Raw genomic sequence first — 57,990 nt, forward strand, 5'->3', positions numbered from 1 at the left:
CTTAACATCTCCCCCTCTAGACTGTAAGCTCTATGTGGGCAGGGAACATGTCTACCAAACTCTGTTAACTGTACTCTCCCATGTGCTTATTACAATGCTCTGCACATAGTAAGTTCGCAGCAAATATGACCGATTGACTGATTGATGCAGCCTCTAACCTGAAAGCCCTGGGGACCTGGGGTTGACTCTTGGGCCCGTAAGGTAGAAGATGAAAGATCATGGCCCAAGCAACTGCCGTGATGACAAAGCTTAATCTACTTTAAAAGCAGATTATGTGAGGTGTGTTGTGATTTACCCCTTTTATCTGTGCTGACCTGGAAAAAAAAAAAAAACTGTCAGAGGGCCTCAACAGACTTTTGAAGTATGAAATTGGCTACAGAAAATTTAGGTTGAGATGGTACCCGTTTTTGATCTTTTGACCCACTGAAGTACCTGGTAAACCTCTGTTCAGATAGATAAATTTACCATAAATGTTCATGGATTGTGAGCCCCTCGGCAGGCGGAGACGTGTCTGATTCCCATCTGCGTATTCTCTCCCAGCATTTAATACAGTGCTCTGCACATGGTAAGCACTTTAGATACTGTTCCTACCATTCCTTCTCTATGCCTCAGTTACTTCACCTATAAAATGGGGATTAAGACTGTGAGCCCCACGTGGGACAACCTGATTAACTCGTATCTACAGCACTTAGAACAGTGCTCGGCACATAGTAAAGTGCTTAACAAATGCCATTATTATTATTATTACTATCTTGACTACCACCTTGGCTGTGGAATATGGAAGACAGTTAAGATTGCCTTTCAGTTCTCTGAAGTGTTAATAGGTCTGGGTTTCTTTTGCTTTGTCAGCTGTGTTGTCTGGGATACTGAATGTAAAAACAGGATAAAATAATAGAAACAGATGCAGAGCAAAAATGTATTGGATTTTCTTGACCATCCCAAAACATTATGTTCCTCCACAGGTCCCACAATTGCTTGTGACGTGAATCAATCCTTTTGGTAGCAAGGAAGCACTCAATACCTTCAATTTACATTGGCTAAAGTGTATTTTGTAAAGTATAACAGATCAGCTCTAGCTAAATATATAGATGAATGCTTGTGTTATTTATGTCATCAAGGACAAAATAGAAACTTTGTCATTAAGGACACTATAGAAACGCTAATGGTCAGTCTCAGTACAGTGCCTGGCACTGTAGTAAGTGCTTAGCAAATACCATTTTAAAAAAAAGTCTTGCCAAACAGATTTTTTGCAGTAACTTTCCCAAGCACAGCAAAATACTGCATGAGTTTAAGGTATTTTCAATCATATTTATAGAGCACTTACTATGTGCAAAGCATTGTACTAAGCGTTTAGCACTGTACTTTTTGTAAAGTACAGCTGATCAGCTCCAGCTAAATATATGGATGAATGTTTGCATTATTTATGTCATTAAGGAAAATAAAGAAACTGTCAGCTAACCAATCCATGAGAAAGGAATCTCCAATGTGGCTTAGTGGATAGAGCATGGCCCTGGGAGTCAGAAGGACCTGGGTTCTAATCCTAGCTCCATTATTTGTCTGCTGTGTGAGCTTGGGCAAGTTGCTTCACTTCTCTGTGCCTCAGTTCCCTCATCTGTAAAATGGGATTAAGACAGTGAGCCCTTTGTGGGACTGGAATGGTACTCAACCCGATGACCTTGTATCTACAGACTGAGCCCCTCTTTTCCTCTGCTTCTCTTCCCCTCCCCATCGCCTCTGCTCCCTTCCTCTGCTCTACCTCTTTCCCCGCCCCACAGCACTTGTGTATATATGTGTGTATTTATTATTCTATTTATTTTATTAATTATGTGCATATATCTATAATTCTATTTATTTAATTTACATTGATGCTATTGATGCCTGTCTACTTGCTTTGTTTTGTTTTGTGGTCTGTCTCCCCCTTCTAGACTGTGAACCTGTTGTTGGGTAGGGATTGTCTCTGTTGCCGAATTGTACTTTCCAAGCACCTAGTACAGTGCTCTGCACACAGTAAGTGCTCAATAAATGCGACTGAATGAATGAATGAATCTACTCCAGCACTTAGAACAGTACCTGGCACATAGTAAGTGCTTAGCAAATATTATTATTATTAGTCAGTCTTGTTATTATTATTATTATTATTATTATTATTATTATTATTATTATTGGTCAGCCTTGCCAGTTTCCCATTCATTCATTCATTCATTCAATCAGTTTTTTTGAGCATTTACTGTGTGTAGAGCACTGTACTAAGTGCTTGGAAAGTACAGTTGGGCAGTATCTTCCCCAAGCACAGCAGAATTCTACACAGGCTTAAGATAAAATATTATTACTACATTTCATGGAAATGAAATACCAACTTTTGAATTCATAATATCTAACTCCGATAGTTGTATGAAACTAGGAGATGTCTTAGGAGGTAGGAAGGAACGACCATTAAGAGAGATGGAGCAACTGTCCCTGAACCTCAGTCACAAAAAGCCGTGGCAGGAGAGTGAATCCCAGAATTGGGAACAACTTTGTGCTTTCTAGACCCCCTTTCCGTCACTCCCAGAGTTGGGGTTTGGAGCCTGATTAGGGGCAAGGCTACCAGAAGGAAATACAACCAGCCCTGGGACCTGTGATTTCTCTGTTACTAGGGCTGTTCTGGAGGGTTAGGAAAAGAGAAGTAATCCCCCGATATATCGGCCCAAGTGGATGGGAAATCCCGAAGCAAGGGAGGGGGGTTGGCAGCAAAGATTGTCAAAGATAAAAGGGAATCTGCAAGTCACTGCTCAGAGACCTTGAATATAGCCCTGAATGTTGCTAAGACAATCAGTCAATCAATCATATATAGAGAGCATCTACTGTGTGCAGAGCATTGAACTGACTGCTTGGGAAGTACAGTATAATTGAGTTGGTAGACACATTCCCTGCCCATGATGAACTTACAGTCTATGGAGGGGAAAGAAAAAAGTGTTCACAAAGCCTAAAAATGATTTTATTGTTCTATTGATTTATCCTCGCTGGCAGCACCAACCTCGAAACAACTAAAGTACGTTCTCTGCTGAACTTTCTGATGCAAACTTCCGTATTGACTTTATCCCCTGAATTACCGATGACATTAATTGGATTTGTGGCATAATGGATAGAGCACACGCCTGGGAGTCAGAAGGACCTGGGTTCTGATCCCGACTCCTCCATGTCTGCTGTGTGACCTAGGGCAAGTCGCTTCACTTCACTGTGCCTCAGTTACCTCATCTGTAAAATGGGGATTAAGACTGTGAGCCTTATGTGGGACAGGGATTGTGTCCAACCTGATCAACTTGTATCTACCCCAGAGCTTAGTACAGTGCTTGGCACATAAAAATAAAAAAAAGTAAATTTTCTTCTGTATTCCCCATTAGACTGTAAACTTGAGAGCCGGGAAAAGGTGCCTTGCTACGCTGTACTCTCCCAAGTGCTTAATGCAGTGCCTGGTAATAAGTAGGCACTCAATAAACATCACTGATAAAACTTTTCCTTATCAAGAATCCAGAATTAGATCATCATCATCATCAATCGTATTTATTGAGCGCTTACTATGTGCAGAGCACTGTACTAAGCACTTGGGAAGTACAAATTGGCAACATATAGAGACAGTCCCTACCCAACAGTGGGCTCACAGTCTAAAAGATCATTAGATCATTATAATTCAGTCAATTAATCAATTGAATTTATTGAGCACTTACCGTGTACTAAGCACTTGGGAGAGCATACTATAACTGTGTTGGCACATACCATCAATCGTCATCAATCGTATTTATTGAGCGCTTACTGTGTGCAGAGCACTGTACTAAGTGCTTGACATACATTCCCTGCCCACAGTGAGATTACAATCTAGAGGGGGAGACAAGAACTTAATATAAATAAATAAATTGTGGATGTGTACATGAGTGCTGAGGGGCGGAGGGAGGGGAAAATAAAGGGAGCAAATCCAAGTGCAAGGGTGATGTAGAAGAGAGTAAGAGAAGAGGAAATGAGGGCTAAGTCAGGGAAGGCTTCTCAGAGGAGATGTGCCTTCAATGAGGCTTTGAAGGTGGGGAGAGTGGTCGTCTGTTGGATATGAAGAGCAAGGGCGTTCCAGGCCAGAGGCAGGACGTGGGCAAGAGGTCGGTGGTGAGATAGGTGAGATTGAGGTACAGTGAGTAGGTTGGCGTGAGAGAAGAAAAGTTTGAGGGCTGGGTTGTATTAGGAAATCAGGGAAGTAAGGTAGAAGCGGGCAAGGTGATTGAGTGTTTTAAAGCCATTAGTAAGGAGTTTCCATTTGATGTGGAGGTGGATCAATTGATCAATGGTATTTATTGAGTGCTTACTATTTGCAGAGCACCATACTCATTTAATAATGGTGTTTGTTAAGTGCTTACTATGTGCAAAGCACTGTTCTAAGCGCTGGAGCGCTTGGGAGAGTACAATTTCAGCGGAAGTAGCAGATACGTTTCCTGCCCATAATGAATTTACAGTCTAGAGGGGGAGAGAGATATTAATATGAATAGCTATGTAATTTATAATATGCAATTTAAAGATATGCACATAATAATAATAACAATAATTATAATGGTATATGTGCCTACCACTGTTCTAAGCTCTAAGGTAGATATCAGGTAATCAGGTTGTCACATATGGGCTCACAGTCTCAATCTCCATTTTACAGATGAGGCCCAGAGAAGTGAAGTGATTTGCCCAAGGTCAAAGAACAGACAAGCGGCAGAGCCAGGATTAGAACCCATGACCTTCTGACTCCCATGCCTGTGCTCTATCCACTACGCCATGCTGCTTCTCTAAGTGCCGTGGGGTTTGGAGTGGCGTGAATATCAAATGTCCACCGGTCACAGATCCGAGTTCATCGATCACACAGAAGGGAGAGTGAGCTGGGGAAAAGAAGACTTAATCGGGGAAGGCCTCTTGGACCTTTAAATAATGCTTTGAAAGAGGAGAGAATGTGGTCTGGTGTATTTGGAGGGGGAGGGAGTTCCAGGCTAGGGAGAGGATGTGGGAAAGGGTTTGGTGGCAAGATAGATGAGATCGGGGCACAGTGAAAAAGCTGGCTCTAGAAGAGCTGAGTGTGTGGGTTAAATTATAGTAGGAGATGAGTGAAGTGGGGTAGGAATGGGCAAGAAGATCAAGAAGATTTAAACCCGATGGTAAGGACTTTCTGTTTGAGGAAGTGGATGGGCAACCACTGGAGATCCTTAAGGAGCGGGGAAACATGGACTGAACATTTTTGTAGAAAAATGATCTGGACAGCAAAGTGAAGTATGGACTGGAGTGGGGAGAGACAGGAGGCAGGGAGGTCAGACAGGAGGCTGATTAACATGGTAGCAGTTTGGATGGAGAGGAAAGGGTGGATTTTAGTGAGGTAGTGAAGGTTTGAACCAACGGGATTTGGTGGCATTGGATATGTGGGTCAAACAAGAGAGATGATTTGAGGATAATGCCAAGGTTGTGGGCATTATCAATCAATAGTATTTATTGAGTACTTTTTGCAAAACACTGTGCTGAGAGCTTGGTAAAGTGCAAAAGAGTTAGTAATCAATCAATAAATCAATCAGTGGAATTTATTGAGCACTTACCCTGGATAATTGGGAGAGTTACAATATCCCTGCACTCAAGGAATTTACAATCTAGCAGGGGAGACAGACACTAAAATCAATTATAGCTTGGGGAAAGCAACATTGTTTATAAGTCCATTCCTAAGTGTTATGATGAGGTGGAAGGTGAATAACAAAGTGCTTAGGTGATGTGACAATGCTAACATGGAAGAAGATGGGGAAATAAGGTGGGGAGATGAAAAATTAATAAGGGAAGGCCCTCAGCACTTAGAACAGTGCTTGGCACATAGTAAGTGCTTAATAAATGCCATCATTGTTATTATTATTCTGGAAGAGATGTGATTTCAGAAGGGCTTTGAAGATGGGAAGAGCAGTGGTCTGCTGTATGTAAAAGAGGAAGGAATTCCAGGCAGAAGGGCAACTTGTAAGCAAGAGACTAGTGGCTGGATAGATGTGAACGAGGTACCATGAGTAGGTTGGCTTGAGAAGAACAAAATGTGTGAGATGAAGTGGCAAAGGAGCAAGGCTAACTAGTGGGGAGAGATGATTGAGTGCTTTACAGCAGATAGCCAGGAGTTTCTTTTTGAGCAGAGAAGAACGGGCAACAGAATGATGTTTTAGAAAAATGATCCGCGAGATAGTGTGACCTACGGGCGGGAGAGGGGAGAGACTGGAAACAGGGAGGTCTGTGAAGAGGATGATGCAGTCAGGTAAGAGTATGACCAGTACTTGGATCAACAAGGTGGCAGTTTGGATGGAGGAAGGGGCAAATTCCACAGTTGTTGTGAAGAAAGAGCCAGCAGAACTTAGTGACTGACTGACTATGGGGGTTAGAAGAAAAAGAGGACTCAAGACATGGGCTTGAGAGCTGGGGAGGATGGTGATGGGAAACTTAGAAGAGGAGAGAATTTGGGAGGTAAAATGAGATGTTCAGTTTTGGACAAATTCAGCAATGAGGTGTTTGGGTGGGGGGTTGGGGGTGGAATGCCCATGTAGAGATAGATGCCCTGGAGACAGGAGGAGATGCAAGACTGCTGAGAAGAGCAAGAGTGGGGCTTGTGATGCAGATTTGGAAGTCATCCCTTTGAAAGTGGTTGTTGTGAGGGGGATGAGCCCCCTAAGGGAGGGAGTGTAGACTGAGAGTAAAAAGGGGCCCAGAACTGAGTTTGTAGGGACACCTACATATAGGCAGTGGAAGGCAAAGGAAAAACAAGCAAAAGAGACATAGCTCCTACTGACCACCTCCCCACACTTTATCCCATGACTTCATGAGTGCTCCTGGTTACAAGATCTCCCCCAAATTTGCCAGACCACAACGGTCCACATCCAAAGCCTTCCTCAGATCCCACCTCCTCCACAAAGCCTTCCCTGATTGATTCCCAATATCCCAAATCGAATCAATCAATGGTATTGACTGGTATTGAATGGTATAGAGAAGCAACGTGGCTCAGTAGGAAAGAGCCCGGGCTTTGGAGTCAGAGGTCATGGGTTCAAATCCCGGCTCCACCAATTGTCAGCTGTGTGACTTTGGGCAAGTCACTTCACTTCTCTGGGCCTCAGTTACCTCATCTGGAAAATGGGGATTAAATCTGTGAGCCCCACGAGGGACAACCTGATCACCTTGTAACCTCCCCAGCGCTTAGAACAGTGCTTTGCACATAGTAAGCGCTTAATAAATGCCATTATTATTATTATTATTATTTATTGAGCACTTGCTTTGTACATAGCACTGTACTATGCACTTGGGAGAATATAATACAACAGAGTTGGTAGATACATTCCTGTCTACATGTTTTGTTTTGTTGTCTGTCTCCCTCTTCTAGACTGTGAGCCCATTGGTGGGTAGGGACCGTCTCTATATGTTGCCGACTTGTACTTCCCAAGCGCTTAGTACAGTGCTGTGCACACAGAAAGCACTCAATAAATACAATTGAATGAATGAATGCCTGCCCACAATGACCACAGCTTTTATGAATTTATACCCATCCTCAGCACATATATATGTATACAATTGTACATTGTTATCCTTTTATTTCATCATACTGTATTTATACTATACTTAAGTTATGCTAGAATCCGTGTTTTCCCTGTACATTTTGGCTAGACCACAACGGCACAATTAAGAAGCATTCTTCTAATGATCAAGGCACAGTCCTTGTTGTCCAGGTGTGGTGTGGTCGGAATGAGGCTTTTCCCTCTGGACCTACATGATTGAGACATGAGTGGCTATTTTAATGCCCACTGAGTTTAAAGTACATCAGGATGTATATTAAGGAATATTTACTGGGCCTACAGGAAGTTGTTATATTTAAACATATTTCCTAGAGGAGCTATCTGCAGGAGATACTTAAGCAGTTGTTTCTGTAGAATGATTTGAATATAGCTCTCCGAGAGGAGAGTTCAAATAATTACTTCAGGTTCTTGTCCGAGCTTCTTATGCAGTGTTTCAGAAAACCAATAGCTTTGATACCATGGTATAACTTTATAAAAGTCCCCCCACAAGTCAGTGTTACTTTATCATGCCTTTATTTTCTCTCACAATACTTCCCACCAAAGGAATCCACTGTACTTTCATTCATTCATTCATTCAATCGTATTTATTGAGCGCTTACTGTGTGCAGAGCACTGTACTAAGCGCTTGGGAAGTACAAGTTGGCAACATGTACTTGTTCAATAAGCACTTAGTACAGTGCTCTGCACCCAGTAAGCACTCAAGAAATACGATTGAATGAATGAATGGAAGCTAGATCAATCAGTGGTATTTATTGAACACTTTCTGTGTGCAGAGGACTGTACTGAGCACTTGGGAAAGTACAACAAAATTAGCAGACACATTCCTTTCCCATAACAATTTTACAAGTTACAGCTGTATTTTCCTACTTCACCAGATTTTGGTCTGGGTCAAACTTACCAAATGCTTCATGTGTCTATTAAAGTCCTGTAATGAGTACAACTGTGAAGGATAGTTATTCTGAACCAGATGGGTGGAGATCTCTAATTTTACTGAACCCCTTAGCATGATAGGGCTATGAAAATGGTAAGAGAAGTGGGGAAGATGACAAAGGGTTTGGGGGCTTTCCATTCCTTTTTGCAATGCTTCCAGGCTCAGTTTCCTGAACCCCTTCTCATTTTCCTGAACCCCTTAGCATGATGGAGCTGAGACAGTGCTCAGTGAAGTGGGGGAGATTTGGGGATTTCCATTCCTTCATGGGATTGCTTCTAGGCTCCCTATGAAGCACAAACAAGATTGGCCGAGTCCCATGAGGAGAGGATAGGGCAGAGGGAGTCTTGAACGTAGGTCTTCACAGAATCTGAGCCCCAAATACCATTTTTTCCCTGTAGCCCTTCCATTTTCAGGTGGCGCCGTAATACATCGCGTTCCCTCCAGGCCCAGGGGTGGCTACGGATGGACAGACTGAGGGACAGAAAGACTGATGGCAGCCCTTCTTTCTAACCCCGACACATGCCCTGAGGGGATCGTTCTGTTCCCCATTTCAAAGCCTTAGTGAAGGCACATCTCCTCCAGGAAGCCTTCCCTGACTGAGCCCTCCCCTCCACTTCTCCCACTCCCTTCTGCGCCCCTCCCACTTGCTCCTTCATTCATCCTGGCCTAGTGGATAGACCACGGGCCTGAAAGTCAGAAGGTCACGGGTTCTAATGCTGACCCCACCACTTGTTTGCTGTGGTACCTTGGGCAACTCACTTCACTTCTCTGGGCCTCAGTTCCCTCATCTGTGAAGTGGGGGTTAAGACTGTGAGCCCCATGTGCGACAGGGATGGTGTCCAACCTGATTATCTTGTATCTACCCCAGCGCTTAGAACATGGCCTGGCTAGTAAGTGCTTAACAAATGCCATTATTATTATTATTGTTATTGTTCTCCTTCCCTTCCCCAAAGCACAGATGTATGTGTTGGTACTTTATCTATCATCTATCTATCTATCTATCTATCTATCTATCTATCTATCTATCTATCTATCTATCATCTATCTATCTATCATCTATCATCTCTATCTATCTATCTATCTATCTATCTATCTCTATCATCTATCTATCTATCTATCTACCTATCTCTATCTATCTATCTATCTATCTATCTATCTATCTATCATCTATCTATCTATCTATCTACTTAGTTATATTAATGTCTGCCTCCCCCTCTTAGACACTGTGGGCAGGGAATGTGATGTTACAGTGCACTCGCCCAACCGCTTAGTACAGTGCTTTGCACACAGTGAGTGCTCAATAAATACTCTTGCTGTATCATACTCTCCCAAGCGCTTAGTATAGTGCCCTGCACATGGTAAGCGCTCAATAAATATGATGGGATGGAGGAACGATAGAAGGAATGAATCGTCCTTGGGAAGGTGACAAGGAGAGGGAGACTGGGAGTGACAGGAGAGGGGAAAGGGAGGGGAGGGAAGGGAGGAGGAAGGAAGGGGAGGGAGGAGGAAGGAAGAGGAGGGAGGAGGAAGGAAGGGGAGGGAGGAGAGGGAAGGGGGAGGGAAAGGGGAAAGGAGGGCGGCAGGGAAGGAGGGGGGGACTCGATCCCTTTGCTCTACCCCCTCTCCCCGCCCCACAGCACTTGTGCATATATGTACATATCTATAATTCTATTTATTTCTATTGATGCCTGTTTCCTTGTTTCGATGTCTGCTCTTCCCCTCTGGACGGTGAGCCCGTTGTGGGCAGGGATTGTCTCTCTTAATTGCCGTAGTGTACTTTCCAAGCGCTTAAGTGTATTCATTCATTCATTCAATCGTATTTATTGAGCGCTTACTGTGTGCAGAGCACTGTACTAAGCGCTTGGGAAGTACAAATCGGCAACGGATAGAGACGGTCCCTACCCAACAGCGGGCTCACAGCCAAGAGAAGCAGTGTGGCTCAGTGGAAAGAACACGGGCTTTGGAGTCAGAGGTCATGGGTTCAAATCCCACTCTCCCAATTAGCTGTGTGACCTTGGGCAAGTCATTTAACTTCTCTGTGCCTCAGTTACCTCATCTGTAAAATGGGGATTAGGACTGTGAGCCCCCTCTGGGGCAACTTGATCACCTTGTAACCTCCCCAGGGCTTAGAAAAGTGCTTTGCACATAGTAAGCGCTTAATGAATGTCATTATTATTATTATTATTAGAAGGGGGAGACAGACAACAATATAAAACAAGTAGACAGGTGTCAGTGCCATCAGAATAAATAGAATTATAGCTATATACATATCGAAACAAGTAAAAGCATGGAACCCTTCACGAATTTGCGTTCTTCCCCCTCCCAGCCCTATAGCACTTATGTAAATAGCTCCTCCTCTCCTCCTCCCCAGGCCCTACCTCCTTCCCCTTCCCACAGCACTTGTATACATATTTGCACAGATTTATTACTCTATTTATTTTACTTGTACATATTCACTATTCTATTTATTTTTGTTAATGATGTGCACATAGCTTTAATTCTATTTGTTCTGACGACTTTGACACCTGTCTACATGTTTTGTTTTGTTGACTGTCTCCCCCTTCTAGACTGTGAGCCCGTTGTTGGGTAGGGACCGTCTCTAGATGTTGCCAACTTGTACTTCTCAAGCGGTTAGTACAGTGCTCTGCACACAGTCAGCGCTCAATAAATAGGATTGAATGAATGAATGAATGAATGAATAGCTGCAATTTCTTTGTTTATATTAATGTCTGTCTCCCCCTCTCTAATAATAATAATAATAATGATGGCATTTATTAAGCGCTTACTATGTGCAAAGCACTGTTCTAAGCGCTGGAGAGGTTTCAAGTTGATCAGGTTGTCCCACGGGGGGTTCACAGTCTGAATCCCCATTTTCCAGATGAGGTAACTGAGGCCCAGAGAAGTGAAGTGACTTGCCCAAAGTCACCCAGCTGACAATTGGCGGAGCCGGGATTTGGACTCATGACCTCTGACTCCAAAGCCCGGGCTCTTTCCATTGAGCCACACTGCTTAGGCTCGTTGTGAGCAGGGAATGTGTCTGTTTATTGTTGTACTGTGCATTCCCAAGCGTTTAGTCCAGTGCTCTGCAAACAGTAAGCGCTCGGTAAATATGAATGAATGAATGAATGAATGAATGAATGAATGAATGAACACAAGCGAATCAGGTTGGACCCAGTCCCTGATCCCCACGGGACTCACAGTCTGAATCCTCGTTTGACAGCTATGGTAGCAGGCCCAGAGAAGTGACTTGTTCATTTATTCAGTTGTGAGTTAGTGGTATTAGTGGATAAAACACGCGCTGGGGAGTCAGAGGACCTGAATTCTGATCCCGGCTCTACCACTTATCTGCTGTGTGACCTTGAGCAAGTCACTTCACTTCTCTGGGCCTCAGTTCCCTCATTCGTAAGATGGGAATTAAGACTGAGAGCCCTATGTGGGACCTGTCCAACCTGATTAGCTTGCGTCTACACCAGTGCTTGGTACAGTGCCTGGCACATAGTAAGACTGTAAGCTCATTCTGGGCAGGGAATATGTCTGTTTATTGTCTCCTCCTCCCCATCTCCCCCACCCTACCTTCTTCCCCTCCCCACAGCACCTGTATATATGTTTGCACAGATTTATTACAGGAGGCCTTCCCAGACTGAGCCCCCTCCTTCCTCTCCCCCTCTTCCCCACCCCTGCCTTACCTCCTTCCCCTCCCCACAGCACCTGTATATATGTGTATATGTTGGTACATATTTATTACTCTATTTTATTTGTACATATTTATTCTATTTATTTTATTTTGTTAATATGTTTTGTTTTGTTGTCTGTCTCCTCCTTCTAGACTGTGAGCCTGCTGTTGGGTAGGGACCGTCTCTAGATGTTGCCAGCTTGTACTTCCCAAGTGCTTAGTACAGTGCTCTGCACACAGTAAGTGCTCAATACATACGATTGAATGAATGAATGAATTATTCTATTTATTTTACTTGTACATATTTACTATTCTATTTATTTTGCTAATGATGTGCATTTAGCTTTAATTCTATTTGTTCTGATCATCATCATCATCAATCATATTTATTGAGTGCTTACTGTGTGCAGAGCACTGGACTAAGCGCTTGGGAAGTACAAGTTGGCAACATATAGAGACAGTCCCTACCCAACAGTGGGCTCACAGTCTAAAAGGGGGAGACAGAGAACAAAACCAAACATACTAACAAAATAAAATAAATAGAATAGATATGTACAAGTAAAATAAATAGAGTAATAAATACGTACAAACATATATACATATATACAGGTGCTGTGGGGAAGGGAAGGAGGTAAGATGGGGGGATGGAGAGGGGGACGAGGGGGAGAGGAAGGAAGGGGCTCAGTCTGGGAAGGCCTCCTGGAGGAGGTGAGCTCTCAATAGGGCCTTGAAGGGAGGAAGAGAGCTAGCTTGGAGGATGGGCAGAGGGAGGGCATTCCAGGCCCGGGGGAGGACGTGGGCCGGGGGTCGATGGCGGGACAGGCGAGAGCGAGGCCTAACGGTGAGGAAATTAGCAGCAGAGGAGCGGAAGGTGAGGGGTGGGCTGTAGAAGGAGAGAAGGGAGGTGAGGTAGGAGGGGGCGAGGTGATGGACAGCCTTGAAGCCCAGGGTGAGGAGTTTCTGCCTGATGCGCAGATTGATTGGCAGCCACTGGAGATTTTTGAGGAGGGGAGTAATATGCCCAGAGCGTTTCTGGACAAAGATAATCCGGGCAGCAGCATGAAGTATGGATTGAAGTGGGGAGAGACACGAGGATGGGAGATCAGAGAGAAGGCTGATGCAGTAGTCCAGACGGGATAGGATGAGAGCTTGAATGAGCAGGGTAGCGGTTGGGATGGAGAGGAAAGGGCGGATCTTGGCAATGTTGCGGAGCTGAAACCGGCAGGTTTTGGTGACGACTTGGATGTGAGGGGTGAATGAGAGAGAGGAGTCGAGGATGACACCAAGGTTGCGGGCTTGTGAGACGGGAAGGATGGTAATGCCGTCAACAGAGATGGGAAAGTCAGGGAGAGGGCAGGGTTTGGGAGGGAAGACAAGGAGTTCAGTCTTAGACATGTTGAGTTTTAGGTGGTGGGCAGACATCCAGATGGAGATGTCCTGAAGGCAGGAGGAGATGCGAGCCCGGAGGGAGGGGGAGAGAGCAGGGGCAGAGATGTAGATTTGGGTGTCATCAGCGTAGTTGAAGCCGTGGGAGCGAATGAGCTCACCAAGGGAGTAAGTGTAGAACCTGATCACCTTGTAACCTCTCCAGCGCTTAGAATGGTGCTTTGCACATAGTAAGCGCTTAATAAATGCCATCATCATTATTATTATTAGTACAGTGCTCTGCACACAGTAAGCGTTCAATAAATATGATTGAATGAATGAATGAAAGAAGCAGCCTGGCTCAGTGGAAAAGCACCCAGGCTTCGGATTCAGAGGTCACGGGTTCAAATCCCGGCTCCGCCAATTGTCAGCTGTGTGACTTTGGGCGAGTCACTTCACTTCTCTGAGCCTCAGTTCCCTCATCTGTACAATGGGGATGAAGATTGTGAGCCTTCCTCCCCAGCGCTTAGAACAGTGCTTTGCACATAGTAAGTGCTTAATAAATGCCAGCATCATTATTATTATTATTAGTAGTAGTAGTAGTAGTAGTAATAGTAGTAGTCCAGTGCTCTGCACCCAGTAAGCACTCAATAAATACGATTGAATGAATGAATAAAAGAAGCAGCGTGGCTCAGTGGAAAAGCACCCAGGCTTCGGAGTCAGAGGTCACAGGTTCAAATCCCGGCTCCGCCAATTGTCAGCTGTGTGACTTTGGGCAAGTCACTTCACTTCTCTGGGCCTCAGTTCCCTCATCTGTACAATGGGGATGAAGACTGTGAGCCTTCCTCCCCAGCACTTAGAACAGTGCTTTGCACATAGTAAGCGCTTAAGAAATGCCATCATTATTATTATTATTGCCACTTTGTACTTCCCAAGCGCTTAGTCCAGTGCTCTGCACACGGTAAGCGCTCAATCAATAGGATTGAATGAATGAAGGAAGGAAGGACCCTGCTCCTCTCCCTCCCTCAGGCCTCGCCCCCTCCGCCAGCCCGGCCCCGCCCCTCGGCCCCTCAGGTCCCCGTCCCCTGGACCCCCAGGCCAGTTGTGTGACTTCACTTCTCTGGGCCTCAGTTCCCTCATCTGTAAAATGGGGATGAAGACTGTGAGCCCTCTATGGGACAACCTGATCACCTTGTAACCTCCCCAGCGCTTAGAACGGTGCTTTGCACATAGTAAGCGCTTAATAAATGCCATCTTTATTATTAGTAGTAGTAGTAGTACAGTGCTCTGCACACAGTAAGCACTCAATAAATACGATTGAATGAATGAATGAATGAATGAATGAAGAAGCAGCGTGGCTCAGTGGAAAAGCACACAGGCTTCGGAGTCAGAGGTCATGGTTTCAAATCCCGGCTCCGCCAATTGTCAGCTGTGTGACTTTGGGTGAGTCACTTCACTTCTCTGGGCCTCAGTTCCCTCATCTGTACAATGGGGATGAAGACTGTGAGCCTTCCTCCCCAGTGCTTAGAACAGTGCTTTGCACATAGCAAGCACTTAATAAATGCCATCTTTAGTAGTAGTAGTAGTAGTAGTAGTAGTAGTAGTAGTAGTAGTAGTAGTAGTAGTGAAGAAGTAGCGTGGCTCTGTGGAAAAGAGCATGGGCTTTGGAATCAGAGGTCATGGGTTCAAGTCCCAGCTCCACCAATTGTCAGCTGTGTGACTTTGGGTGAGTCACTTCACTTCTCTGGGCCTCAGTTCCCTCATCTGTAAAATGGGGATGAAGACTGTGAGTCCTCCGTGGGACAACCTGATCACCTTGTAACCTCCCCAGTGCTTAGAATGGTGCTTTACACATAGTAAGCACTTAATTAATGCCATCATCATCATCATTATTATTAGTACAGTGCTCTGCACACAGTAAGTGCTCAATAAATACGATTGAATGAATCATCATCATCATCATCAATCGTATTTATTGAGCGCTTACTATGTGCAGAGCACTGTACTAAGCGCTTGGCAAGTACAAATTGGCAGCATATAGAGACAGACCCTACCCAACAGTGGGCTCACAGTCTAAAAGGGGGAGACAGAGAACAAAAGCAAACATACTAACAAAATAAAATAAATAGAATAGACATGTACAAATAAAATAAATAAATAAATAAATAGAGTAATAGAAAAAAGCAGTGTGGCTCAGTGGAAAAGCACACAGGCTTTGGAGTCAGAGGTCACGGGTTCAAATCCTGCCTCACGCCAATTGTCAGCTGTGTGACTTTGAGTGAGTCACTTCACTTCTCTGGGCCTCAGTTCCCTCATCTGTACAATGGGGATGAAGACTGTGAGCCCTCCGTGGGACAACCTGATCACCTTGTAACTTCCCCAACGCTTAGAACTGGGCTTTGCATGTAGTAAGCACTTAATAAATGCCATCTTTATTATTATTAGTAGTAGTAGTAGTAGTAGTCCAGTGCTCTGCAATCAGTCAATCAATCAATCGTATTTATTGAGCACTTACTGTTTGCAGAGCACTGTACTAAGCACTTGGGAAGGACAGTCGGCAACACATAGAGACAGTCCCTACCCAACAGCGGGCTCACAGTCTAGAAGGGGGAGACAGACAACAAAACCAAACATACTGACAAAATAAAATAAATAGATATGTACAAGTAAGATAAATAAATGAATGAGTAATAAATATGTACAAACATATATACATATATACAGGTGCTGTGGGGAAGGGAAGAAGGTAAGATGGGGGGGATAGAGAGGGGGACGAGGGGGAGAGGAAGGAAGGGGGATGAAGACTGTGAGCCTTCCTCCCCAGTGCTTAGAACAGTGCTTTGCACATAGTAAGCGCTTAATAAATGCCATTATTATTATTATTAATCAATCAATCAATCAATCGTATTTATTGAGCGCTTACTGTGTGCAGGGCACCGTACTAAGCACTTGGGAAGTACAAGTTGGCAACATCTAGAGACAGTCCCTACCCAACAGTGGGCTCACAGTCTAGAAGGGGGAGACAGAGAACAAAACCAAACATACAAATAAAATAAAATAAATAGAATAGATATGTACAAGTAAAACAAATAGAGTAATAAATATGTACAAACATATATACATATATACAGGTGCTGTGGAGAAGGGAAGGAGGTAAGATGGGGGGCATGGGGAGAGGAAGGAAGGGGGATGAAGACTGTGAGCCTTCCTCCCCAGCGCTTAGAACAGTGCTTTGCACATAGTAAGCGCTTAATAAATGCCATCTTTATTATTATTATTATTATTAGTAGTAGTAGTAGTAGTAGTATGTTTGGTTTTGTTCTCTGTCTCCCCCTTTTAGACTGTGAGCCCACTGTTGGGTAGGGACTGTAGCCATATGTTGCCAACTCGTACTTCCCAAGCACTTAGTCCAGTGCTCTGCACACAGGAAGCGCTCAATAAATACGATTGATTGATTGATTGATGGATAGTAGTAGTAGTCCAGTGCTCTGCACACACGTCTGCTGTGTGACCTTGGGCAAGTCACTTAACTTATCTGAGCCTCAGTTCCCTCATCTGTCAAATGGGGATTAAGACTGTGAGCCCCACGTGGGACAACCTGAGCACCTTGTAGCCACCCCAGCGCTCAGAACAGCGCTTTGCACATAGTAAGCGCTTAACAAATGTCATTGTGTGGCTCAGTGGAAAGAGCCCGGGCTTTGGAGTCAGAGGTCGTGGGTTCAAATCCCAGCTCCACCAATTGTCAGCTGGGTGACTTTGGGCGAGTCACTTCACTTCTCTGGGCCTCAGTTACCTCATCTGTAAAATGGGGATTAAGACTGCGAGCCCCCCTGTGGGACTGTATATATGTATGTATCTGTATATATGTATATATGTTTGTACATATTAATTACTCTATTTATTTATTCATTTTATTTGTACATATCTATTCTATTTGTTTTATTTTGTTAGTATGTTTGGTTTTGTTCTCTGTCTCCCCCTTTTAGACTGTGAGCCCACTGTTGGGTAGGGACTGTCTTTAGATGTTGCCAATTTGTACTTCCCAAGCGCTTAGTACAGTGCTCTGCACACAGTAAGCGCTCAATAAATACAATTGATTGATTGACTGATAGTAGTACAGTGCTCTGCACACAGTAAGTGCTCAATAAGTACGATTGAATGAATGAAAGAAGCAGCGTGGCTCAGTGGAAAAGCACACAGGCTTCGGAGTCAGAGGTCACAGGTTCAAATCCCGGCTCCGCCAATTGTCAGCTGTGTGACTTTGGGTGAGTCACTACACTTCTCTGGGCCTCAGTTCCCTCATCTGTACAATGGGGATGAAGACTGTGAGCCTTCCTCCCCAGTGCTTAGAACAGTGCTTTGCACATAGCAAGCACTTAATAAATGCCATCTTTAGTAGTAGTAGTAGTAGTAGTAGTAGTAGTAGTAGTGAAGAAGCAGCGTGGCTCTGTGGAAAAGAGCATGGGCTTTGGAATCAGAGGTCATGGGTTCAAGTCCTAGCTCCACCAATTGTCAGCTGTGTGACTTTGGGTGAGTCACTTCACTTCTCTGGGCCTCAGTTCCCTCATCTGTAAAATGGGGATGAAGACTATGAGTCCTCCGTGGGACAACCTGATCACCTTGTAACCTCCCCAGCACTTAGAATGGTGCTTTACACATAGTAAGCGCTTAATTAATGCCATCATCATCATTATTATTAGTACAGTGCTCTGCACACAGTAAGTGCTCAATAAATACGATTGAATGAATCATCATCATCATCATCATCAGTCGTATTTATTGAGCGCTTACTATGTGCAGAGCACTGTACTAAGCGCTTGGCAAGTACAAATTGGCAACATATAGAGACAGTCCCTACCCAACAGTGGGCTCACAGTCTAAAAGGGGGAGACAGAGAACAAAACCAAACATACTAACAAAATAAAATAAATAGAATAGATATGTACAAAATAAATAAATAAATAAATAAATAGAGTAATAGAAAAAAGCAGTGTGGCTCAGTGGAAAAGCACACAGGCTTCGGAGTCAGAGGTCACGGGTTCAAATCCTGGCTCCGCCAATTGTCAGCTGTGTGACTTTGGGTGAGTCACTTCACTTCTCTGGGCCTCAGTTCCCTCATCTGTACAATGGGGATGAAGACTGTGAGCCCTCCGTGGGACAACCTGATCACCTTGTAACTTCCCCAGCGCTTAGAACGGGGCTTTGCACGTAGTAAGCACTTAATAAATGCCATCTTTATTATTATTATTAGTAGTAGTAGTAGCAGTAGTCCAGTGCTCTGCAATCAGTCAATCAATCAATCAATCGTATTTATTGAGCACTTACTGTGTGCAGAGCACTGTACTAAGCGCTTGGGAAGGACAAGTTGGCAACACATAGAGACAGTCCCTACCCAACAGCGGGCTCACAGTCTAGAAGGGGGAGACAGACAACAAAACCAAACATACTGACAAAATAAAATAAATAGATATGTACAAGTAAGATAAATAAATGAATGAGTAATAAATATGTACAAACATATATACAGGTGCTGTGGGGAAGGGAAGGAGGTAAGATGGGGGGGGATGGAGAGGGGGACGAGGGGGAGAGGAAGGAAGGGGGATGAAGACTGTGAGCCTTCCTCCCCAGCCCTAAGAACAGTGCTTTGCACATAGTAAGCGCTTAATAAATGCCATCTTTGTTATTATTATTATTATTATTACTAATCAATCAATCAGTCAATCGTATTTATTGAGCGCTTACTGTGTGCAGAGCACCGTACTAAGCGCTTGGGAAGTACAAGTTGGCAACATCTAGAGACAGTCCCTACCCAACAGTGGGCTCACAGTCCAAAAGGGGGAGACAGAGAACAAAACCAAACATACTAACAAAATAAAATAAATAGAATAGATATGTACAAGTAAAAGAAATAAATAAATAGAGTAATAAATATGTACAAACATATATACATATATACAGGTGCTGTGGGGAAGGGAAGGAGGTAAGATGGGGGCGGGGATGGAGAGGGGGACGAGGGGGGAGAGGAAGGAAGGGGGATGAAAACTGTAAGCCTTCCTCCCCAGCGCTTAGAACAGTGCTTTGCACATAGTAAGCGCTTAATAAATGCCATCATTATTATTATTATTATTAATCAATCAATCAATCAATCGTATTTATTGAGCGCTTACTGTGTGCAGAGCACTGTACTAAGCGCTTGGGAAGTACAAGTTGGCAACATCTAGAGACAGTCCCTACCCAACAGTGGGCTCATAGTCCAAAAGGGGGAGACAGAGAACAAAACCAAACATACTAATAAAATAAAATAAATAGAATAGATATGTACAAGTAAAATAAATACAGTAATAAATATGTACAAACATATATACATATATACAGGTGCTGTGGGGAAGGGAAGGAGGTAAGATGGAGGGAATGGAGAGGGGGACGAGGGGGAGAGGAAGGAAGGGGGATGAAGACTGTGAGCCTTCCTCCCCAGCGCTTAGAACAGTGCTTTGCACATAGTAAATGCTTAATAAATGCCATCTTTATTTTTATTATTATTAGTAGTAGTAGTATGTTTGGTTTTGTTCTCTGTCTCCCCCTTTTAGACTGTGAGCCCACTGTTGGGTAGGGACCGTCTCTATATGTTGCCAACTCGTACTTCCCAAGCGCTTAGTCCAGTGCTCTGCACACGGGAAGCACTCAATAAATACGATTGATTGATTGATTGATGGATAGTAGTAGTAGTCCAGTGCTCTGCACACACGTCTGCTGTGTGACCTTGGGCAAGTCACTTAACTTATCTGAGCCTCAGTTCCCTCATCTGTCAAATGGGGATTAAGACTGTGAGCCCCACGTGGGACAACCTGAGCACCTTGCAGCCACCCCAGCGCTCAGAACAGCGCTTTGCACATAGTAAGCGCTTAACAAATGTCATTGTGTGGCTCAGTGGAAAGAGCCCGGGCTTTGGAGTCCGAGGTCGTGGGTTCAAATCCCAGCTCCACCAATTGTCAGCTGGGTGACTTTGGGCAAGTCACTTCACTTCTCTGGGCCTGTTACCTCATCTGTAAAATGGGGATGAAGACTGCGAGCCCCCCTGTGGGACTGTATATATATGTATATATGTTTGTACATATTAATTACTCTATTTATTTATTTATTTTATTTGTACATATCTATCCTATTTATTTTATTTTGTTAGTATGTTTGGTTTTGTTCTCTGTCTCTGTCTCTGTCTCTGTCTCTGTCTCTGTCTCTGTCTCCCCCTTTTAGACTGTAAGCCCACTGTTGGGTAGGGACTATATGTTGCCAATTTGTACTTCCCAAGCGCTTAGTACAGTGCTCTGCAATCAATCAATCAATCAATCAATCGTATTTATTGAGCGCTTACTATGTGCAGAGCACTGTACTAAGCGCTTGGGAAGTACAAATTGGCATCACATAGAGACAGTCTGCACACAGTAAGTGCTCAATAAATACGATTGATTGATTGACTGATAGTAGTACAGTGCTCTGCACACAGTAAGTGCTCAGTAAGTACAATTGAATGAATGAGAGAAGCAGCGTGGCTCAGTGGAAAAGCACACAGGCTTTGGAGTCAGAGGTCACGGGTTCAAATCCCGCTCCGCCAATTGTCAGCTGTGTGACTTTGGGCGAGTCACTTCACTTCTCTGGGCCTCAGTTCCCTCATCTGTACAATGGGGATGAAGACTGTGAGCCCTCCTCCCCAGTGCTTAGAACAGTGCTTTGCACATAGCAAGCACTTAATAAATGCCATCTTTAGTAGTAGTAGTAGTAGTAGTAGTAGTAGTAGTAGTAGTAGAGAAGAAGCAGCGTGGCTCTGTGGAAAAGAGCATGGGCTTTGGAATCAGAGGTCATGGGTTCAAGCCCCAGCTCCACCAATTGTCAGCTGGGTGACTTTGGGCGAGTCACTTCACTTCTCTGGGCCTCAGTTCCCTCATCTGTAAAATGGGGATGAAGACTGTGAGCCTTCCTCCCCAGCGCTTAGAACAGTGCTTTGCACATAGCAAGCACTTAATAAATGCCATCTTTAGTAGTAGTAGTAGTAGTAGTAGTAGTAGTAGTAGTAGTAGTAGAGAAGAAGCAGCGTGGCTCTGTGGAAAAGAGCATGGGCTTTGGAATCAGAGGTCATGGGTTCAAGTCCCAGCTCCACCAATTGTCAGCTGGGTGACTTTGGGCAAGTCACTTCACTTCTCTGGGCCTCAGTTCCCTCATCTGTAAAATGGGGATGAAGACTGTGAGCCTTCCTCCCCAGCGCTTAGAACAGTGCTTTGCACATAGCAAGCACTTAATAAATGCCATCTTTAGTAGTAGTAGTAGCAGTAGTAGTAGCAGTAGTAGTAGTAGTAGTAGTAGTATCAATCAATCGCATTTATTGAGCGCTTACTGTGTGCAGAGCACTGTACTAAGCGCTTGGGAAGTACAAGTTGGCAACATATAGACAGTCCCTACCCAACAGTGGGCTCACAGTCTAGAAGAGGGAGACAGAGAACAAAACCAAACATATTAACAAAATAAAATAAATAGAATAGATATGTACAAGTAAGATAAATAGAGTAATAAGTAGTAGTAGAGAAGAAGCAGCGTGGCTCTGTGTAAAAGAGCATGGGCTTTGGAATCAGAGGTCATGGGTTCAAGTCCCAGCTCCACCAATTGTCAGCTGGGTGACTTTGGGCGAGTCACTTCACTTCTCTGGGCCGCAGTGACCTCATCTGTAAAATGGGGATTAAGACTGCGAGCCCCCCTGTGGGACAACCCGATCACCTTGTAACTGCCCCAGCGCTTAGAACAGTGCTTTGCACATCGTAAGCGCTTAATAAATGCCATTATTATTATTATTAAGAGTTCAATCAATAGGATGGCATGAATGAATGAAGGAAGGAAGGGCCCCCCCGCCTCGTCCGCCCCTCAGGCCCCTCAGACCAATCAGGCCACGCCCCCTGGGCCCTTAGGCCACGCCCCCAGGCTCCGCGGACCAATGGGGACGCTGCGGCGGCGCGTGACGCACGATCGCCAAGGCGGGGCCGCGCGGGAGGCCCGCGGGAGCGCGCCCGCGGGAGCGCGCCCGCCCAGCAGGCCTGCTGCGGAGATGAAGATGTGGAGCTCGGAGCACGTGTTCAGGTGTGACCCCCATAATCATTACCGGGAGGACCCCGGGATTTGTTCAGCGCCTACTACGGCTCAGGCACCGTACTGGACGCCGGGATGGAGGCACCCTTCCATCCCACCCGGGGCTCCCGCTTTACAGACCAGGGAACCGAGGCCCGGGGAGTAATAATAATAGTAATAATAATGGCATTTGTTAAGCGCTTATATAGGTCTGTACATATTTATTACTCTATTTATGTATTTATTTTACTTGTGCATATCTAAGTCCAGACTGAGCCCCTTCCTCTCGTCCCCCTCTCCATCCCCCCCATCTTACCTCCTTCCCTTCCCCACAGCACCTGTATATATGTATATATGTTTGTGCATATTTATTACTCTATTTTATTTGTACATATCTATTCTATTTATTTTGTAAGTATGTTTGGTTTTGTTCTCTGTCTCCCCCTTTTAGACTGTGAGCCCACTGTTGGGTAGGGACCGTATGTTTGGTTTTGTTCTCTGTCTCCCCCTTTTAGACTGTGAGCCCACTGTTGGGCAGGGACTGTCTCTATAGGTTGCCAATTTGTACTTCCCAAGCGCTTAGTACAGTGCTCTGCACATAGTAAGCGCTCGATAAATACGATTGATGATGATGAGGATTGATTTTATTTTGTTAATATGTTTAAAATCAAGTGCAGATTTGCACATGAGCGCTGGGCGGCTGGGGATTCTTGTGGACAGGGAACCTTTTGTACTTTTCCAGTTCCTAATAAGCTGCATTGCCCTCAGTAGGCACTTAATAATAATAATCAATCAATCAATCGTATTTATTGAGCGCTTACTATGTGCAGAGCACTGTACTAAGCGCTTGGGAAGTACAAGTTGGCAACATATAGAGACAGTCCCTACCCAGCAGTGGGCTCACAGTCTAAAAGGGAGAGACAGAGAACAAAACCAAACATACTAACAAAATAAAATAAATAGAATAGATATGTACAAGTAAAATAAATAAATAAATAGAGTTATAAATATGTACAAACATATATACAGGTGCTGTGGGGAAGGGAAGGAGGTAAGATGGGGGGATGGAGAGGGACGAGGGGGAGAGGAAGGAAGGGGCTCAGTCTGGGAATAATAATGATGATGGCATTTGTTAAGCGCTTACCATGTGGAAAGCACTGTTCTAAGCACTGGGGGGGTACAGTGGGATCAAGGTGTCCCACGTGGGACTCACAGTCTTAATCCTCATTTTACAGATGAGGTAACTGAGGCTCAGAGAAGTTAAATGACTTGCCCAAGGTCACACAGCAGACATGGGGCGGAGCTGGGATTCGAACCCATGACCTCTGATTCCAAAGCCCGGTCTCTTTCCACTGAGCCATGCTGCTTCTCTAATACATACCATTATTACTTATAATGTATATATGTTTGTACATATTTATTACTGTATTACTCTATTTACTTATTTTACTTGTACATATCTATTCTATTGATTTTATTTTGTTAATATGTTTGGTTTTGTTCTCTTTCTCCCCCTTCTAGACTGTAAGCCCACTGTTGGGTAGGGACCATCTCTATATGTTGCCAACTTGTACTTCCCAAGCGCTTAGTACGGTGCTCTGCACACAGTAAGCGCTCAATAAATACGATTGATTGATTGATTGCAAAGCACTCTCTTCCTCCCTTCAAAGCCCTACTGAGGAAGGAAGGGGCCCAGTCAGGGAAGGCCTCCTGGAGGAGGTGAGCTCTCAGCAGGGCCTTGAAGGGAGGAAGAGAGCTAGCTTGGCGGATGGGCAGAGGGAGGGCATTCCAGGCCAGGGGGAGGACGTGGGCCGGGGGGAGACGGCGGGACAGGCGAGAGCGAGGTACAGTGAGGAGATTAGTGGTGGAGGAGCGGAGGGTGCGGGCTGGGCAGTAGAAGGAGAGAAGGGAGGTGAGGTAGGAGGGGGCGAGGGGATGGACAGCCTTGAAGCCCAGGGTGAGGAGTTTCTGCCTGATGCGCAGATTGATTGGTAGCCACTGGAGATTTTTGAGGAGGGAAGTAACATGCCCAGAGCGTTTCTGGACAAAGACAATCCGGGCAGTGGCGTGAAGTATGGATTGAAGTGGGGAGAGACACGAGGATGGGAGATCAGAGAGAAGGCTGATGCAGTAGTCCAGATGGGATACGATGAGAGCTTGAACGAGCAGGGTAGCGGTTTGGATGGAGAGGAAAGGGCGGAACTTGGCAATGTTGTGGAGCTGAGACCGGCAGGTTTTGGTGACGGCTTGGATGTGAGGGGTGAATGAGAGAGCGGAGTCGAGGATGAACACCAAGGTTGTGGGCTTGTGAGACGGGAAGGATGGTAGTGCCGTCAACAGAGATGGGAAAGTCATGGAGAGGGCTTGGGAGGGTTTGGGAGGGAAGACAAGGAGTTCAGTCTTGGATGTGTTGAGTTTTAGGTGGCGGGCAGACATCCAGATGGAGATGTCCTGAAGGCAGGAGGAGACCCGAGCCTGAAGGGAGGGAGAGAGAGCAGGGGCAGAGATGTAGATCTGGGTGTCATCAGCGTAGAGATGATAGTTGAAGCCGTGGGAGCGAATGAGGTCACCAAGGGAGTGAGTGTAGATCGAGAACAGAAGGGGACCAAGCACTGAACCTTGGGGAACCCCCACAGTAAGGGGATGGGAGGGGGAGGAGGAGTCTGCAAAAGAGACTGAGAATGAACGACCATAGAGAAGCCCTACTGAGAGCTCACCTCCTCCAGGAGGCCTTCCCAGACTGAGCCCTCTCCCCCTCCTCCCCCTCCCCACCCCCCCCGCCTTACCTCCTTCCCCTCCCCACAGCACCTGTAGATATGTATATATGTTTGTATGTATTTATTACTCTATTTTATTTGTTCATATTTATTATATTTATTTTATTTTGTTTTGTTTATTTATTTGTTATTTTATTTTGTTAATATGTTTTGTTTTGTTATCTGTCTCCCCCTTCTAGACTGTGAGCCCGTTGTTGGGTAGGGACCGTCTCTAGATGTTGCCAACTTGGACTTCCCAAGCACTTAGTACAGTGCTGTGCACACAGTAAGCGCTCAATAAATGCGATTGAATGAATGAATCCTCTCCGTCCCTGGTTTACAGATGAGGGAACCGAGGCCTGGGGAATAATAATAGTAATAGTAATAATAATGGCATTTGTTAAGCACTTACTATGTGCAAAGCATAGTTCTAAGCGTTGGGGTGCTTCCCCCCCTTCTAGACTGTGAGCCCATTGCTGGGTAGGGACCGTCTCTGTTGCCAATTTGTACTTCCCAAGAGCATAATTCAGTGCTCTGCACACAGTAAGCGTTTAATAAATACGATTCAATGAATGAATGAATTAATGGAGCACTGTTCTAAGCGCTGGAGCACCATGATGATGGTATTTGTTAAGCGCTTACTATGTGCGAAACACTGTTTTAATAATAATGATGTCATCTAAGTGCTTACTATGTGTGAAGCACCGTTTTAATAATAATGATGTCATCTGTTAGTGAGAAGCAGCATGGCTCAGTGGAAAAGAGCAAGGGCTTTGGAGTCAGAGGTCATGGGTTCAAATCCTGACTCCGTCAATTGCCAGCTGTGTGACTTTGGGCCAGTCAACTTCTCTGGGCCTCAGTTCCCTCATCTGTAAAATGGGGATGAAGACTGTGAGCCCCCTGTGGGACAACCTAATCACCTTGTAACCTCCCCAGCGCTTAGAACAGTGCTTTGCACATAGTAAGCGCTTAATAAATGCCATCATTATTATTATTATTATTATTATTATTATCTGTTAAGCGCTTACTATGTGCAAAGCACCGTTTTAATAATAATGATGTCATCTGTTAAGCGCTTACTATGTGCGAAGCACTGTTTTAATAACAATGATGATGATGGCATTTGTTAAGCGCTTACTATGTGCAAAGCACCGTTTTAATAATAATGATGTCATCTGTTAAGCGCTTACTATGTGCGAAGCACTGTTTTAATAACAATGATGATGATGGCATTTGTTAAGCGCTTACTATGTGCAAAGCACTGTTTTAAGCATTTACTATGTGCGAAGTACTGTTCTAAGCTCTGGGGGGGATATAAAGTGATCGGGTTGTCCCACGTGGCGCTCACAGTCTTCATCCCCATTTTATAGATGAGGTCACTGAGGCACAGAGAAGTGAAGTGACTTGCCCACAGTCACACAGCTGACAAGTGGCGGAGCCGGGATTAGAACCCATGACCTCTGACTCCCAAGCCCGGGCTCTTGCCACCGAGCCACGTGACTGGCCCAAGGTCCCACAGCAGACAAGTGGCGAAGTTGGAAATCGAACCCCTCACTCTCCCTCCCCTTCAAAGCCCTCCGGAAGGCACACCTCCTCCAAGAGGCCTTCCCAAACTAAGCCCCCTTTTCCTCCGCTCCTCCTCCTCATCGCCCCACGATTCGCTCCCTTTGCTCTCCCTCCCGCTCCGCAACACTTATGTATATATGTGTATATCTATAATTCTATTTATTTGTATTAATGCCTGTTTACTTGTTTTGATATCTCTCATCCCCCCACTAGACGGTGAGCCTGTTGTGGGATTGTCTGTCTTTATTTGCTATATTGTAGTTTCCAAGTGCTTAGAACAGTGCTGTGCACACAGTAAGCACTCAATAAATATGATTGATTGATTGATTGATTGAATGAATGAACCCATGACCTGCCGAATCCCAGGCCCAGCTCACCGGGTGGACCTGTCGGGTAACTAAACCGGCCAGGCCCGAGTCCCTTGAGCAGGGATTCCCAGGGTCCAGTGTGGGCCAGACATGCCAGACACCTCGGTTTGGGGCGCTCTCACCCCGCTTTCTTGACAGTGCCTGCCACAAAGTAATAATAATAATAATAATAGTGGTATTTGTTAAGTGCTTGTTACGTGCCAATCACTGTTCTAAGCACTGGGGGGGGGATACAAGGTAATCAGGTTGCCTCACGTGGGGCTCACCGTCTTAATCCCCATTTTACAGATGAGGTAACTGAGGAACAGAGAAGTGAAGCGACTTGCCCAAAGTCACGCAGCTGACAAGTGGCGGAGCCGCGATTAGAACCCATGACCTATGACTCCCAAGCCCGTGCCCTTGCCCCTGAGCCACGCTGCTAAGGATCGTTCTGTCCCACAGCACTGCTGGGCTTTGAAACCCAGAGTCCCTGTTGCTCGCCTACCGATTGTTTTCAGGCTCATTTGTCTTGTTTTGGGTTCTTATCGGTTAATTTTCCTTATGTGTCTGTCGCCTGCTCTCCCAGTTCTTGGGTTGGGGAGCCCCTTGGGGCTGGAGAGCCTGTCAGATTTTCACCCAAGTATTTTTTTCCCAGTGTTTGGCACCAGACTTTGCATGCAGTCCCAGGTGTTTGATTAAGCACTTATTATGGCATTTGCTAAGTGCTTACTATGTGCCAGGCACTGTACTAAGCACTGGGGTGCATACAAGCAAATGGGGTTGAACATAGTCCCTGTCCCACATGGGGCTCACCATTTCAATCCCCATTTTCTCCTTCTATAGCCCAGCCTGCACACAGTGCTCCTCTGCTGCTAACCTCCTCACTGTGCCTCGTTCTCACTTGTCCCGCCATCAGCCCCTGGCCCATGTCCTACCTCTGGTTTTGGAATGCCCTCCCTCCACACATCCGCCAAACTTGCTCTCTTCCTCCCTTCAAAGTCCTACTGAGAGCTCACCTCTTCCAGGAGGCCTTCCCAGACTAAGCCCCCCTTTTCCTCTGCTCCTTTTTCCCTCCGCATCACCCCCCTCCCTCCCTCTGCCCTACCCCTTTCCCCTCCCCACAGTACTTGTGTATATTTGTACATATTTATTACTCTCTTGATTTTATTAATGATGTATATATATCTATAATTCTATTTATTTTGATGGTATTGACACCTGTCTACTTGTTCTGTTTTACTGTCTGTCTCCCCCTTCTAGACTGTGAGCCCATTGTTGGGTAGGGACTGTATCTATATGTTACCGAATTGTACTTTCCAAGCACTTAGTACAGTGCTCTGCACACAGTACGTGATCAATAAATACGATTGAATGAATGAATTTTCAGATGAGGTAACTGAGGCCCAGAGAATTGAAGTGACTTGTCCAAGGTCACACAGTAGATAAGCGGCACAGTTGGGATTAGAACCCATGACCTGACTCTCAGGCCTGTGCTCTATCCATTATGCCATGGCAAGGGTTCGGGCTCGGTTGGATGGTATTAGTCCCCCTTTTAGACTGTGAGCCCACTGTTGGGTAGGGACTGTCTCTATATGTTGCCAATTTGTATTTCCCAAGTGCTTAGTACAGTGCTCTGCACATAGTAAGCGCTCAATAAATACGATTGATGATGATGATGGTATAGTGGCGAGGGCACGGATTTGGGAATCAGAGGACATGGACTTGTCCTCTGCGGACCTTGGGTAAGTCATTTCACTTCTCTGTGCCTGTTACCTCATCGTAAAATGGGGATTAAGACTGTGAGCCCCATGTGGGACAACCTGATTAACTGGTATCTACCCCAGCACTTAGAACAGTGCTTGGTACATAGTAAGTGCTTAACAAATACCACAATTATTGTTACTATTATTATTATTAGGAGCCTGCTCTGATTGAAAAGTCTCGGTAGAAAGGGAGTGAGTTAGGTAAGGGAAGACGCTGCCCTGTGGAAGACTTCTGCACACAGATAAAGATAATTCTGCATGGCACTTGAACAAAGATTTGCAGAGATTTATTGTATGATTTATCTGTTCCTGCTCTCTGAAGGCTTCAGATAGAGTACATTCTTCAAACTGGCTGTTTCACTTTTTTTAACTTTTGGGAAAATGTCTTTATGCGTAGGTTAAGGTGTTTGTCAGTGGTTTCTCATTTTCCCCTGCCTGAACCACCCTATAACCAACTAAGCTAGGGTCTGGGGGTTGCCCATTTTAGAGGGCAGCAACATTTTCAGCCCATTCTAGAATGCAGTTGCCACTCCACCACACAACTGCTCATGGAACTGTCAATCAATCAATCCGTGGTATTATCGAGCCATTTGTGTGTGCAGAGCTCTGTATTAAACACATCCTTCCTGTCTCACAAGCCCATAACCTTGGCGTTATCCCTGACTCCTCTCTCTCATTCAGCCCACTTAATCTATCACTAAATCCTATTGGTTCAACCTTCACAACATACCTATATTCCACCCTTTCCCCTCCATCCAAACTGTTACCATGTTAATCCAAGTGCTTATCCCATCTCTCCGTGATTACTTTAGCAGCCTCCCTGTTGACCTCTCTGCCTCCTATCTCTCCCTACTCCAGCCCATACTTCACTCTGCTGCCCGGATCATTTTTCTACGAAAATGTTCAGTCCGTGTGTACCCACTCATCGACCTTCACATCTAACAGAAACTCCTCACCATTGGCTTTAAAGCGCTCTATCACCTTTCTCTCTCCTACCTCACCTCGCTACCCTCCTACTATAACCCAGCCCATAAAATTTTCTCCTCTAATGCCAGCCTACTCACCACAACTTGATCTTGTCTCTCTCGCCGCAGACCTCTTGCCCACATCCTGCCTCTGGCCTGGAACGCTCCCCCTCTTCATAGCTGACAGACAATTATTCTCCGCCCCGCCTTCAAAGCCTTATTGAAGGCCCATCTCCTCCAAGAGGCCTTCCCTGACTAAGCCCCCTTTTCCTTTTCTTCCACTCCTCTCTGCATCACCCTGATTTGCTCCCTTTATTCATCCCCCTTCCCAGCCCCACAACACTCATGTACCTATCTGTAATTTATTTATATTAATGTTATAAGTAATATTAATTATCTCCTCCTCTAGGCTGTAAACTCGTTTTAGGCTGGGAATGTGCCCACTATACTGTAGTCTCCCAAGCATTTAGTACAGTACTCTGCACACAGTAAGCGCTCAGTAAGTATGATCGATGGATTGACTGATTGATTGGGAAAGTACAGTAGACTGGGTAAGCACAATCCCTGCCTGAAAGGAGCTGAACATATGTATATATGTTTGTACATATTTATTACTCTATTTATTTATTTATTTTACTTGTACATATCTATTCTGTTTATTTTATTTTGTTAGTATGTTTGGTTTTGTTCTCTGTCTCCCCCTTTTAGACTGTGAGCCCAATGTTGGGTAGGGACTGTCTCTATATGTTGCCAATTTGTACTTCCCAAGCGCTTAGTACAGTGCTCTGCACATAGTAAGCGCTCAATAAATACGATTTATGATGATGATGAAGTAAATTACAGCTAGGGGAAGCTACGGAGTATAAGGCTGGTCATAAATGCAGTGGGAATGGGGTGAGTCTCAAAATGCTTGAGATGCATGCATACCTACATTTCCCCTTCCTTTCATTGCCTTCCCTGGTTGGGTGGGGAAGTGGGGAGTAGGACAAAAGAAGAGGAGAAGGAGGAGGGAAGTGCACAGCAAGGAGTGGAAAAAAGATGATTTTAGCAGAAGGAGAGTTGAAAGAATAGATAAGAAGATGGTGGGTAAGGGGTGGGTGATAATAAGCTCATCTTCAAGGGATGAACCTTCTGACATGCACTTTCTTGGAAGGCTGAGTGTGGCATTTGGCAGGGGGAACTGGGGGTCACGGTGAGTCTGGGTGGCTGTAGATTGGGCTTTCTTCCTACAAAGAATCTCTAGGGAATAGGAGCTGCTTTTGTTATTTCCGTCATCACTTATAAAGGTTACATGGTGTGCTGCAAAGAACATAGACATTGCAGTGAAATATTTAAGATGCCACAGTGGTTATCTGTGATGATTTGAAAGTGGCTGAAATTCTGCTGCAGAATTTGCCTCCTGACACAATGCTAAGAAGTACTGGGGATATATGATAAGTAAAAATCTGAACCTTAGCAATAATTTTTAGCCTCAAGTGATTATGCTGCTTTTTAATAAACTGCAATAATTCATTTTCTGAATCTGTGAATGACCCTACCAAATCCAGTGTAGTTGAACCTTCAGTGAGTTGTTTTCAAGGGACAAAGTCATATTTATAGCTTCTGAAAAATTGTTGTTACAACTGGACTTGGAAATCAAGTTAATGGAGGTTGACAAATCTGAATGCTGCTTAATGGCTAGCATCTGTTTGTTTCGTGACTGGGAACTTCAGGGCAGCAGCTTCAGTAGGGGTAGCTTGTTCAGACATAATACTGTTCAAAAAAGGTCTTTTTTCCTCACAGTAAACATTGGAACGTCTGACACAATGGCTGTATGTATTGGCTGCGCAACCACAGTAATTCTCTTTAAAGAAAGAGTTTACCATCGATCACTTTTCTTTCTTGGCAGCTCCACTGGGAGCAAAATGGTGCTGCTTGGACATGCTAAGTAGTCGTGCTAGTCATGACTAGTCATGCATGCTGGTCATGCTAGTGAAGTAGCGTGGCTCAGTGGAAAGAGCCCAGGCTTTGGAGTCAGAGGTCTTGGGTTTGAATCCCAGCTTCGCCACATGTCTGCTGTGTGACCTTGGGCGAGTCACTTAACTTCTCTGTGCCTCAGTTACCTCATCTGGAAAATGGGGATTAAGACTGTGAGCCCCACGTGGGACAACCTGATCACCTTGTATTCCCCCCAGCACTTAGAACAGTGCTTTGCACATAGTAAGTGCTTAACAAATGCCATTATTATTATTATTATTATTAAGTAAAAATGGAAAATATTTTGTAAGAACAAGTTTAAGGCACAATTCTGTGTCCAGTTTCCTGCTTACTGTCTCTCAGCCCTCACATTCAGACAACAGCTAAATCCTGCTGATTCCTGGATCAACTTCTTCCTCTCCAACCCAGCAGCCCCCACACTTGTTCAAGTGTTCATTATATCGTGGTTAGACTACTATATTAATCTCCTCACTCGTCCCACTGCTGCTGGACTCCCCCTCCTTCGGTCCATATCCCATACAGCTCCCTGGATTCTCCTCCCGAAATATCTTTCACCATTTATCTCACCATTCCTCGAAAACTTCCAGGAGCTGCATATTTTCTTCCATGACAAGAGAAGGCTCCTTACTGTTGGCTTCAGGGCTCTTCACCAGCCTTCTCCATCATCCGTATTAGCTATGTTCACCTACTTCTAGTAGTAATAATTATTATGGTACTTGTTAAGCACTCACCATGTGCCAAGCACTGTTCTAAGCTCTGGAGTAGATACGGGTTAATCAGATGGGACACAGTCCAATGTGTCCGACCTGGGGCTCACCTTCTTAATCCCCACTTTCGCAGATGAGGTAACTGAGGCCCGGAGAAGTGAAGTGACTTCCCCAAGGTCACACAACAGATATATGGCAGAACCAGGATTAGAACCCAGGACCTTCTGGTTCCCAGGCCCATGCTCTATCCTCAGGTCACATTCCTTGCCCCTCAGTAGCTCAGCTTTTAACTGAACAGTTTTCGTGACTTGCCTACATTGCACTCTTGCTCCCCCAGCCTGGAACTCCCTCCTCCACCAAATCTACCCAACCCCCCGCCCTCCCCATTTTTAAAGTCCTAAAATCCCCTCCAACAAGCTTCCCCTTTCAATTCCTCACCTCCTGGGTTGAATGAACCCAGCAGCCTTCTAGAACTTAAATATTTATAAAACACAAACACACACACACACACACTCCCAATTATGTATCTATATATACAGTTACATAGTCTCTTGTACCTCAATTCTTTATTCAGATCTGTCCTCCTGGCATATTCATTTTACTCCATAGTTGATGCTTGTTTTTCCTTCTGCTCCCACTGTTTGTAAATTCTTCATATTTCTTCCCCATATTAGATTGTAAGCTTCTTCAGTTAATAGTTAATCTTATTTATTGAGCTCTTATGGTGTGCAGAGCACCGTCCTCAGTGGTTGGGAGAGTACAATAAAGCAGAGTTGGTAGACATGTTTCCTGCCCACAAGGAGTTTACAGTCTAGAGGGGATGCAGACTTTAAAATAAAGTGCAGATATGTACATGAGTGCTGTGGGGCTGGGGATTCTTGTGGACAAGGAACCTTTTGTACTTTTCCAGTTCCTAGTACACTGCATTGCCCTCAGTAGGCACTTAATACATACCATTATTACTTATAAGCAGCGTGGCCTAGTGGAAAGAGCATGGGCATGGAAGTCAGTGGACCTGAGTTCTAATTCCGGTTCCAGCCACTTGCCTGCTGTGTGATGCTGGGTGAGTTACTTAAGTTCTTAGTGCCTCAGTTTTTCTTATCCATAAAATGGGGACCAAATACCTGCTTTCCTTCCTGCTCAGGACTGTGAGTCCTGTGTGTGAAACAGGGACTGTGTCTGGCCTGACTATCTTGTATCTATCCCAGGGCTTAATATAGTGTTTGGCACATAGTGCTTAACAAATACCATATTATTATGGTAACTGTATTATGATACTTTGAATGTGTCCATTTATTGTTATATTGTACTCACCCAAGCCCTTGCTACAGTGTTCTGTGTAAGTAAGCGTTCAATAAATATGATTGAATGAATGCTGAATTTTAGAAAATTATTATTTCAAGGAATGTGGCGTAGAGCACAGTCCTGGGAGTCAGAAGGACCTGGGTTCTGTTTCTGGCTTTGCCACTTGTCTGCTGGGTGACCCTGGGCAAGTCACTTCACTTCTCTGGGCCTCAGTTACCTCATCTGCAAAATGGGGATTAAGAGGGTGAGCTCCATATGGGAAAGTGACTGTCTCCAACCCGATTAGCTTGTATCTACCCCAGGACTTAGAACAGTGCTTGACACATAGTAAGTGCTTAACAAGTACTATTATTATTATTACTATTATTATTATTATTATTGGAAAGAGCATGAGCCTGGGAGTCAGAGGACCTGAGTTCTAATCCCAGCTCTGCCACTTTTCTGCTGTGTGACTGTGGGCAAGTCATGTAACTTCTCTGTGCTTCAGTTACCTCATCTGTAAAATGGGGATTAAGGTTGTGAGCCCCATGTGGGACATGGATGGGATCCAATCTGATTACCTTGTGTCTACTCCAGGGCTTAGTACAGTGCTTGGCACATAGTAAGCGCTTAAAAAGCCAATGTATAAAAGAATAAAGAGGGGCAGATTTCTATGAGGTATGCAGCAGGTGTTTTAGTGTAGAATCATTCCAGTGCTACAAGTTTGAAATTACATACTGTATATATCGTTAGATTAAAACTCTTCTCTATCTCCAGCTGCTCCAGTTCATGAAAATATTTATTTTAGTAATAATTGTAATTACCATGTGCTTATTTTACAACTATGTAGCGTCTTCTCCATTCCAACTTATGCTCGATGCTTCTGAGCTGCCCTGTTGTATTGATGGAGTACTGTTCCTCAGTAACATTGGTTAATATGTTGCTTTGGGTTTAGGAGGAGAACTCCTGCTATGACAACGAAAAGCTAGGTGGAAGAAATAGCTGTTACTGATGTGCATTTCAGTAATTTCAACATTTGCTTTAGCTCCTTAGGATTTATTTTAAACAGTCATCACCAATGTTACTGTGACCTCCTTAACCAAATTAATAGAAAAAGGGGGGTGAGATGGAAAAATATAATATTTAGATACCTCTAGTCTTAAAGTGAACATGTAATAATAATAATTATGAAAATAATTATGGCATTTGTTAAGTGCTTACTACCCGCCAGACACTGTATTAAACACTAGGGTGGATACAAGCAAATCACGTTGAACACAGTCCTTATACCATGTGGGGCTCACAGTCTCAGTCCCCATTTTACAGATGAGGTAACCGAAGCACAGTGAAGTGATTTGCCCAGGGTCACACAGCAGATAAGTGGGAGAGCCAGGATTAGAACCCATGACTTTCAAACTCCACTACGCCATGCTGCTTCTGTATCCTTTTAATGTCACCTTAGTCACCTTTGATAAAGGTGACTAAAGCCAACTGCTCAGTTTTCATGAAAATGCATCAGTAAGTGATGACACAGTTCATTGGGGCTGTTGGCAACAATGAATGTCTAACACAAATGAAGCTAATGGAAGCTATTGGGTAAAATGTGAGCCCAAACATGCTTAGTTCTTCCTATTTATTTTCATTTCCTCAGCCACCCGTGGGATACCGTCATCAAAGCTGCTATGAGAAAATACCCAAATCCTATGAACCCCTGTGTTGTGGGAGTAGATGTGTTAGACAGATGTCTCGATAACCAAGGCCGACTACATAGTCACCGGCTTCTTAGCACCGAGTGGGGCCTGCCAGCTCTTGTGAAAGCGGTATGTTTTGCAAGTGAATTCTTTTCTCCTGTGGGATTGGAATGAGTTGTGCTACATGAAAATACGTGTTTTTTTAGAAATCGAGAGGCATAAATGATCAATAATCTTGACATGACAAATTCCTGATTATGGGAAATATATATGTAGATATATGTCACTTTTTGAAATCACAACTCTCGGCATGCTTTTTATATTCACCTTCTCCAACATTTTGTTGTATTTTCATCTTGATAGATTTTGGGAACCAGTAGGACTTTCACGTACATAAGAGAACACTCTGTTGTAGATCCAGTTGAAAAGAAGATGGAACTGTGTTCCACCAATGTAAGTAATGTGACTAGAAAAGGGTTTGGGAATTTTTGTGATGGTGGGCCTATATTTTCATTTCCAGCGTGTCTTCTCATCAGAGGTTTTAAAGAGTAAACAACGGATGTATTGACTGTTTTAAAATTTGCTGAAGGAATAGTGTGGGTGGATACATTTTCTGAGAACAAATGGGAGGAAAATGCCAGCATTTGGGATTTGGGTTTGGTATATGGAATTCTGGGCCTTGCAAAGTACTATTGTGAAATTTTAGAACTGAATCGCTCATAGCTTTACATTGGTGTTTCCTGGGGCGAAGCTGAAGAGTAACGGGACATTTCTCTCCACTCTGAGCTGTACTGATGCTGAGACTTGCAATCTCAGCGAAGTGGAAGTGTTGGTACAAAAAAGAAAGGTTATCTTAATTTCAGGGCATAGCTTAAATTCAAGTTTCTAGTGCAGACATTGGGAGCCTTCCCCCCCAAATATGATGGGCTGAGAGGGGTGTGCATGATTGCTATTGCTGTAGTGTCCACCACTTGGCCCTTGAAGATAAACACGAATTAGGTCCTTATTACCCAAATGAAGATGGGAGCTGGGAAGACATCTACAGTGGAGGTGGTCCCGGGCAGAGCAACAGGGATATTGGAGCAGATATCTCCTTCACCAGATAGGCACACTTTAGACGGTGGTGTCATTGATTATGAGCTCGTTGTGGGCAAGAATATGTCTGTTTTTTGTTATACTGTACTTTCCCAAGTACTTAGTACAGTGCTTTGCACACAGTAAACACTCCATAAATACAACTGAGTGAATGACTGAATTGACAGAGATGGTAAAGTTGTGAGAAGGAGTGGGTTTAGAAGGGAAGATGAAGAGTTCATTTTTGGACATCTTAAATTTGAGGTGTTGGGAGGAACAGGCAAGTGAAGGTGTTCTGGAGGCAAGAGGGAATGTGGGATTGCAATTTAGATGAGAGGTCAGGCCTGGAGAGGAACAACTGGGCATCATAGAGGAGGTAGCTGAAGCCAGGTGAACGCTGAGCTCGCCAAGGGAGTGACTGTAGAAAAAGGAGAGTCGGGAACACAGAGCAGAGCCTTGCGGGACAGGACTCCCGTAGTTAAGGATGAGAGACAGAAGAAGAGCCAGCAAGCAAAACCGAGGGGCAGTCAGAGAGGTGGAAGGCAAACTAGGGTAGAATTGTGTCAGCAAAACTGAGGCCTGTTGGGGATATTTTTCCAACTTGTACTTGCCAAGCGCTTAGTCCAGTGCTCCGCACACAGTAAACTCTCAATAAATACGACTGAATGAATGAACTTCTTGAACTTTTTATACCCTCCTTAGCACTCATTCATTCATTCATTCAATCGTGTTTATTGAGCACTTATTGTGTGCAGAGCACAGGACTAAGCGCTTGGGAAGTACAAATCGGCAACATATAGAGACGGTCCCTACCCAACAATGGGCTCACACTCATGAATCTGCTCAGTTTATTCATTTCACCCAGTCTAGTTGTAAATATTTTTCTGTTTGTCTTTCCCGTTAGAGTGTAGGCTCCTGTGGACAAGAAAAGTGTCACTTGGTTGTTCTGTATTCCCCAAATGCCTAGTATAGTGCACTACATCAGATGGGGACTCCAGAAATGCCAGTACACTAGTATGCTAGGAGGAGAGGGAGGTCCACAGGTAGTGTGAAGCAGGGAATGGTGATACTGATTCAAGAACCTCCAGGTGTTGCCCATCCATCTCCGCATCAAGCAGAAACTCTTTGCCTTAGGCTTTAAAGCACTCACTCTTCTTGCTCTCTCCTACCTTACCTCCCTGATTTCCTGCTACATCCCAGCCCGCAAACTTGGTTCCTCTAATACCAACCTACTCACGGTACCTCGATCCCATCTATCTAGCCCCCAACCCCTCGCCCAGTTGATTTTGCCAGTGTATGTAAATACTAGGGATGGCTGTTGGGTGGTTATGACAGGATTGTCAGGCGTTCTTGGTGGGATTTTAGGAGAGTTTTGAATTTAAGGAGAGCTGGCTTAACTGATTAGGTGGGGAAAGAGTTCCAAGATAGGAAAAAATAATAATGTTTAAGTGTTTACTATGGGCCAAACACTATACTAAGTCCTGGAGTAAATACAAGATAATCATGTTGGACATAGTCCTTGAGGTGGACAGAAATCGGAGAGTTGAGAGCAAGGGATAGCTAGAAAGTTAGCCTGGGAGGAAAAAAGGGAGCATGCTGGGGAGTAGTGTGTGAAGAGAGCCAATATGTAGAATGAAGGACAGTTAGTGGAGAGCCTTGAAGCTGATCATGAGGCATCAGGTTTTCAGAACAGATTGTAATTATAACATGTAAGTCTCTGGGAAAACACCGTTTGGTATAGCCATTCACAATACAGCTACATTTTTAAGAAACACATCACAACAGCATTAATTCATTCAGTCATTTTATTGAGCACTTACTGGGTGCAGAGCACTGTACTAAGTGCTTGGGAAGTACAAGTCGGCAACATATAGAGATGGTCCCTACCCAACGTGCTCAGAGTCGAGAAGGGGGAGACAGACAACAAAGCAAAACATGTAGACAGGTGTCAAAATCAAAATCGTCAGAACAAAACGAATTAAAGCTATATCATCATCATCATCAATCGTATTTATTGAGCGCTTACTATGTGCAGAGCACTGTACTAAGCGCTTGGGAAGTACAAATTGGCAACATATAGAGACAGTCCCTACCCAACAGTGGGCTCACAGTCTAAAAGCGGGAGACAGAGAACAAAACCAAACATACTAACAAAATAAAATAAATAGAAGAGATATGTACAAGTAAAATAAATAAATAGAGTAATAAATATGTACAAACATATACATATATACAGGTGCTGTGGGGAAGGGAAGGAGGTAAGATGGGGGGATGGAGATGGGGACGAGGGGGAGATGGGGACGAGGGGGAGAGGAAGGAAGGGGCTCAGTCTGCGAAGGCCTCCTGGTGGAGGTGAGCTCTCAGTAGGGCCTTGAAGGGAGGAAGAGAGCTAGCTTGGCAGATGGGCAGAGGGAGGGCATTCCAGGCCTGGGGGATGACGTGGGCCAGGGGTCGATGGCGGGACAGGCGAGAATGAGGTACGGTGAGGAGATTAGCGGCGGAGGAGCGGAGGGTGCGGGGTGGGCTGTAGAAGGAGAGAAGGGAGGTGAGGTAGGAGGGGGCGAGGGGATGGAGAGCCTTGAAGCCCAGGGTGAGGAGTTTCAGCCTGATGCGCAGATTGATTGGTAGCCACTGGAGATTTTTGAGGAGGGGAGTGACATACCCAGAGCATTTCTGTACAGAGATGATCCGGGCAGCAGAGTGAAGTATAGACTCAAGTGGGGAGAGACAGGAGGATGGGAGATCAGAGAGGAGGCTGATGTAGTAATCCAGTAGGGATAGGATGAACGATTGAACCAGCAAGGTAGCGGTTTGGATGGAGAGGAAAGGGCGGATCTTGGCGATGTTGCGGAGGTGAGATCGGCAGGTTTTAGTGATGGATTGGATGTGAGGGGTGAACGAGAGAGCGGAGTCTAGGATGACACCAAGGTTGTGGGCTTGTGAGATGGGAAGGATGGTAGTGCCATCTACAGTGACGAGAAAGTCAGGGAGAGGGCATGGTTTGGGAGGGAAGATAAGGAATTCAGTCATGGACATATTGAGTTTTAGATGGCGGGAAGACATCCAGATGGAGATGTCCTGAAGGCAGGAGGAGATGCGAGCCTGGAGAGAGGGGGAGAGAGCAGGGTCAGAGATGTAAATTTGGGTGTCATCAGCGTAGAGATGATAGTTGAAGCCATTGGAGTGAATAAGTTCACCAAGGGAGTGAGTGTAGACAGAGAACAGAAGAGGACCAAGAACTGACCCTTGAAGAACCCCGACAATAAGGGGATGGGAGGGGGAGGAGGACCCACAAAGGAGATTGAGAATGAACGGCTGGAGAGATAAGAGGAGAACCAGGAGAGGACGGAGTCTGTGAAGCCAAGGTTGGTTAGCGTGTTGAGGAGAAGGGGGTGGTCCACAGTGTCGAAGGCAGCTGAGAGGTCGAGGAGGATTAGGATAGAGTAGGAACCGTTGGATTTGTCAAGCAGGAGGTCATTGGTGACCTTTGAGAGGGCAGTTTCGGTGGAGTGTAGGGGACGGAAGCCAGATTGGAGGGGGTCAAGGAGAGAGTTGGCGTTGAGGAATTCGAGGCAGTGGGTGTAGAAGACTCATTCTCAGAGTTTGGAAAGGAAGGGTAGGAGGGAGATAGGGCGATAACTAGAAGGGGAGGTGGGGTCAAGAGAGGGTTTTTTTAGGATGGGGGAGATGTGGGCATGTTTGAAGGCAGAGGGGAAGGAACCAGTGGAGAGTGAGCGGTTGAAGATGGAAGTTAAGGAGGGGAGGAGGGAAGGGGCGAGAGATTTCATGAGATGAGAGGGAATGGGGTCAGAAGCACAGGTGGCCGGAGTAGCACTTGAGAGGAGGGAGGAGAGCTCCTCTGAGGATACTGCTGGGAAGGATGGGAGAGTAGCAGAGAGTGTTGAGAGCTGGGGGGATGGAGAAGGGGGAGGGGTGACTTTGGGGAGCTCAGTCTGATGGAGTTAATTTTACTAATGAAGTAGGAAGCCAGATGGTTAGGGGTGAGGGATGGAGGAGGGGGAGGAACAGGGGGCCTGAGAAGGGAGTTAAATGTACAGAACAGCTGATGGGGCTGATGGGCATGGGTGTCAATAAGGGAGGAGAAATAGTTTTGCCTGGTAGAGGAGAGGGCAGAGGTAAGACAGGAAAGGATAAACTTGAAATGAACAAGGTTGGCTTGGTGTTCCAACTTTGGTCAGCAGTGTTCAGCAGCTCGAGCATAAGAGCAGTACACTGACATTAGCTATGCAGGAAGTAGAGGAATTTGTTTGGATTGGGTTCCAAAAAATTGATGGCAAAGCTTCTGATTTTCAAAGTATTGGGACAAATTTGTATTTGTAGATGTTATACTTTTGAAGGATTACTGGCTTAACCAGAGCAATCTTTTCTTTTCTAAAATGGCTATATAACAATGCAGTAACTTCAGATTGCCTCAGGCATACTTAAAAACCTTAAAAGACCTGAACTTGTCTTTGAGTAAGGCAAAAGAAAGTGCTTTCCTCCCTTTTGTAGAATGAGTGGTGGAATAGGTTGGAGTGACGTCTCACCTGGTTTTTCAAGGGGATAACTGAAGAACAGTTTAAGGCAGTCTAATGGCTGTTGGCATTCTACTGACAGCTTTTGACAGTGGGAAAACTTAATGTTGGGATTTAGGATGGGTAGAGAGAAGAAAGAAAATGGAAATAAATAAGCTTTCAGTCCGTCTTTTGATAGGAATAAAGTTTTCTTGCTTGAACAATGGATGCATGTTGTTGAACTTTGGAAAATTATAAAAAAGAGGGGAAACTGAACCTCTTTATTTCTTATGTTCCCTTTAAAGATCACACTCACAAATTTGATATCTGTTGATGAACGATTAGTGTACACACCTCATCCTGACAATCCTGAAATGTAAGTTCTATCATTCATTTTGCCCTTGGAGTCATAAGGATGAAGCTTGTGGTGGGGTGTCACACATCTTAAAATGTCACATAAGTTTTTTTTTGCTTTGCTCTTTCATAGGACCGTGTTGACACAAGAGGCAGTTATCACTGTGAAAGGAATTACCCTTGGCAGCTATTTGGAAAGTTTAATGGCAAATACCATCTCATCCAATGCCAAAAAGGTATGTTTTTGAAGCTGTGTTATGCCTTTGCTTGCATTCTCAGTGTCAGATCAAGCTGATAGAGTTTTCAGTTATTGAAATTTTACTGCCTTCAAGGAGTTACAGTTCCTAGCAAATTCTCAACTTAGCATTCTCTATTCTATTAGATTTTAGTTTTGTGTTTACCATCTCTCTGTCAGTAGAATGTTTTTGTGTTTTGAGGGGAGCCAGACTGTGAGCAAAAGCACTTTGAGCCCTTTAAAAGAAAACGCTATAGTTTTAAAATCTGATTTTCTTAAAGAATAAAAATAACAACTTAGGAAGACAGAAGAAATGTTAAAAGTTGAATTCATATTTCATTTATGAAAACAGTGCAGCATTTTATTGATTTCAAATAGTTTTATTTTAATGGCATTAGTGCTGTGACTGTCTCTTGCTGTGTATTTTCTATCTAATGTTGAAATAAGATCCTGTTTAAGGAAGGATTCAGACATTCACCTGCTTTTCTGAAGAGAAAGAGCATGTGTTTGATTATAGGTTTGTTCTGCATGATATCTGTAGTTTCAAATATGATGTGTTTACAATGTAAAGTGGCGAGAGAGTACAGTCAGTTCTTTAATGTGGGCGTTGCTCACTTGAAGAACTTTGGGTTATAAGAGTCATCATTGCATTGTAGTACTTTTGCCATGTCTGATCCCACAGGAACACCTATAACTGTTTCTTTCAACACTGTATCATGATCGATTTGGACAGATGTGTGTTGTTGGAAAACGTTCCCTAAATCCTCAACAGCTGTCTAGCCAAAATGCGAATAAAAATATGCCGTATCAATCAGTGGTATTCATTGAGCACTTACTGTGTGCAGAGCACTGTACTAAGTGCTCGGGAAAGTATAATACAACAGAATTAGTAGACATGGTCCCTGCCTGTAACAAGCTTTCAGTCTGTAATAATAATAATAATGGTATTTGTTGACACTTATTATGTCCCAAGCACTGTTCTAAACACTGGGTTAGTTACAAGGTAATCAAGTTGCCCCATGTGGAGCTTACAGTCTTAATCCCCATTTAACAGATGAGGTAACTTAGACACAGAGAAGTTAAGTGACTTTCCCAAGGTCACACAGCAGACAAGTGGTGGAGCCAGGATTAGAACCCATGTACTCTGACTCCCAAACCCGTGCCGTTTCCACTAAGCCACGCTGCTTCTCTAGAGAGTTTAATCTAGAGAGACTACAGTCTGGTGAGCTTAGAGGCCAAACTGATTGCACATAACAAGCAACTGACTGTGTTTTGAAGCCCAGCTCTCATCTTTCTGCCTTAACCGCAAGTCAGGTCTCACTCAGGATTGAGAAAGATGGAGGTTAAAACCCTATTCTGGAAATTGGAGTATAGATGACTTTATTTTATTCCAAAAGTAGCTTCCGTTAGCTTTCCATCTGTGCCTCGGAACTGCCGTGTTGGAAATTGGTGCTGGGAGATAGGAGCAGAGAGCAGTCTTAAAGTCATCCATTAAGTGAGCAGCAACGACAGGCCACTTGGACGTTTTGACTCCCTGTAAGACCACTTGTGTTCTGTGTCCTTTGCAGAATAGGACCCATGAGGCTCCTGAAAGCTAGAAACTGCAGAGTACTGCTTTTGGAAAATTCAGTTCCATATAAAATCACGTCTTCTGAATCATTATCAATAGAGATTAGATTCCCAAGGCCCGAGAGAGGCAGATGGAATTTGACAATCCAAAGCTTGACGTCCCATTGTCACAGTGATTTGGTCTGTCTTTTGAGTACCTGGCTGCAGGGGAACCAGGACTGATGTGACTCAGACTCTGACAGTGGATGGTTTTCAGGAGATGTGCCTGGGAACCAGTTGCTAAACAGTGTCTGAAGGGGAAGATGCCATGTTTACCAGGAGTTGTATTATAGCAAATTCGAAAAGCCACCCTTTGCCGTTTCACCTGAATTCAGAGCATCCCTTTCCTGGGGAGATTAGGAAGCTCCAGTGATCAAGTTAACCCACAGAGGTGGGAAGGGTTGAAAGTTGGAGGAGCTAAATTAACTTTAATTTTCTCAGACATTTCTTATGGAGGGTTAGTAAAGAAAGTGTGCATCTGAATAGCTGTAATTTTCACAGGGAGACTTTTGTATTTTGCTTTTTATTTCTTAAGAAGAAATAGAAGTGTAACTGTTTTTGGATTGGGGAAGTCACTCCTCTTCTCTGCAAGGGGGTGTCCCTGATTGAACTTGTAGTCCCTTCTCTGGCACCTCAGGGGCTTTTTTTAAGAACGTGACAGTTAAGTCAGAGCAGAAATGTGTTTGTGTGTTGGTGCTTGTGTGGAGGGGGCGGTGTATGTGCTGCTCATTCCTTTTAAAGAAAGCATTGGCAAGTGCTACTACTAATAATGATGATGGCATTTGTTAAGTGCTTACTATGTGCTTGGCACAGTTCTAAGCGCTGGGGGTATACAAGATAATCAGGCTGTCCCACATGGGGCTCACAGTCTTAATCCCCACTTTCCAGATGAGGGAACTGAGGCACAGAGAAGTTATGTGACTTGTCCAAAGTCACACAGCTGACAGTTGGCAGAGCCGGGATTAGAACCCATGACCTCTGACTCCCAAGCCCGTGCTCTGTCCTCTGAGCCATGCTGGAGGGTCCTTCTTTGGGTCTTTGGACATTTGGCCTGCGGCGCAGTTGTCCTGCTTATTCCTCCTTGGCTCCATTATTGCAGGAGAAAGTCAGTTGGGAAAGTTTAGACTAGTTGGCATGGGAGAGAGACTAGTTGGCATGAGAGAGAGACTAGTTGGCATGAGAGAGTGCACTCTAATGGACACCCAAATATGTTGAAATCCTCTACAGGTAAAGCGCCGGTATTCTAATCTGTTAACTGCTCCAGCTAACTGTAGGATCATTTTCTCATGCTACATAAAGTCTTAGGTACAGGTTCACTGGCTGCAAAATGATTGAGGAATTTTCCTGTCTTGTTGTAAACTTTTTCTGTGTTACTCCAGGGGTGGGCTGCTATTGAGTGGATAATTCACAATTCTGAAAGTGCTATAAGCTAATCGGGGCCACGCCCGCAGTGAGCTCTAAGTGGCGGTAACTATAGTATTCAGTAACCTCGTGCAGCATGAATGTATGCATGGAGTGTTCTGGAGTAAAATAAATTCTTTCGCATGTTGTGCGTGTCTGTGGGATAGTCATATTATCTCCCATGCATTACAGGGTAAAATAATCGGCTTGGGTTGGTCTTTGCATCTCATCCCTTGTTTCAGGGCGGGATTTTTTTTATCTGAGGGGAAGCGTTTGAAAGATCTGGTTTCAGTGTCACGCCAAAAGGTGATTCAGCCTTTGCAAGCTACTTTTAATGTTTAATTATTTGTATAAGGCTTTTAAATTTTAATTACTGTTTGATCCCAGGGTGATAAAGAGCACTTTAATACTAGTTTTTGATAGGACTGGAGACTTGTGTGTTTGGCGGAAATTTTTTGTTGGTGACATGATCTTCTAGAATCAAGCATTTATAGATTCCTTTGGGTCATTTAACTAATACTACAGGAAAGAAGAAACTTGACTGATTCCTCATATTCTCTCTCACCAGAGCTACAAACAAGTCCACTCATTTAGCTTAATGGATGCTATTAATAGTTTCTGATTAATATTGATAGCCTCCAGTTTTCCCACATTTTCCAGTTTATGGTGCACCTAGCTTTTTATCCCAGGGCTTACAACAATGAGAAAAGCTTAGTATCAGGTTGTTTTTTTTTTTTTTAGTCCACAATATTGTTAGCCTCCAGTTTTCCCACATTTTCCAGTTTATGGTGCACCTAGCTTTTGATAGCCTCCAGTTTTCCCACATTTTCCAGTTTATGGTGCACCTAGCTTTTTATCCCAGGGCTTACAACAATGAGAAAAAGTTAGTATCAGGTTGGTTTTGTTTTTTTTAGTCCACAACTTTATAGTGGTTTTGCATCCCTGAGAACCTTCTTTATTTTAATTAATAGGTCCAGCTTGACCTTGTCATTTCCTGCCCTGAAACTTCCCACCTGTAGTAATTAATTCTGAGCCTTGCTCTCTGAGCCTGAGCTTTCCAGGTTTTTTTTGATTATGCTCAGCAAGTGAGCACTTAATCTTATAAGTCAACAAATGATGGGAGTGTGGTTTCAAGGCTTCCTCTATAATTTTTTTCATCAAACCACTTAGGCATATGGTTGTTAGAGGACTTCTCTTTGGGGCAGCCTTGTCATCAAGTTCCATCTCCTCTTTCCGGTATTCACAGATTTACTGCTATAGTAAACAAAGTAAATTTGCATGCTTGCTTGTGTATATGCCTGCCAATAATAATAATGATAGTATTAAGTGCTGTGTGCCAAATATTTTACTAAGTGCTGGGTAGATACAAGATATTCGGGTTGGACACATGACACTGTGAGTGTATTTACATGCATAATTGCCGTTTTAAGCATCCACTTGATAAATCTGTTCTCAGTCAGATTCTGTTTTCATTACTTCGCAGAAATGCCCATATTCTTTAAAGTGAGGAAAAAAGGTAGTATGTTGCCATGATCTCCCTTTTACCCAGACAGTGCTTTGCATACAGTAAGCGCTCAATAAAAGCAATTGAATGAACAGACTTTATTTTGTGATCTACCTTAGCATTGTTTCTCAGATTTAGTAATAGGGTGTCTCAGTTTATCACTGTTGAAAAATTAATAAGTACTCCCTTAACAGCTCTAACATCTTTAAGAAGTAAAAATAAAATTTAAAAAGGAGTTAATAGGCCTAGCCAGTAAAGAAGGGTCATTAGGACTCAAGAGCCAAGTGAACATCAGACTTCTTTCTCCATTATAATAATAATGGCATTTGTTAAGCACTTACTATGTGCCAAGCACTGTTCTAAGTACTGGGGGGGATACAAGGTAATCAGGTTGTCCCACATGGGGCTCACAGTCTTCATCTTCTTCTAGACTGTGAGCCCGTTGTTGGGTAGGGACTGTCTCTATATGTTGCCGACTTGTACTTCCCAAGCGCTTAGTACAGTGCTCTGCACACAGTAAGTGCTCAACAAATACGATTGAATGAATGAATGAATCCCCATTTTACAGATGAGGTAACTGAAGCACAGAGAAGTTAAGTGATTTGCCCAAAGTCACACAGCCGACAAGTGGCAGAGCCGGGATTAGAGCCCATGACCTCTAACTCCCAAGCCTGGGCTCTTTCCCCTGGGCAAACATGCTTCCTCTCTGATCTTTTCCCCCCTTCTACTCGGTTGAGTTTTGGGTGCAGAGTCTCCCTGGGATGGGCCTGAATTCTGTGCCAGGTTCAAGCCAGTGTTATGTCAGATTTATAATAATAATAATAGTAATGGCATTTATTATGTGCAAAGCACTGTTCTAAGCGCTGGGAAGGTTACAAGGTGATCAGCTTGCCCCACGGGGGACTCACAGTCTTAATTCCCGTTTTACAGATGAGGTAACTGAGGCACAGAGAAGTGAAGTGATTTGCCCAAAGTCACACATCTGACAATTGGCAGAGCTGGGATTTGAACCCATGACCTCTGACTCCAAAGCCCGTGCTCTTTCTACTGAGCCAAGACAGTCCTCAGGAAGGAATAAGGGGGAAGAGGCAGTGGCTCAAGCATTATCACATATGACATGGTGATTGTCCCTTGGACAACTCCCACGGCCCTGGGGGAAGCAGCTTGTATAGATTGGCTGCGGTTTGTCCCTCGGTCGCCAGAGCTGGAGCCAGTCCTGGGAATGGCTGGAATTGGGATAGGGCAGTTGGAGAAAGAATAGGCTTACTCAGTGGGCACAGTTGTTCCTAGATAGCCAATTCAGCTGTTTAGACAGCTGTATTGATTTGATCTTGTAGCTGTCTTTATGCCTTTCAGTCCTTTTCAGTCTAGGATCACTACATTTAATGGACTTTTCCATTTTTTAGCCTGCCCCGCAGTCAGGGTTGAGGCCTCTCTGGATCCTTTTACCTTTTTCCTTTATTTGATTTGCTCAAGCGTTTGTCTAACACTCCTGATCCAGAAGACCATTGCAGGCCATTCCTAAAATGATTAAGATGGTATAGGTACTCCGATTTTCCTTTTGCTTTTTGACCCTTCTTTGGATCTGAAATTTTCTTTGGGTTCAAAAGTGTTGGAAACTAAAGAAAAAAAATCCATTTATTAGTATTCCGATTTTTGCAAGCTGGAGAAGCTTATGCTTGAGACGTGATTCACTAAGGCATGGAGTGGAAATAGGTATTTCCATTAAATATTTACTCATGCTAAGGTTTTCTTTTTATTTAACTGTAACATAGCAAACATCCAACCCAAAGTGAATCTAACATTTCATTATTTCCAAATTATACTTATTATAAAGCTCTAAAAGCTCCATGCCTGGTAGAGCACTCCTAATGTCCTCCTGTTGAAGAAATGCCCCAAGGCACATTTTTGCTAATAATAATGCAAGTGGTCATTGATTATTCTGGGGGCAAGGGTGGTTTATGCTTAGCCTTAGTTCTCTTGAAGTGTCTGGCAATGTAGTGCTGCTTGCATCCTTTTCCTGCACCATTTGAGGTTTTTCATTTTTTTCTTCTGGGTAGCCCTTTATAACATCTTAAAAACATATCTCCTAGGATCCTGAGCTTGAGGCATCAGAGTTAAGAAGGGGGTCATAATGATACTGGTTAAGTACTTGCTGTGAGCCCAAGCACTGGGATAGATACAAGACAATCAGATCAGCCACAGTCTGGATCGTGGTTAGGAAAGTTGGGAGGACTGTATTTTATGGAAAATTTTGGTAACTTGGGATTCCAAGATTCAAAACCATGGTGTTGGGATAAAGATATTAAAAACAGTGATAGAAAAAGTAATTTATCTTGCTGTTATAAGATCCAGTGATGCTCAGTTTAAGTTCTTTATACTCGAAGGAATTTCTTAGCAAATAAAGAGAATTCATCACCTACATCGTAGAACATTTGATAAAGGCACTTTTTGTGTTGTGGCTATTTCTTCTTTATTTACCCCAATGTATAAATGAGTTTTAGGAAAGTAGATACAGCTGAAGTTAAGGAATTTTCAACTACATTAATATTATCATTCAGCAATATTGGAATTCTGGGGGTTCTGGATTGTCAAGCCTTAAAAAGTCCTTGCAGGAATAATAGTTGCCAGTTTTTATTTTGAGAGTAGGGGTGAAAAGGGAGTAGGAGGGAACAGGTGGGATAATGTTTGGGAATGGCAGGTAGATGGCTTTGAAGAGCTAATGGATCCTAAACCCTACTTGGAGTCTCATCAGCCCTGACTTCATTGGTTCACAGGAAAGAAACATTTGAGGGAAAAGGCTCCCATCCCCTCTCTGGTAGTATTGGACATGAAAAATTTAGAGACAGAGTGAAAACCAGAACATCTAAATGCAACTTGATAAAATCCCTCGAAGTGATTGCTAAACCCTTTTACTTTAAGAATAGTGTAAGTTATCCAGAATAAGTTGGAGGAGGACGGATTCTTGCAGGGAAGGGCTTCCGATTGCCTACGGGCTTAATACTTGAGCAGAAGTTGAGCTAGAATGGAGTCTGATGGAGGAAATCTGATGGAGGAAATACTGAGTTTTGCCATTTGCACAAACTTAGGAACTTCACCCACTGGAAAGTGGTTTAATGCCGTTGTTTTCACTGACAGGGTCATGATGCCCTGGAATGGGTGATCGGCAGACTTAACGCAGAGCTTGAGGAGCTAGCAGCAGCACCAACTTGAGACCATGAGATATAACGGCGGCAGCAGCAGCAGCAGCTCTGGAGTGTCATGGCCAGGAAACTTGGAGCAGCTATGAAGAGACAGTGTTTACTGGAATTCATGTTCACCACCCAGTCCATTTTGGTGGGAAACTCTAGTTTTACATTTTGTGTGTCACATCATCAGCTACTAACACAGGCGTAGATCTGTGGAAAAAAAGAGTTAGGAAATGTAAACTTGCAATAAGACTTGTTGGCCCAGATGGGAGAGTGAATAGATCTCATGGTGATGCTTTTTCCAAGGGATTCCAGTTGTGCAGAGTTGGTAAGAGGGAGAGGTTTGCTTTTCAAGAAAAGTTTTCCAGCATTCCAGGTAGGTGAACTCACCTTTTTGACCATTTTTAGAAGGGCAGAATGGGCAGTAGCTAAGAGTAAAGGGATGGCTTCCTCACATTGTATCTCAAATGTTTAGATTGTGGGTTGAGATCTTCAGGCTTACCAGAATCAGGGCTAGATGTTTCCCTTAAATGCAGCTGACATAGAAGATCTAGAATCTTACGTTCTCTGGTTGGATAGAAGGAATATTGACGAAACCCCTGAATGCTGAAAGAGAACGCTCTTTAGTGTGGGACACTTGGGGCCCACAGGTGCCCTGGTAGGAAAAGCCTGCTTCCCTACTACCCTGCTTGCCAGAACTAAATCTCCTCCCAAAAATGTAGCCTCCACATCACCTAGTGGATTTCATTTCCCCATGTGGACAGCAGAATGTTAATTGTTTTTAGGAGATTAAAGGACTTGTATGTAAATAGTAACTACCGTGACTCATCCCTGTGTGATTCAGAGATTGGAATGCTATGTATTTTCCTCATTTATAGCAAATGACACTTAGAAGCTTAGGTGTTTTTGAAGGATATGCTAACATCTCAGGGAAAAATATGGTACTAATATGTTCTAGGCTTGAAGTCTGTACTTATGTTTTAAAAATAACCACAAGAAGACTAGCTTCAAGATAGGATCATGGGTGTGAGAACTTCATACACGTGTGATTATATTTCTCTGTTAACTGTGGCAGTTGAGAGCAGGACACTTGATGAATTAAGCTTTTAAGTGACTTCTTTATGCTAATAACTAGTGGTGGAAGATGACATCTGTTCTTTGTGCTAATAACTAGTGGTGGAAAAGAGGTTGAATTGAATCTATGCAGATGGGTCAAAGGGTCTTTTTAGCGGGGTTAGAGGATGTTGACGTCTAAATGTGTGTTTACGATATTTAACAGTTTAAGTTGTGTTTTATTAGGAAAATGAGTGTCTTTTGAAGTCTGGGGAAAGAGAATGCCAGTCCCATCTGTACCGCAGGGCATACCCACAATCCAGAAGAGCAGATTGTTCTAGAAAACAAGAAGTCTGAACTTCTGGCATTTTGGGGGGCTTGTGTAGTCTCATATACAGAGTAGGGGACTACAGTCCATTTTCTTCACAAACCTGCCAGGTACTGTTCATATATGTGTCCCCATCTCAAAGCGAGATGGCAGATTTCCTTACGTGTAAATCATAGGTGGGAAGTGAAGATTAATGACTGTAAATGGAGAAGCAGTGTGGCCTAGAGGAAAGAGCGTGGGCCTGGGTATCAGAGGACCTGGGTTCTAATACCAGCTCCTCCACTTGTCTGCTATGACCTTGGGCAAGTCACTTGACTTTTCTGGGCCTCAATTTCCTCATCTATAAAATGGGGATTAAGGCTGTTAGCCCCATGTAGGACAGGGATTGTGTCCAACCCGATTATGTTGTATCTGCCCCGGCACCTAGGAAGTGCTTTAACAATCACAATTGTTATTGTTCTTATTGTAAAGAACCAAATGCCCTTTAGTGAAAATTATGCCGTCTGATCACCAAAATGTTCAGTACCAAGGTTCAGTGTTTGGAAATGAAAGGATATGTAGTGAAACGATGCAGGTGAAAGTGGTTCTTCTGAATTGATCAGTAAGTAAAAGGAAATAATGGTTATGGGTTTTCCTTACCTATTTAACCTTTGCTTCCCTGCCCAGATCACTATATACTGTTCTCTCAGAACACATCTAGAGGACTCATAGCTAGGAGGCTCTTAAGATGGTCAGAGAGGGTTTCTAGGTGCCTGGCTCTAAATGCTATTTATTCTCTTCCCAAGGAACATTCTAGCTGAGAATAGTTTCCCCTCAGTGGCACATTTTGATGGAGTTCCTGAAAAGATGTAACAATCATTGATGCAAATCATGGACACGCAGAGTCAGAAACCTCCTTGAAATACAGATGGCTTCATTACTGGATTATGGGGGAAGGATGTTTTATAGGAATTCAGCAGGGCCTTGGAAATGAAATGGTGGAGGCAGGGTAGAGGGATTGTTGATCTAGATTGTTGGAAATGTAAATTCAGTGTGGCTTCCAAATGGTGATTCTGTTGCTCTAATTCTATTGCTGGATTGACCTTTTTCACCCCAGTGCCACTGCACTGAATTGAAAATTGATTTACTGGGGAAGAATGTGTTGTCATTTTACTGTTTTTTTAAAGTTTAAAATTTAATTTAAAACCCATTTGATTAAGTAAAATTAAAAGAGTACAAATTTAATGAATGCTTCTGTAATTTGGCTTAAACTTTGTCATCATTTTCAAATTGTCTTGGTCTATATTTATTGATATGTCACAGCACATAACTAACTGCCTGTGGTAGTTGCACTTTGTTTTCTCAATAGCCGTCCCTGGGATGGATTGGATTGTGGTGGGAATGCAGGTCAAATTGGGAATAGGTGATTTATAAGGGAAATGTTGCTCATCTGAAGAAACCAGAGCTATCTGAAGAATGAAACTTTGCTGCCCTTTTTGATGCTGTATCACAAAATGATCTTCAAACACAAGCAGTTTTGTGCACATCCCTAAGTTTCATGCATTTGCTAAAGACTTATTCATTCATTCAATTATATTTATTGAATGCTTACTGTGTGCAGAGCACTGTACTAAGCGCTTGGGAAGTACAAGTTAGCAACATATAGAGACGGTCCCTACCCAACAACGGACTCACAGTCTAGACTTATGTAATTGAGGGTCAAAATATAGATTAGTTGATTTGGGGATGGCATCCCAGACTCATCTATTACATTTACGTAACCAGTTTTATCAGTAACAGCAACATTTACTGGTTGGGCTTCAGTGTGTATAGGACCCTGCACTAGGTCCTGAGGGAATATATGAGAGAAAGCGTGACCCTTGTTCTTGAGTTTGTGAACTAAAAGAGGATACTAGACACAAATGGGCAAATAATACTTAAAAGAATGGTCCTCATTCACAACTTCATTGCCTTTACATATTTTGCTGTCTCAGAACCTTTTTGCTCCATTTTCAAACTTTGTCTAAATAATTTTAAGGGGGCAAGACTTTCATTTTGGTAAAAACTACTTGGGTTTAGATTGCTTCTGTTACAATACACAGATATCTTCAACGTTTTTTTAAGTTGAGAATGCAGGAATCAGGAATGTTATCACTCCATCAGAGACAGTATGTTTAATTTTCATTCTGACTAGAAAATATTTGGAAATTGATTGCCATTGTTTTGCTCTCTTGCTTATCTTCAACCCAATTCAACTCTGATTTCTCATATAAATCACTCACTGTATTATTAAATGTGTTCATAGACCTCTCCAAAATAATCCAGTCATCATATGTTGTTGCAATTTCTATTGCACAGTATTCCATTAACTGCCTCAAATATGGTCTGAAAAGTAATCAATAATTTGCCCCAAATTGACCAATTCCACTTTTTAACCAAACCAACCTGCATTACTTTGTAACCAAACCCACATGTTGTGATTGATTTGAAACTTTGCGAGTGAATGTTTCAACTATCTCGTTGGAAATTTTGAATCAAGTATGACCCATCCAACTTTTTCCAGTTATGTTGCGATTCTAGATGCCCCATAGCAACTGTGATTTCTCCGTCCGTTCTGATAGTGTTCAAGATTGTTTCCACTCAACGCTACTTGCAGTTTTGTCCAGGATCGTTGGTAAAATACAAGTTAGTTTAAAACCCCTGACTTTTTGAATTTGGAATTTATGGTAATTTGGGACTATACTGTTCATGAGGTTTTTTTGTATATTCTGTTGGAACTGTTGTATATTTTGTATATTCAGTTGGTATACAAATATACTCACCAGCCAGCCAGATGGGTTCCCCTTGCACCTTTAGGGCTGGACAAGAGCAAAGGGAATATTGGGCTGGAGACTCTGCAGGGCTACAAAGGGCCCCTCATGGGAACCTCCAGATAAGCATAGTCTGGGGCTCCCCATATCTACGTTTCCCTCCCTCCTGATTTGGTGAGGAAGCTTCTCTGAAGGGCTGTGAGCCCACTGTTGGGTAGGGTCTGTCTCTATATGTTGCCAACTTGTACTTCCCAAGCGCTTAGTACAGTGCTCTGCACACAGTAAGCGCTCAATAAATAAAATTGATGATGATGAAGGGCTCACACCCAGAGCTGGGGACCCCTGGAACGGAGGATGACAGATGGAAGTAGAGACTCTGGCCCTGAACACCTTTTTAAAAGAGGTCGTGCTTTCTATCTTGGGTCTGGTCCATATCTTGTCTTATGCTGTCTAGTCGTTTCCAACCCACAGTGACACCACGGACACATCTCTCCCAGCCCGCCCCGCTCTCCATCTGCAATTGTTCTGGTAGTGTATCCAGAGAGTTTTCTTGGTAAAAATACGGACGTGGTTTACCATTGCCTCTTTCTGCGCAGTGAACCTGAGTCTCCGCCCTCGACTCTCTCCCGTGCTGCTGCTGCCCAGCACGGGTGAGTTTTGACTTGTAGCAGATTTTCTTCCTCTGGCTAGCCATTGCCCAAGCTAGGAATGGAAAATGGAATGGGCAGGCTTCTGCTTGACCCTCCCGTAGCTCAGACTGGTAGAGTACTGGCAACTCTCCAGGTGCGACCCTAAGATGTGAGTGGGGAGTCTGGTCCTAGGACATTAATAATTGTGGTATTTGTTAGGTGCTTACTTTGTGCCAGGCACTGTACTAAGCAGCCTGGCCTAAGGGCAAGAGCACGTGCTTGGGAGTCAGAGATCACTGGGTCTAATCCTGGCTCCACCACTTGTCTGCTGTGTGACCTTGGGCAAGTCACTTAACTTCTCTGTGCCTCAGTTACCTCATCTGTAAAATGGGGATTGAGACTCTGAGGACAGAGACTGTGTCCAACCTCATTATCTTGTATTTACCCCAGCACTTAGAACAGTACTTGGCACATAGTAAGCGCTTAACAAATACCATAATAATATTATTATTGTGCGTTTGGGTTGGATACAGTCCCAACCTGATTTGCAGTGTCTAAGCAAATCAGGTTGGATGCAGTCCCTGTCCCAGGTGAGACTCACAGTCTCAATTTCCATTGTACAAGTGAGGTGACTGAGGCACAGAGAAGTGAAGTAACTTGCTCAAGGTCACACAGCAAACAAAGTGGCGGAGCTGAGATTAGAACCCCTGACTTTCTGACTTCTGTGCTCTATCCACTACACCGTGCTGCTTCTCATGGAACAGGACTCACTTGGAACCGGACTTCCCCTTTAGTAGGAATAAAAAGTATTTATTAAGTGATTATTGTGTGCTGAGCACTGGAGTAAGTCCTGGGAGAAAATACGCAGGTGAGAATTAAACATGGTCCTTGTCCCTCATGGGACTTTTAATTGGAAATCATCAGGTTCTCTGTATTGACTCCATTTTCCAGATTTTCTGATAGATGTGAACTTGATCCTAATACTGTATGGAAACTTTCAGTCATTTTTTGGTTGTTGTGCCAATGTATTATCATTTAAGCTCTTTCTGAATGATTGGATTTGTTATCATTTCAGGAATCAAACTGTTTCACTTGAAAAATTGGCAATTTCCAAAAGAGCAGAATTTTTGCCATTCATATTAGCTGATTAATTGGTCATGGTTAATAAATGTAAACGTCATAGAAATCTAATTTAAGTTGCTGCTCCACATTTTATGGCTCATCGGTTTTTCAATAAACGAGTTATTCTAAATGATTGGCGCACTTGTGATTAGATTATTTAGGTTGAGACATCATCTAAAGATTTCTTCTATTTTCCATCAGCCAACAACACACTTTTGGTGAGTATTTTTTTCAGTGTCTCATGGATGTTGGCATTAACGGTTCTAAGATTGTCAAAATTTTTCACTTCAATGAAACTATTCCAACGAATATTCTCAGATAGAAAATATTCCTTCTCAAAAGTCAGCAATCTGCATTCTTCCTGTGATTTTGCCACACACACTTCATTGATTCTGTTTTTTAACCCTTTCCATCCTATATTCATCCAATCGTAATTATTGAGCGCTTACTGTGTGCAGAGCACTGTACTAAGTGCTTGGGAAGTATAAATCAGCAACATATAGAGACAATAATAATAATAATGTTGGTATTTGTTAAGCGCTTACTATGTGCAAGGCACTGTTCGAAGCGCTGGGGTAGATACAAGGTAATCAGGTTGTCCCACGTGGGACTCGCAGTCTTCATCCCCATTTTACAGATGAGGGAACTGAGGCCCAGAGAAGTTGTGACTTGCCCAAAGTCGCACAGCTGACAAGTGGCAGAGCCGGGATTTGAACCCACGACCTCTGACTCCAAAGCCCGTGCTCTTTCCACTGAGCCACGCTGCTTCCCCAATAGCTATATCCACATCATTACAATAGAGTAATAAATATGTACAAATATACACAAGTGCTGCGGGGAGGTAAAGTAGGTAGGAAGGCAGGCATTATTATTCCCATTTTGCAGATGAGGAAACTGAGACACAGAGAAGTTAAGTGACTTGGCCAAGGTCACAGAGCAGGCTACTGTCAGAGCTTGGACTCAAAACCAGGTCCACTGCGCTCATCTACCCCGCCACGCTGCCTTCCCTAAGGTAAGGGGGTGTGGGAGGGGTGCATTTGGGAGGTATGTCAGAGAGAAAATAGTTAAGATGAAATCATGAGACCCAGCTCCATGGGAGCAAGGAAGGAGCCATCACCATCATGTACATATGTATATATGTTTGTACATATTTATTACTCTATTTATTTTACTTGTACATATCTATTTATTTTGTTAGTATGTTTGGTTTTGTTCTCTGTCTCCCCCTTTTAGACTGTGAGCCCACTGTTGGGTAGGGACTGTCTCTAGGTGTTGCCAATTTGTACTTCCCAAGCGCTTAGTACAGTGCTCTGCACATAGTAAGCACTCAATAAATACGCTTGATGATGATGATGATGATGAATGGTGCCAGCCACAACCCTTGGAGCCAGGAAGTGACTAAAGCAGAGCCAAAATGTCAGCTCTGCTTTCTCTGACATCTGTGGGTCCCCCTCGCCCTCACAGGGCCTCGGCACTGGGCCAGAGGCTTTTCTCCACCCGTGTCCGGTGCGGGGAGAGCTTGAGGTAAAATTCTCACACAGTCTGCCCTGACAGCCTGTTGGATGCACTGTGAGAGGAGGCAGGGGGATTGGGTCTGGGCCATTGCTCCAATGGCTGGGTAAACCCTGTAGGACCTGCCTTTCCAGCCACCCTCTTTCTTCCAAAAGCGTTGCCTCCGTCCTTGGCCATCGCTGCCCGGGCAGCCACAGCCCCAACTCAGCTGGGCCTTTCGAGGGCTGATACCAGAGCCACTGCTGCATAGCTGCTGTGGCAATGCCTACATAGATTGTCAGTAGAGAGAGGGTAAGTACCTATTTCTCTTTTTCTTTCGCCCTTGTCTTCCCCTCTTCCTCAAAGCTTCAGCCTGTCTACTTTCATGGTCAAACTGAAAAACTGATTGCCTGCCGGTGGAGGCATAGGTTGAGAGCCCTGCATCCTTTTTGGTGGAATCCAGGTAATTGGGCTTCAGGATCTTCAGAAGTTTCAGAAACAAAGCCGCCCAGTATTTATTAACCATGTAGACTGAGGAGAGCTCAATGTTATTGCTTTGTATCCATTGACAGTTTCATTTGTGCTACAGCTGTGCTCATCTCAAATACTTGTCAGGCAACTAATATCTGCCTAGTGTTTTTTTTACTGTCTAATTTTATCCATGGAAGATCATTTCAGATGAATGGAAATTCTGTCAGATAAAGCACGGGTTAGAAGTACCGAGATATAAATGTTCTCATGCCAGAGGAGGCGTGGACAGATGTAGGCAGGGATTGTCACTGTTTATTGTTGTATTTTAACTTTCCCAAGTGCTTAATACAGTGCTCTGCCCACTGCTGGGTAGGGACTGTCTCTATGTGTTGCCAACTTGTACTTCCCAAGCGCTTAGTACAGTGCTCTGCACACAGTAAGCGCTCAATAAATACGATTGATGATGATGATGATGCTCTGCCCACTGTTGGGTAGGGACTGTCTCTATGTGTTGCC

The 57,990-nt window shown here is 43.9% G+C and overlaps 1 protein-coding gene across 2 annotated transcripts; it reads left to right on the plus strand.

The window, feature by feature from the left end:
• Window positions 1–22,632: 22,632 nt before the first annotated feature.
• Window positions 22,633–51,220, plus strand: PRELID3A (PRELI domain containing 3A). Of its 2 annotated transcripts, none has more exons than XM_038746943.1 (6): window positions 22,633–22,669; window positions 35,674–35,842; window positions 36,077–36,166; window positions 41,607–41,677; window positions 41,789–41,891; window positions 49,542–51,220. In XM_038746943.1, exons 1-6 carry the CDS (start codon window positions 22,638–22,640, stop codon window positions 49,614–49,616), a joined length of 540 nt encoding a protein of 179 aa, XP_038602871.1. In that variant the 5' UTR covers window positions 22,633–22,637; the 3' UTR covers window positions 49,617–51,220. The 2 variants fall into 2 exon arrangements, with proteins under 2 accessions (XP_038602871.1, XP_038602872.1); XM_038746944.1 differs by lacking the exon at window positions 49,542–51,220 and adding an exon at window positions 44,878–44,938.
• Window positions 51,221–57,990: the final 6,770 nt, after the last annotated feature.

This window comes from Tachyglossus aculeatus, chromosome 5 (assembly GCF_015852505.1).
Source record: "Tachyglossus aculeatus isolate mTacAcu1 chromosome 5, mTacAcu1.pri, whole genome shotgun sequence".
NCBI lineage: Eukaryota > Metazoa > Chordata > Mammalia > Monotremata > Tachyglossidae > Tachyglossus > Tachyglossus aculeatus.

What these genes read in the sequence shown, in the direction of transcription:
- PRELID3A (XM_038746943.1), top strand. Translation starts at nt 22,638, where the DNA reads ATGAAGATGTGGAGCTCGGAGCACGTGTTCAG. An exon ending in TGCCAGCTCTTGTGAAAGCG is followed by an intron (nt 35,843 to 36,076) that starts GTATGTTTTGCA and finishes TCATCTTGATAG; the next exon opens with ATTTTGGGAACCAGTAGGAC. An exon ending in TGGAACTGTGTTCCACCAAT is followed by an intron (nt 36,167 to 41,606) that starts GTAAGTAATGTG and finishes TTCCCTTTAAAG; the next exon opens with ATCACACTCACAAATTTGAT.